At 38.2% G+C, this 67,333-nt stretch overlaps 3 protein-coding genes and 1 long non-coding RNA gene across 5 annotated transcripts in view; 1 reads left to right on the top strand and 3 right to left on the bottom strand.

Annotated features, from left to right (window-relative positions):
* Positions 1 to 6,914: 6,914 nt before the first annotated feature.
* On the bottom strand, positions 6,915 to 19,334 carry LOC138876835 (uncharacterized). Its single transcript, XM_070155800.1, has 6 exons — positions 18,995 to 19,334; positions 18,045 to 18,358; positions 17,680 to 17,879; positions 17,319 to 17,518; positions 16,888 to 16,976; positions 6,915 to 7,157 (listed from the first exon to the last, which is right to left on the bottom strand). Exons 1-6 carry the CDS (start codon positions 19,332 to 19,334, stop codon positions 6,915 to 6,917), a joined length of 1,386 nt encoding a protein of 461 aa, XP_070011901.1.
* A 26,299-nt stretch (positions 19,335 to 45,633) lies between these two features.
* On the bottom strand, positions 45,634 to 46,290 carry LOC138876831 (uncharacterized). The gene has a single exon (XM_070155793.1). It carries the CDS (start codon positions 46,288 to 46,290, stop codon positions 45,634 to 45,636), a length of 657 nt encoding a protein of 218 aa, XP_070011894.1.
* A 10,166-nt stretch (positions 46,291 to 56,456) lies between these two features.
* On the bottom strand, positions 56,457 to 56,939 carry LOC104241153 (uncharacterized). Its single transcript, XR_714635.2, has 2 exons — positions 56,691 to 56,939; positions 56,457 to 56,583 (listed from the first exon to the last, which is right to left on the bottom strand). It is a non-coding gene; the product is annotated as an uncharacterized lncRNA (long non-coding RNA).
* Positions 56,940 to 66,091: 9,152 nt separating this feature from the next.
* The window catches only part of LOC104216229 (histone deacetylase complex subunit SAP18), a 9,095-nt gene continuing 7,853 nt past the window's right edge, over positions 66,092 to 67,333 (top strand). The window contains exons 1-2 of one of the 2 annotated variants that reach the window (XM_070170435.1): positions 66,092 to 66,300; positions 66,589 to 66,621. In XM_070170435.1, the coding sequence (XP_070026536.1) occupies positions 66,187 to 66,300; positions 66,589 to 66,621 (147 nt within the window). In that variant the 5' untranslated portion in view covers positions 66,092 to 66,186. Of the gene's footprint in view, positions 66,321 to 66,588; positions 66,622 to 67,333 lie in introns of both variants that reach the window. The other variant, XM_070170432.1, reaches the window with a different exon arrangement.

The following is a 67,333-nucleotide window of genomic DNA, read 5'->3' as shown; positions in this document are numbered from 1 at the left end:
ATCCTTCGGGACCAGGTTTCCGTGGGAATCAGACTTTCAGGAATGAAAGGGTGCAGAGGCAGAGAACATTCACTCCGCTGGGAGAAACCTATACTACTCTATTCCACAAATTGAGGCAGTTAGGCCTATTGAGTCCTGTGGAGCCCAAATTGCCAAATCCCCTTCCCAAAAATCTGGACCACTCGGTAAGCTGTGAATATTGTTCGGGGGCTCCCCAGCATGATACTGAGAAGTGTTGGAAGTTGAAGACCGTCGTACAAGATCTTATTGACACAAATAGGATCAAGGTCCAGGAGCCAGAGGCACCTAACATCAATCAGAACCCGTTGCCGGTACACCATGAAGCCCATATGATCGAACTAGTGCATGAAGGAGGGAAGCTCAAGAAGCCCTCACAAATGGTAATGATGATCCGTGCCAGTCCAAAAGAAAAGTCGATCGGTGGAAAAGTGGTAGTACAGTCGGAAAGGGTAGAAGGCAAGCTAGTGGTGGTGATGGGGAAGAGTTCGTCTGATGTTGCCAAGAATCCAGAGCCGGTCAGAGTAACGGTGCAAGGGATATCAAGCAAGCCCGTAGTCGTGAAGGGGGCATGCGTAGGACCAGTTGTTATCAGGCCAGTAATGATGTTGCCGATAATCAGCAAGAAAGTTGTGCCATGGAGCTACAGTCAAGTAATGGTAATGCATAAGAAGAAGGAAGTTGTGGAGGAAATATGTGAGGCACAGGGGTTAACTCGTTCGGGAAGGTGTTTTGCTCCCACAGAGTTAAGAAGGGCCAATCCAGTAGCGACAAATAATCCAGTTACCGAGGAAGAGGCGGAAGAATTTTTAAAGAAAATGAAGGCGCAAAATTACTCCATTGTCGAGCAGTTGAGGAAGACCCCGACACATATCTCATTGTTATCCTTGTTGATCCATTCAGATAAGCACCGTCGGGTATTAATGAAAATTCTGAACGAAGCCCATGTTCCGGATAAGATCTCTGTGAACCATCTGGAGAAAATAGCAAACAAGATTTTCGAGGTCAACAGGGTCACTTTTTCAGACGACGAGTTGCCCGTGTAGGGTAAAAAACATAATAGATCCCTTTATTTGACTGTGAAGTGCGAAGACTCGGTAGTCACTCGAGTGCTGATTGATAATGGGTCCAGTGCCAATATTTGTCCTTTGACCACATTGAACAAACTGAGGGTCGATGGTGACAGGATTCACAAGAACAACATCTATGTTCGAGGGTTTGATGGTGGTGGTACAGACACAGTGGGTGACATCATACTTGAATTAACAATTGGTCCAGTCGAGTTCACCATGGAGTTTCAAGTGTTAGACGTGGCAGTGTCATATAATCTTCTGTTGGGGCGACCCTGGATCCACGCCGCCAAAGCAGTGCCTTCTACATTACATCGGATGGTCAAATTCGAATGGGATAGGCAAGAGATCGTAGTACATGGGGAAGACAATGCAAGCGCCATAAGGGATGCCATCGTACCCTTCATAGAAACTGATGATGATAAGGGACCGTGGGTTTTCCAGGTTTTCAACGCGATTTCAGTGGATAAAATTTCTGAAGGCAAGGACCTTCCACTTCCTAGGATCACGGCTGCAACTGTCATGGTAGCCTCGGAGATGTTGAAGAACGGGTTTGTGCCAGGCAAAGGTTTAGGGGCTGATCTTCATGGTATTGTTCAGCCAGTTTCTTTGCCCAAAAATCTAGATACCTTTGGGTTTGGGTTCAAGCCTACAACGGCGGATGTGAGACGGTCCCGCAAGTTGAAGAAAAGAGTCTGGGTCCTTCCCAAGCCGATATCGCGCCTATCCAGATCATTTGTCAGAGCAGGTATCAGAAAGTTGTCGGTCCCGAAAGTTCTCAGACCACTGATTGGGCCAGATGGAGATTTGAATGAGGGATTTGAAAGGTTGTTCACAGGTGTCAACATGATAAAAGCTGGAGAAGGGTCCAGTAGGTTAGATGTACAGTTTGTGGGGCCTAGGGCAAAAATCAACAATTGGATGGCTACTCCCCTTCCTACCCGGAGGGAGTCTTGGTAGTGGGCTCTGATTTTTCTTTCTTATTTTTTTGGATTATTCGAGGGTTGTAATATAGTTTTGTTTTGTATTCAGCAAAGTGTGAAACTCTGTTATCCCGTATTTTAATAAATTGAAAGCTTTTTTTCTTCTTATTTTGTTCTAATTTTGTTTTCTTCTTTTCTCTTTCTGAACAGTTCTCTTTATATCGGTTCTAATGACATGGCATGCACAACGGATCTTCAACCCAATCTAGAAAATCAATCTGATTCCGAACTAATTGTACAAGAGGTCGATTATGATGATGAATCGGAATACAATGAGGATGAAGCCTTCGAAGAGATAAACAGAGAGTTAAGCCAGTTTGAAGAGAAGTCCAAGCCCAACTTAAATGACACAGAAGCCATCAATTAAGGGGATGCAGATGATGTCAGGGAAACTAAAATAAGCATGCACATTGAACCGAATATCAGGGAAGAACTAATCAAAGCACATATTGAGTTCAAAGACGTTTTTGCATGGTCGTATGATGACATGCCGGGGTTAAGCATGGATTTAGTGGTGCATAAATTGCCCATTAACCCGGTATGCCCTCCCGTCAAGCAGAAACTGAGGAAGTTCAAAACAGACATGAGTGTGAAGATTAAAGAGGAAGTAACCAAGCAGCTGCAAGCAAAGGTTATTCGGGTCACTCGATATCCTGATTGGTTGGCTAATGTGGTGCCAGTACCGAAGAAGGATGGGAAGATCAGGGTGTGTGTTGATTACTACAATCTGACACGGGCAAGCCCAAAGGATAACTTTCTATTACCCAACATCCATATATTGATCGATAATTATGTCGGACGTAAGATCGGGTCTTTTGTGGATTGTTATGCTGGGTATCATCAGATTCTGATGGATGAAGAAGACGCGGAAAAGACGGCTTTCATTACACCGTGGGGGACTTATTGCTACCGAGTAATGCCATTTGGTTTGAAGAATGATGGGGCAATGTACATGAAAGCAATGACTACTATGTTTCATGACATGATACATAAAGAGATTGAGGTATATGTGGACTATGTGATCATAAAATCCAAGCATCAGGAAGACCATGTAGCAGACCTACGGAAGTTTTTCCAAAGACTTTGAAGGTACGATATTAAGCTCAACTCGGCCAAATGTGCATTTGGTGTTCCATTTGGAAAGCTGTTGGGATTCATCGTCAGTCAGCGAGGCATTGAGTTGGACCCATCAAAGATCAAATCCATCCAAGATTTGCCACCGCCGAAGAACAAGACAGAAGTAATGAGTCTGTTGGAAAGGTTGAATTATATCAGCAGGTTTATTGCTCAACTCACAGCAACTTGTGAACCCATTTTTTGGCTACTGAAGAAAGATGCTGCGGTAGAATGGATGGTAGAATGTCAGGAATGATTTGACCAAATCAAAGGATATTTATAAAATCCACCTGTGTTGGTTCCACCTAAGCCGGGAAGACCGTTAATTCTTTATTTAACTGTCCTGGAGAATTTGTTTGGTTGTATACTGGGGCAACATGACATTACAGGAAGGAAGGAGCAAGCCATCTATTATCTCAGCAAGAAGTTTACAGGCTATGAGGTTAAGTACACTCAACTCGAGAAGACATGTTGCGCCCTAACTTGGGTGGCCCAGAAATTGAAGCATTATCTGTCATCATATACTACTTATCTCATTTCACGCTTGGATCCACTGAAGTATATTTTCCAGAAGCCTATGCCCACAGGGAGATTGGCAAAATGGCAGATATTACTCACAGAATTTGACATCGTCTATGTGACGAGGACGACCATGAAGGCCCAAGCATTAGATGATCACTTGGCTGAGAATCCTGTTGATGAAGAATACGAGCCCTTGAGGACGTATTTTCCTGATGAAGAAGTGATGCATATAGATGAGTTGGAAATGACCAAGGAACCAGGATGGAAGCTTTTTTCGATGGAGCCGCAAATGCGAAGGGAGTTGGAATAGGAGCGGTACTTATTTCTGAAACAGGACGTCATTATCCTATTACGGCTCAGCTGCGTTTCTATTGTACCAACAATATGGCTGAGTATGAGGCATACATTTTGGGTCTACGGATAGCTGCAAACATGGATGTCCAGGACGTTTTAGTCTTGGGGGACTCGGACCTCTTGGTGCATCAGATTCAGGGTGAATGGGAAATAAGGGATTTGAAGCTCATACCATATCGACAATGTTTGCACGATCTGAGCAAGCTATTTCGATCAGTGGAGTTCAGACACATCCCAAGAGTTCATAATGAGATTGCCGATGCTTTGGCCACCTTAGCATCAATGTTGCACCACCCAGACAAAATTCATGTTGACCCGTTGCATATTCAGGTTCGTGATCAGCATGCTTATTGCAATATGTTAAAGGAAGAATTGGATGGCAAACCATGGTTCTATGATGTCAAGGAATACCTCAGGATGGGGATATACCCAGAGCAGGCCACCGGAGATCAAAGGAGAGCCATTCGGTGACTGGAAAATGGATTTTTCCTCAGTGGAGGAGTGTTGTACAAAAGAACACCAGATTTGGGATTGCTGAGATGTATAGATGCTAGTCAAGCTGCGACAGTTATGACAGAGGCACATGCTGGAGTTTGTGGGCCACATATGAGCGGATATGTATTGGCGAAGAAGATTCTTCGAGCAGGGTACTATTGGCTCACTATGGAGCATGATTGTATCAGTTTGGTGCGGAAATGCCATCAGTGTCAGATACACGGAGATCTGATTCATTCTCCGCCGACAGAATTGCATATAATGTCAGCACCATGGCCATTTGTTGCCTGGGGCATGGATGTCATTGGACCTATTGAGCCGGCATCTACCAACGGTCATAGGTTCATTCTGGTGACCATCGATTATTTCACTAAGTGGGTTGAAGCAAAAACTTTCAAGTCAGTAACCAAGAAGGCAGTGGTAGATTTTGTTCATTCCCATATCATCTGTAGATTTGGAATATCAAAAGTGATCATCACGGACAACGGTGCTAATCTTAACAGTGGTTTGATGAAAGAATTATGTCAACAGTTCAAGATTACACACCGTAATTCCACACCATATCGTCCCAAGGAGAATGGAGCGGTCGAGGCGGCCAACAAGAACATAAAGAAGATGCTGAGGAAGATGGTAGAAGGGTCCAGACAATGGCAAGAAAAATTACCATTTGCGTTGTTGGGTTATCGCACTACTGTTCGTACTTCAGTAGGTGCAACTCCTTATTTGTTGGTATACGGAACTGAAGTAGTGATACCGGCAGAAGTTGAAATTCCATCCCTTCGGATTGTCGCTGAGGCTGAGATTGATGATGACGAGTGGGTCAAAACCCGTTGGGAGAAGTTGAACTTGATTGATGAAAAGAGATTGGCAGCTGTGTGTCATGGCCAGTTATATCAAAAGAGATTGGCAAGAGCATAAAACAAAAAGGTGCGTCCCCGGAAGTTTGAAGTGGGCCAGCAAGTGCTGAAACGCATCCTCCCATATAAGGCTGAGGCAAAGGGCAAGTTCGCCCCGAATTGGCAAGGGCCATTCATTGTAACCAGAGTGTTATCCAATGGCGCTTTATGTTTAACAGATATCGAAGAAAAATGCGTCGACATGGCTATCAATTCTGACGCAGTTAAGAGATATTATGTATGATTTTTGTTAATTGTAATCGTTGTTTGTTTGCATTTGGCATGGTATCGGAGAATGAAATGACGGAGGCAATTTGTTATTCCATCCAAACACTTCAACCTTTGCTTCCCCTTTTGAACCTTATTTATTCATTCATACCCCACTTTTGGAATCAATAATGAAAATGAAAGAAAAAGAGAAGAGAAAAATAATAATAATAAAGACAAAAGAAAAATCACAAGAAAAACAAAGGAATTGGGAACTACGTTTGACCTGATTCCTCAAAAAGGATACGTAGGCGCCTCACGGCTCGGTCATAGTGTAACAAAAAAATAAAAATCCCCAAGCAAAAAAACTGGGGCAGAAGTTGTGTTTGTAATTTTTGGAAGGAAATTTGATTCCAAGAGTTGTAATGTTTTACCCATCAAAATTATTTTGAACCTTTTGATACCCCTTTTCTTTTAGCCATATACAAAAACCCATATTGATGTCCAAAAAGACCTCCCGATCAGTATCCGAGAAGTGCCAAGTCATGCAAATGGAAGTCGGGAATAACACTCTGATCCCCAGTAGAGAGGAGGATCATAAGCTTGAAATGAATTGATAGCCGAAAGAATCCCCAGCAGAGAGAGTCATATCAGTAACACTCCAATCCCCAGCTGAAGAAATAAAACGAGAGAGTCTTATCGGTGAAAACCTTTACAGGCACCATAAGGCGACGGGAGTTGAGGGAAATGAGAGAGTCTTATTAGTGAAAACCCCTCGAAGGGCACTATGAGGCGACAAGGGGTCAAAAGAGGCAAACAAGATAAGATTGACGGAAAGGATCCGTCGAGGCATCAAGCAGTGCAAAGATGTTGAGTCGACAAAAGAATTGGGCGCTTACATATCCCCAACAAAGTAAGGCCATCAGAAAGATTGATTGATATAAATAGACTGGGTTGGTTAATCCAAAATGCACGACGTGATCATTAGGATCGGTTGTATCATTCAGATAAGCTCTTTTCTTTTCTTCTCCCCAACATTTTTCAGAAAACTATTCTTCTTTTATTTTCTTGAATTTATCATTTTTTTTATTTTTTAAGACTTTATCTCCCCAGCAGTTTGTTTTTGAAAAGGATTTTCAGAGCTTATTACCAGTTGCCAAGATGGTGCAAAAACACAATGTGGATAGGACGGGCCAAAGATAATGCAATGGAACGAGAAAGACGTTCGTTGCAAGAACAAATGATGGATTAGTCTAGGATTTCGGGGAAAGTATGGAGAAAAGTGGGAAGCAACAATTGGCGAATGAAGAATCGTCAAGAAACAAGAGCATCCCTGGCAGATTATCGACCAGGTTCCAAGAGGGTCGGACAACATGGAGCAGGGAAAGAAGAGGGGGAAAACCATCTCCAGTAGGAATATGATCGCCAGTAGGAATATCATCCCCAACAAATAATCTCATCCCCAGCAAGCTTTGGTGATGTAATGGAACACAAAGCTGGGAAATGAGAAAGAGACAACCATCCCCAGCAGGAGTGGCATGACCATTCACCACGTTTTAAACTAACAAATTTTTCTTTGATTTGAAGCAGGGACAGGAAATGTTATAAATGATGAAAAGACATCATGATACAAGAAAGATTGTCAAACTAGGGCAGAAAATTTTCTTTCATTTTGAAAATTTTCTGGAAGTCCGGTACCCACTTGAGGAAGAAGCAAGATAACACAAGTTTGGGGAAAAATGGTATCCCCAGCAGTTTTCGGAAGAAGGCCAAACAAGTTTAAAGGAAGCAATTTCGGAAGGAAGATGACACAAGTCTTAAGGGAAGTAGTTCCAATGGAAGGAAAGCACCAGCTTAAGGGAAGTAGTCTTTGAAGGAGGAAAATAACATATTTTTAAATAAAACACCGGTGTTATCCCCAGCAGTTTTCAGAGGAATAAAACACCGATTTTGAGGGAAGCAGTTCTGAAAGAAGATGATTCAAGTTAGAAGGAAAATGGTTCAAGAGGCAGGAAGGAACCACGGCGATAGAACGCATTTTAAGAAATTGTTGAAGTCAGGAGCCCGCCTGGAGAATGGAGGTGTTATATTTTCAAACTGCAGTTGAAGTCAGGAGCCCGCTTGGAGAACAGAGGTGTTACATTTTAAGAAGTTGTTGAAGTCAGGAGCCCGCCTGGAGAATGGACGTATTATATTTTTAAGAAGTAGTTGAAGTCAGGAGCCCGCCTGGAGAATGGAGATGTTATATTTTTAAGAAGTTGTTGAAGTCAGGAGCCCGCCTGGAGAATGGAGGTGTTATATTTTTAAGAAGTTGTTGAAGTCAGAAGCCCGCCTGGAGAATGGAGGTGTTATATTTTTAAGAAGTTGTTAAAGTCAGGAGCCCGCTTGGAGAATGAAGGTATTATATTTTTAAGAAGTTGTTGAAGTCAGGAGCCCGCCTGGAGAATGGAGGTGTTATATTTTTAAGAAGTTGTTGAAGACAGGAGCCCGCCTGGAGAATATAGGTGTTATATTTTAAGAAGTAGTTGAAGTCAGGAGCCCGACTGGAGAATGGAGGTATTATATTTTAAGAAGTTATTGAAGTCAGGAGCCCTCTTGGAGAATGGAGGTGTTATATTTTAAGGTTTATTGATATCAGGAGCCCGCCTGGAGAATGGAGATGTTATATTTTAAGAAGTAGTTGAAGTCAGGAGCTCGCCTGGAGAATGGAGGTGTTATATTTTCAAGTTGTAGTTGAAGTCAGGAGCCCGCCTGGAGAATGGAGGTGTTATATTTTAAGAAGTAGTTGAAGCCAGGAGCCCGCCTGTAGAACAGAGGAGTACATTTCAAAACGAAGTCAGGAGCCCGCCTGTAGAACAGAGGAATAAATTTCAAGTTTGAAGTTAGGAGCCCACCTGTAGAACAGAGGACTACACTCAATTTCAAGTCAGAAGTCAGTAAAGCGGAGGGTTACAACAAAATATCCCCAGCATAAATTCCGCTGCAGAAATCAGAAGGAAGACTACAAGAGCAAGTTTGAATATAGATAAGATGTTGTAATCCCTAGTTTAGTCTAGCTACTTGTTTTCTTTTAGCATGGTGTAATAAGGAGGTCGGAAAGTAGTAGTAACAGCAGCAACAGTAGTAATAGCAAAATTGCAAGTCTCATGGTGGTCCCAGCTACCAAACTTTCCGAACTACATTAACTTGATTCCCTTTTAGCCTGGGATATGTAGGAAACCTTCGAAGCAAAGGTTCGGTTAAATTTTTCAAAAAAATGCTTCACACGGAGTAGCCGAACGGGCAAAAATCGCTCGTGTCCGCTCACTTTATCTTTGCACGAAAACTCTTTGTGTTTCCGGACAAAGAGGGGCAGCTGTGAGCACGTGATTTTTGCCCTACAAGAACTACTCCCACAAAAATTCAAAATAAAATAGATGTGTATTGCTTGCGATTTATTTGTATTTGTCTGTGCATGTTTATTCTATTTTTACTACTGAAAAATACAAAAATATATGTGTTGCATTTACATTTACAATTTAGGATTAATTAACCAGTGATTTATTTTACGAAAATGAAAATCATAAAAAATAATGTACTTTGCATTTTTAGCATTTAATGTTGAATTGTGTGATTTTATTGTTAATTGGCATTTAATTATATGTGATAATTGTTATTAGAAGATAAGTAGTATTTTTAACTTGGTTTATAATTTTAGAAAATAATTTGGGAAGAAAATAAAAAAAGAAAAGAAAACAAAAATGAAAACTAGGAAGGAAAATCGGATTGGGCTCAAATCCCTGGCCCAATGGCATGTACCAAACCCGGTCCAGGCAGCTCCTCTCACAGGATGGTGAAACGACGTAGTATAGGAACCAAACTACGTCGTTTCAATGGCAAAATATCTCAGCCATTCAACCAAGCCACATCCAACGGTCACAGATCAATACCCATATCCAAGAACCGAACCCGACCTGTTACCCGGTTCAAGTAGCCCCCCTACTTAAACCAAACGATGTCGTATTGGTTAATCTCCTTGATCCTGGCCGTTGATCTTAATTGATCTAATGGTCGGGATTAAATTCCCCACATGGTATATATTCCTAAATCCTACCCCGCCCCCTAGACCAAACCCCCCTCGCCCCATCGTCTCTCTCAGACCTCTCAAAGACGACCCCTCGAAACCCTAGAGCCGCTACCCCGCCCCTTCGTCGTAAACCCAGCGGCTCCGGCTCCGATGGCCATGAAAATAACACCCCTTGACCACCTGACCCTCCCCTCCACAAATCCACACTCGTCTTGCTTCGAATCATCCCCGAGCTTCTCGAATCTTCAATCAAAGATTCGAGCAAAACCCTAAACCTACCTAACCAGTCCCAGGTTCACACCCTAGCTCCACCTGACCCCCCATCGACCCAAATCTCATGTTAGTCCTGCTCAAATCAAGCCGGAACTGAATGAGCCCTAGAAGAACAAAACCTAGGAATCAATCCAAAAGATTTGAGGTCTTAACTGACTTTAGTCAAGTGTTCTCAGTCGAGAACACTCGATTAAGGTCTGTTTTGGCTTCAAAGTCTCAAGACGAAGTTCAAAACTGAAATGGATGGGGTTTGGTCTGAAGTTTCGAGGTATTTCCTTTTGTTTTCCCTTTCCTTCTAATGTTTGTTTTATTTTGACTGAGTAGTTCATCATTTTCGTCAAGTAGTTCTTTCTCCTCTTTCGGACCTTTTTCTTGGTCCAGTTTCCTTCTGTTGATTAACATGTATTATAAACAGTTTCGTCGATTAATCCGTTCATGTCTGTAGTTTAGTATTTCTCGTCAAGTTTTTTGGTGTCGTTTGTTTTGTTTTCAGCCTTAGGTTTCCATTCAGTATATCCTCAGTGTCCCTACGTTTTGTGTTTAAGGCTAATTTAGAGCTATGAATGTACTGTTATTGTTGGTTCGAATTGTTTCATTTTATGTGATGTTTGTTTCCTTTTTTTTGATTGTTCATCATTTGGCATATGAGTTCAATTTGTCTGTCGATTCAGTACTTTACAATGATCATTCATTTTGCCAAAGTTTGATTCATAATTGTGAAAGCAGTCAGTTATTCCCATGTACATGTGCATCTTAGCAACTTAGCATCAGTCTGCTATTTCATCTAATCTGAGTTCTAAGTTCGAACTGCTAGATGAATTGAATTAAATTGGTTATAGCTACTGAAGTTTGGTGATTAATTAGGAATCAGTTTGATTTTTGATTAAGGAAATTGGTTATAGTTGATAGGGTACAAAGGATTGGACTAGGACAGTAAATCATAGTAGTTTCAGGGGTAATTTGGGAATTGAAAACTTGAAAAAATGATTAATTTGAGTGCTCTGTCCACTAAGCACTAATAATATTAAAATAAGGCATTATTTAATAAATAGTGAGGAACAAGGCATGCAAGTATGGGGAACAAGGCATGCAAGTGTGGGGAACAAAATAACTTCAAACAAGAAGACATTAAGTAATGGGATTCAAAGGAGGATGGGCAGAGAATCTGATAGTTTCAAGGCAGAAATAGCTGGCCTGTTTTTGGGTTATAAATAGAGTCATTTAAGACAGATTTGGGCGGGGTTTTTTTGGAGGGGAAAAATCAGTCCTCTTTCAGTTTATTTTCAGAGAGTCTAGGCTGGATTTTTAACATTTAAAAAAGTTCAGTAATTTGAGAGTAAAAAACAGGCTGGTTTTTAATCCTAAAAGGTTCAGTGTTTGAGAGCTAAGAAACTAAAAAGTGAGGTCTTTTCTTTTACTGCTGAATATCAGAACTAGTATTGTTGTTGTTTTATTGGTGTTGTTGGTTGGTATTTCTGGGGTTTCAATTGGTTCTTCTGAGTTTGCTATTGGTTATTTGCTACTGTTTCATTGGGTGTTGCTGGAATTCTGCTGGTTCCTTTTTAAATCTGTTACTGGGTTATTCTGTCACTGTGCTGCTGGTTGTTGCTGTTGTTGTTTGCTACTGCTCTGCTGATCCTCCTCTTCTTCTTCTATTTTCAATTACCAGGTACAGTTTCGAATCACATTGTGATATAGCTGTGAGATGCAAAAGTGAAAAGAAAAATGCTCGAGTAGCGGAGTACTTAGTGCATCTGTAATTTAGTAGATAAATAATAAGTCGTATAGTCTATCTTTATAACTCAATGAAGAATGTGGACTGTGGAGTTTGTATCTGATAAGGACTGTATTGGACCATTAATTTGCCTTTCGTAGTTGTAAATTTAGTAGTTTAATACCAACTTTAGTAGCATAGAATTGAAAAATCAAACTTCCAAGTTAATTGTGCTTTTCCCGAATAGTTAAGCATGCCCATTATTGTCAAAACCGTTTAGTTAAATAAGTGGAATAAGATGAAGATAGCATGAGTTTGTTCTATTGAATCCACCTATTTAAACTTGTTAGTTCATTAGCTATGAAGGTTTTAATGTTGTCAACAGTAGGTGGATAATGATTGTTGGCAGTCCACTTGCTCAAAAGTTGAAATATTGGGTTTGGCTTCATCATGTAAAGCGATTGGCAATAGCCTATGTACGTTAGATCAGACTCGAATCCGCTTCTGTGAGCAGAATGTTGAACGTGGCTCGAATAACGCATGAAATCTGGTCATAGGAAACGGGCTAGATCACAAGACCATCCTTGAAAATCATACAATAGAGTTAAGTAACAATTGGTTGGGACCTTCGTTTTGTGTTTAGAGACGAACTTAATAGAAAAGATGTAGTCACATTAGGATCGTCCTTTTAAAATAAACGAGATGAGCCTTGCCAAATAAAACACACAGATTGCGGGGCCCTCGATAATTCTATATATTAAAATACTTAAATTTCGGGACGGGCCGTTTAGCGAATTTCACGGCCACTTCCCAAAATAACCCCGCGTTAGTCTCTTTAGGCGCGTACTTTAAATAACATTACCTTCTTAAACCCGGGTGCACATTTATGTGACCCAAATCCAAATCTCAACGAAAGTCGAAATGTGTCGCTAATCACGGGTACATTGATTGTGACGTGGTTCGAGATGCATTTCCACGATGTTGCAAATTTCTTTTAAAAATAATGAATGAGACAAGCCTCGACAAGCAAAAGTACACAAGATGCGGGGCCCTCTATACGTGTTGGTAAAATTACTTAGATTTCGGGATGGGCCGTTTAGCAAAATTTCACGGCTTTACCCAAAATAATAATACGCTAGTCGCTTTAGGCGCGCCTTTAATAATTTACTTTCTTAAACTCGGGTGCACATTTATGTGACCCAAATCCAAATCTCGACAGAGTTGAAATGTGTCAATAACCACGGGTGCATTGATGTGACGTGGTTCGAGATATATTTTTACGACGTCGCAATTCTCGTTAAAAATAATAATAATAAAAGCGGTAAACAGTTAAAATTTGCACATAGGTTCAACATGTATTAAAATAAGATAAATAAGCTGAATATGACAGTTGAGTGACCGTGCTAGAACCACGGAACTCGGGAATGCCTAACACCTTCTCTCGGGTTAACAGAATTCCTTACCCGGATTTTTGGTTCGCGAACTGTAATACAGAGTCAATCCTTTCCTCAATTTGGGATTCAACCGGTGACTTGGGACACCATAAATCTCCCAAGTGGCGACTCTAAAATAAATAAATAAATCCCTTTTCGATTGTCCTTTAATTGGAAAAAAACTCCCTCTGCGCCCCTTTGCGGGGTGTAGGTAAAAAGGAGGTGTGACACCAAGTTGTCATCTTTGAGGTAAGTATCTTGCCTAACCTTGTGTAGGGGACCTCCCCTTAGGAATTGAGTCTTCTATGCTAATTGTAGTCCATGCATGCGAGGTGACGAGTGTGTGCTTGGACTTATTTGTGGGAAATTTACCTCTAGGGTTCTTAGGTCCTTATGTGGAAAGTATCCTGTTATGATTGGGTTTCCTAGTTGCTTAAATTGCCTCTATATGCTCCATATGACGTTGTTTGCTTTCCTCTAATTCTTACGTATTACATTGACCCTAAATTGCCTTAATTGAAGTGATTGTCTTCCTTATTGTTTTGATACTTCTTGGTTGTGAGTTCCTCTATGACTTCGTGCAAATAGGTTACATGTCCAATTGTTGTGGTTGCCGATGTAGTTATCATGTGCTTATTATGTCTTGTTGTGTAGTTGAGGTTTCATTGTGAAGATAATTGTTGGTACAAGTTTGGTTATAGTTGATTCCCTTGCCGGGACATATTTAATTATTATTGTTGGTTCCCTTGCCGGGATATTATTGTTTCCTTATTATTCCCTTGCCAGGATTCTTCCGTGATTGGTGTTGATTTGTATATTGGGATCGGATTGCACGCCGCAATAATATTATAAGGATCGGGTTGCACGTCGCAAAAATATTATATGGATCGGGTTGCACGCCGCAACAATATTATATGGATCGGTTGCACGCCGCAACAATATTATTTGGATCGGGTTGCATGCCGCAACATCATTATATGATTTTGATCATGTTGCATGTCGCAACAGTAATATATGATTGGTAATGGGTTGCACGCCGCAACAAGAAAGAATAAAAGTGAATATTGATTTTTATGGTGAGAACGAGAGTAGAAGCACGAAGGGTGATGTCGTGCGCTTTCTGCTGCTGTGTTTATTTGTTGTTATCAATTGAAATATTTAAATTGTTTAATTCCTTTATTGCTGTGATCCTTTGTGTTAGAACCCGCAATGTTTTCAATACCTCACCATATTTATATATATTTATTTATATGCTCCAATACTTCAAACTTCAATAATTGTTACATCCTTAATTCAATTAGTTTCTCAATTATATCCTCTTAAACCGTCTAAGGTTGTATTTTTCTTAAAAAGGAATTTCTACTAAGTTTTAAGTTATCAGCTCCCCTGTTGAAGGTAATAATTCTTTCGATGTTGTATTTTAAATTAAAAAGGGATATTTTCTTTACTCAAAGGATTTCCAAAGAAACAACTTCATCTTTTCTCGCTGGCTTTTTCTAATTAGCTTAGAAATTGTAATTTTACTTATATTAGGTAAATGGGACTTCTTGGACATATTAAGTGCATTGTTGTCACAACCCAATTTAGGATCATGACCGGCACCTAGGAGAAAGTGCCCCTAAGTAAGCCTCATCGGTATTTTTCAGAAAATCGGACAGAGTTTCCCTTGTTTTTGGACTATCCAAAAAATTTTCCTGTCTCAAAATCAACATCCAACCATCCTAATATCAAACCAAACAATCGACAACTTATCAATTAACCAAAATAGTCTTCACCATTACTAATCAACCCACTAACAACAAGAAATACTAATTTATCTCCGACTTTGATAATAAAGAATGATACTCAACATAAGACTAATAGCAAAATAATACTCATGACACTAAAAAATTACTATGGATCGACTCTAAGAATTCAAATAAAAGACCATAACAATTGATAAAAATCTCCGCCCACGCGAACAACTGTGAGGCTCACCAAGAATTCTCAACCTGAGCGCTCTAATTAACGAAATCCTCGCCTGCGTCAACTGCTGTCTCTGTAAAAAAATATTAGCGGGGAATGAGTCGCTAGCTCAGTGAGTAATAACACTTAACCATAATCATTTTTATTTGGGGACAAGTCAGAAACATGCTAGTATCTCAAAGAAAAAATAACATAAAAATGCCCTTTCAGAAACAATAAATAATTTCCAGTCTCATCACGCTTTTCTTGAAGTAAAATATAATTAGCAATTCAGTAATAGGCTCGGTAACAACTGTATAATATTAGTATTCACATTTTGGGTGGTTTCAATGAACGGATCATGTAATCGGTATAACTGTGGACTTCTTCGCAAGAAGTCAAATATAACGGTAGTCCCTACTCGAGGGAAATCGGTAACGGTATGCTAGTTCTACCTTCCCATTAGCGAGGGCTATAACTGTACTCTGTAATCGGTAAATACAATGTGCACCAGCTCTAACAAACCCGCCGTTAGCTACGGGATCCTTCAATGTCTACTCCCATTTATACTTGTCTCTGTAATCCGTATATACTCATAGAAAATATTTTAAAACAATATAGGGCATTTCGGTTCTTATCAAATCATATAATTTCTTTTCGATAACAGTAAATTCAAGTAATGGTAACAGATCTAGTGACAACGAAAATATTTAAAACAATAATAATCTTCTCAAATAGCTATTTCGGTATCATATCGAGTAAAAGACTTGTCTCATATGCAACTTAAAATAATCGGTAACATATTCATATTAAAAATCATGTGTAAATCATGCAAGTTATGAAAACTCAAATTGCGGTAAGATTATTATTCACAGTACTCGTGTGAAATACCAAACTCGTCACCTCAAACGATCCGTACAACTCTCTTCAATCAATCTATAACCACATCAACATCGATCTCGTGTTAATTGCCTCATTTAGGCTAAATTCATCACTAATTTAGAATACCCAATCCTCCTAGTTTTATATTTTATCATTAATTCGCCAAATTATATTTACTCATGCTATGAGTAATTTAAATTAGTCCAAAATCTTTTAAATAAAAAGGTATTTATATAGTTTATTCCCTTTACTATTGAATTTCCTTAATCGTGTGCATAAATTGAAACTGAAATAACTTTACTATCCATAATATTCCTTCTTAATTGGTACTTATCTTTTGTGCTCAATAACTTGTATAATACAGACAATATTTCAAGAAAATTCCAAAGAGATTACCTTTTCTCTAAGCCGTGTAGTAGTTTCACAGAGAGCAATTATAAAACTTCAAGAAACATTGTTGATCGAAGCTTTTCTGACCAAAGATTTAGTGCTTAAAGCTTTTTCCTCCTTGCTGAAATTTTTCCCCATGGTGGTGAAGCTTAAAGCTTCATAACTTCTCCAATTCTACTCTTTCTTTAACTTAGGGCTTTTATTTGTCTTCTGCTTTCTACAGAAGCTTAAGTGCTGCACTTTCCCCTTCCCAATTCCATTTACTATTTTTTTTATAAAATAATGCTCTATTCCTTTTTTATTAAATGACCAATAAGCCCCTAACTTAAATATGGGTTACTACATCCTTCCCACCTTATGAAATTTGGTCCCCGAATTTATCTCTAGTATGGACCTATAGATTGAAATAAGTGAGGATACTTGACTCGCATAGCATCTTCCACTTCCCACGTAGCTTCTTCAACTGTATAATTTCTCTATAAGACTTTCACGAACAGTATTTCTTTCGACCGTAGCTTTCTTACTTGCCTATCAACAATTGCCATCGACTCCTCCTCATAAGACAACTTCTCATCAAGTGGTATAGCATGTGCTTCAATCGCCTGAAATGAGTCTGATATTACATTTTCTTAGCATTGAGACGTGAAACACTGGATGAATAAAGGACAACTCAGGAGGAAGTGCCAAATGATAAGCCACCGTTATCACTCAGTCTAGTATCTCATACGGCCCTATAAACCTTGGGCTCAACTTGCCTCTTTTCCCAAACCGCATCACACCTTTCATAGGGGAGACTTGTAGGAACACTTTGTCCCCAATTGTGAAAACTAAATCTCTTCTTCTCTTATCAGCATAAGACTTTTGTCTACATTTAGCTGCAAGCAATCTCTGTCTAATCAATGGACCTTGGCCATAGCTTCTTGTACTAGGTCGGGTCTTAATAAGTTAGTCTCACCAGCTTCAAACCATCTGATAGGAGAACGACATCTTCTACCATACAATGCTTCGTACGGTGCCATTTGAATACTGGACTGGAAGCTATTGTTGTAAGCAAATTCAGCTAATGGTAGATAAGTGTCCCAACTACCTCCAAACTCAAGAATGCAAGCTCTCAACATATCTTTCAAGATCTGAATAGTACGTTCAGACTGTCGTCTGTCTGTGGATGAAATGCAGTACTAAGATCTAATCGTGTACCCAATGCTTCTTGAAAATATTTCCAAAAGTGTGAAGTGAACAGTGATCCTCTATCAGAGATGATGGATACTGGAACTGCGTGAAGTCAGACAATTTCGTTCATAAATATATGTGCATACCTGACACCACCATATGTAGTCTTCACCGGTAAAAAGTGTGCTGATTTTGTCACTCGATCTATAATCACCCATACTGAGTCATAACCTCTAAGGGTTCGTGGTAGCCTGGTGACAAAATCCATAGTAATTCTTTCCCATTTCCACTCTGGAATCTCAATTTGTTGTAGTAGTCCTGCGGGTCGCTGATGCTCAGCCTTGACCTGCTAACAAGTCAGACAACTAGAGACAAAGTTAGCAACATCTTTCTTCATACCTTCCTACCAATAAAATTGCTTCAGGTCATGGTACATTTTTGTGGATCCAGGATGTATAGTGCATTTAGAGTTGTGGGCTTCTTCAAGAATAGCATGTCTCAACCCATCTACGTCTGCTACACATAGCATGTCACCCATTTGAAGAACACCATCACTTTCAACAATCATATCCTTGTTTCTACCGGCTAAGACCTCATCTCTGTATTTACATAATTGTTCATCCTCATATTGGGTGGCCTTAATGCACTCAACTAATGAAGACTTAGCTTGAGCACAAGCCAACAATGCCTCTGAATTTTCGACACTAAATCTGATACCTGTATCTTCTAGTCTCTGAATATTTTTGGCCAAAAGTCTCTTTGCAGGGGCTATATGTGCCAAATTCCCCATAGATTTTCTACTCAATGCATCAGCCACCACATTGGCTTTTCCAGGAAGATACAAAATAGAATAATCATAGTCTTAGAGTAGTTCCATCCAATGACGTTGCCGAAGATTTAGATCTCTATGTTGAAAGATATACTTTAGACTTTTATGATCAGTATAAATCTCACAAGTTTTGCCGTATAGATAATGTCTTCAAATTTTTAGGGCAAATACCACTGCAGCCATCTCCAAATCAAGTGTAGGATAGTTTTGCTCGTGCTTTCTCAATTGTCTCGAAGCATAAGCTATAACACGACCATTTTTCATGAGAACACATCTTAATCCCACCTTCGAGGCATCACAGAATAATGTAAATCCTCCAGAACCTGATGGTAAGGCTAATATTGGTGTAGTTGTCAAACATGTTTTGAGTTTTCCAAAGCTCTACTCACATTCCTCCGTCCAGTGAAACTTTGCATTTTTCTGTGTTATCTTGGTCAGCGACGCTGCTATTCTGGAGAAATCCTACACAAAACGCCTGTAATAGCCTGCTAAGCCTAAAAAGCTGTGAATCTCTATAAGAGAAGAAGGTCTGGGCCATTTCTGCACAACTTCAGTCTTCTTAGGATCTACCATAATTCCATCTTTGGATACAACATGCCCCAAAAATGCTACCGAGTCTAGTTAGAATTCACACTTCGAGAACTTAGCATAAAGCTGATATTCTCGCAATGTCTGCAACACAGTCCTGAGATGATTCTCGTGTTCTTCTTGGCTACGAGAATATATCAGGATATCATCAATAAATACTATTACAAATCTATCCAGAAACAGCTTGAACACCCTATTCATTAAATCCATGAATGCAGCTGGAGCATTTGTCAGTCTGAAAGGCATCACAAGGAACTCATAATGCCAGTATCGAGTTCTGAAAGCAGTCTTAGAGATATCTTCATCTTTGATTCTAAGTTTATGATAACCAGAATGGAGGTCAATCTTTGAAAAGTGGGCAGCTCCTTGTAACTGATCAAGCATATCATCTATACGAGGAAAAGGATATTTATTGTGTATTGTTATCTTGTTCAACTATTTGTAGTCAATGCACAATCTCAGGGATCCGTCTTTATTCTTTACGAACAGTACTGGTGCACCCCATGGTGATACATGATAACTGTGATTTCTACATGTTTTATACCCATTCTTACCTAAGCTTTGTGCATTAACTGCCAGAAATTAGTCCCAAAAAGCTTACAAGTTGCATTTGATTGCAGGTTTGAGCGACAAGATGACAAATACTAAAGATCGGCTCAAAAAGGAGTGAAATCTGCCAAGTGTCAAAAGACAACTGAAAGGGGGGATCAAAAGGACCTGCGCAGTCCGCACTATTTTGTCACGCGACCGCGCAGGAGAGTTCAGAAGCTGGACATCTTCAAGTTCAACCTGCGCGGTTCGCACTGTTCTGCCACGCGGCCGCGCAGGAAAGTTCAGAGGCCGTGATATCTTCAAGTCAAGCTACGCGGTCCGCGCCCCTTTTCACGCGGTTCGCGCCTAAGAGTATCAGAGACTAAATCGTTCAAGGCAAAAGCCCACGCAGCCGCGCACCTAATCAGTGCGGTCCGTGTGGATGAAGTTCACCCTCAGGTGTATTTTTGTCCAGTTTTTCCTGTGTAGTATAAATAGAACATTTTACTTTTTAGCAGCAGTTTTTTCAGATCTATTTTGAGAGCATATAGCAGCTGAACATGGGATTTCATGATTTTAGCCTATTTTGGGCAATCTCTTCTAGTATTAACGTGGATTTGAGTAGATTAACATTGTAGTTAATTGTTATGTCAATTTCATCTATTATTTCTTCAATTTATGTTCCTATTATGGCTAGCTGAACCCATTAGCTAGGGTTGTGGCTCAACCCTAGTGTGGGTAATTAATGGGTGTGATTGTTTAGTGCATGAATGATGTTGGGTATTTGTTATTTGAATTAATCTTATGTTTTCATTAAGATTTGGTGGTTGCAAACACTAAGTCTAGCTTAGTGAGTCTTGACTCTTCTTGAGAAAGAGAGTCTATGACCCCAAGATTAATTCTAACAAGGAATTGGGATGGACCCATGAGAATGGTAGTCCCAATTAACGGGTTAAACCTCGAGAGAGTAATTACCCAACTTGAACCATAAGTTGCTTGGGCAAATTGGCCTACCCAATTGGTCTCGAGAGAGTCAATTGGGCAAAATCACTCTCTCTACCGAGAGGTGTGAGAGTGAGTGCAAAAGTGCAATGGTTATAGCATAAGTCCCATAGTCATCATTCTTGCATTAGGAATCTCTACCCGTTAGTTGACCACCTAGGTACATGCCACGGCCCTAGTGCCTTTCTCTATATTGCATACAACTTAGAATCATAATTTTAGCATAACTTAGCTTTACAATTGTAGTTGATAAATTGTAGCTATTAATCAAAAGAAAACCAAAAATGTTAGAAGATCAATTAGGAGCTAAAACATAGTCCTAGACTATACAAACACGCAACTCCAAATTGAAGTTCCCTGTGGAAAATTGACCCCGATACCGCTATTGTGTAAAAGTATTAGCGCCCACTCTTCCTCAGGTCGAGTCCGCTGCGATCACTTTTTGGCGCCGTTGCCGGGGAGCTTTACGATGTTGACTATTTGTGCAGCTAGTATTGTGTTTTGCTTCTCTTTCCTTCTTATTTACTAACTTGGTGTGGGCCGATCAATCAGGTACAATGGCTCTTAATGCAAATGACCCTCTCGGCAATGTGATAGCGGGGGAGGAGGTAGAAGATCTAGAACAAGATGAGGTCTTACCTCAACTTCCACGGAGAGGCCGACATGTCAATATAAATGCAAATGAGAACATCATCATTCCAGACCCTCCTCCGCAACCGCCGAGAGTGGCTCCCAGAGTTCTACCAAATCAAGGATACGCCAGTGCTATTGTTCCTCCCCGAATCCGGGCGGGGAACTTTCAAATCACAAATGTTATGCTGACCTTGCTCGAGCAAAGAGGTTATTTCACGGGTGCCTCCGATCAAAATGCCTACAAGCACTTGAAGGGGTTCGTGGATACATGTTGGGGTAGCAAGCAGACAAACGTGTCCGAGGATGCGTTGAGATTGAGGCTTTTCCCGTTTTCTCTTCGGGGTAAAGCATTGGATTGGTTAGAAAGGCTCCCCAATCATTCTATTACAACATGGGATGAATTGGCGGACAAATTTATTGCCAAGTTCTTCTCTCCAAGTCATATGGCAGCTCTTCGGGATGAAATTCTAGCTTTCAAGCAAGAGCCAACGGAACCTTTGCATGAGATATGGGAAAGATATAGAACAATGGTGAAAGAGTGCCCTAATAACGACATGACCGAGGCTATGATGCAATAAACCTTTTATCGGGGCATCAACACCACAAATCAATGCATTGTGAACCAATTGGCCGGAGGGAATTTTATGAAACTTTCTTACTAAGAGGCATGTGATGTACTGAATGAAATGGCCGACACCTCTTCGGCATGGCAAAGCCGAGCAAACGTGCCCCAAGGTGACCCCACAGTCATCCATTTGCACAAGGAATTGCACAATCATGGTCAAGTTATAGCTGAGCTTACAACAACTATGAATCAATTGGCAAAGGCGCAATTGCAACAAGTACAAAACCCGCGCCTAGTCAACGCAATGGAATGGGTTGCTATGTTGAAAAGGAGGCAAAGAGGACAACAACCTTAAAGTAATTGTGAACAATATGACAACAACAATGATGGTGGTGGATATTTGAACGAAGGTTTTGATGACCAAAGTGAGGAAGTCCAATGTATCAACAACTACCAAGGGAATAGAGGTAATCAAGGGAATCAACAATGGAGAGCCCAAGGAAATTGGGGCAATCAACAAGGTGGCAATTGGAATTACAACAACAATCAAGGAGGCAATTGGGGGAACAATAATTCAGGGAATCAAGGTAATTGGAACGGGAACAACATTTGGAACAACAATAGTGGACAAGGTAATTGGGGGCAAGGCTTTCAAAGGCCCCCAATGTATCAACAACCCAATAACCCGCCTCCTTTTCAATCTCAAGGGTCGAGTTCGTCGGGCAATGACATGGGTCGAATAGAGAGCATGTTCGAGCAAATGATGAAAAAGAGTCAAGATTCTGAGGCCCAATTAGCTTCGCATAACACATCTATTCGGAACTTGGAAGTGCAATTAGTCCAAATCTCTCAATCTTTAAATACTCACCCAAAGGGTGCTCTACCAAGTGATACGGTAGTAAACCCCAAGGGTGGGCACAATAATCATGTGATGGCAGTGACAACGCGAAGTGGAAGAGGTGGTAATGTGCATGCCTCAAGAGGAAACCAAGTTACGGTGGATGAAGATGAGTTGCAAAATGATGAGATCCCGTTGGTAGTTGAGGATGTTGTTGAACCAAGTGCAAATGATGATGTGAGAATTGAAATTGATGAAGGTGAGGAGGAGACTCAAGAGGCTGTGAACCCGTCTAGGGAAAAAGTCATTGATATACCCAAAGCCAAGGCACCCTTACCTAGACCTCCTCCGTCCTATCCTTAACGGTTGGCCAAGAAAAAGGGTGACAACCAATTTAAGAAATTCATTGAAATGATGAATAGTTTGACTATCAACGTGCCTTTGGTGGAGGCACTCGAGCAAATGCCGGGATACGCAAAGTTCATGAAAGATTTGGTTACAAAAAGAGATCAATGGAGTGTGAGACAATCAAGATGACCCATCAAGTGAGCGTAATTGTGCATTCTATGGCTCCAAAACTTGAGGATCCCGGCGCATTCACTATCCCATGTACCATTGCAAGTGCCGACTTTGCAAAAGCCCTCTGTGACTTGGGGGCAAGTATAAATTTAATGCCATATTCGGTCTTCAAGAGCTTGGGAATCGGACAACCTCATCCAACTTCTATGAGGCTTCAAATGGCGGACCGGTCAATGAAGCGACCTTTGGGAATTATTGATGATGTCCTTGTTCGTGTTGATAAGTTCATATTGCCGGCTGATTTTGTAATTTTGGATTGCGAAGTGGATTTCGAGGTGCCTATTATTCTTGGGAGGCCCTTCCTAGCTACGGGGAAGGCCTTGGTTGATGTGGAAGCAGGAGAATTGACCTTCCGTGTTGGTGATGAAAAGGTGGTGTTCCACGTATGCAAATCAATGAGGCAACCAAATAGCACCGAGGTGTGCTCGTTTGTTGACATTGTCACGGCGGTGATAGTGGATGACACAAGCGCAATGGCAAATGTTGAGGACCCACTTGAGGCCGTGCTATTGAACATTGATGTTGATGATAATGCTAGAAGGGTGGAGTGTGTGAACGCATTACATGGCATGGGCTCGTATTCTTATGAACCGAGGAAGTTATCTCTTGATCTTGAAAATTGCAAAACTCCTCCCACCAAGCCATCTATTGAGGAGCCACCAGTGTTGGAGTTGAAACCACTTCCTCCTCACGTCAGGTATGAATTTCTTGGTCCTAATTTCACTTTGCCGGTTATTCTTTCTTCTTGCTTGACTAACGTGCAGGTTGATGCCACTTTGGCGGTTCTTCAAAAGCGCAAGCGGGCGATTGGATGGACCTTGGCGGATATTCGGGGTATTAGCCCCGCATTTTGCATGCACAAGATAATATTGGAGGAGGATGCTCGGCCGTCTCTTGAACATCAAAGGAGACTCAATGAGGCCATGCAAGAGGTGGTTAAAAAGGAAGTCATCAAGTGGCTTGACGCCGGTGTGGTGTATCCAATTTCTAACAGTTCGTGGACTTCTCCGGTACAACGTGTGCCAAAGAAGGGAGGAATGACGGTGGTGACCAATGACAATAATGAACTTATTCTGACTCGTACGGTGACGGGTTGGAGGGTATGCATGGACTACTGGAAGTTGAACAAGGTGACTAGAAAGGATCATTTCCCATTGTCGTTCTTGGACCAAATGCTTGATCGACTTGCGGGCCGGGCTTTCTATTGTTTTCTGGATGGATATTCAGGCTATAACCAAATTCTCATTGCCCCGGAAGACCAAGAAAATACAACCTTCACATGTCCTTATGGCACATTTGCCTTCTCTCGAATGCCATTTGGATTATGCAATGCACCGACTACCTTCCAACGATGTATGATGGCAATCTTCACCAACATGGTGGAGGACATTTTGGAGGTCTTCATGGATGATATTAGTGTGGTTGGGGACTTATTTGGTGATTGCTTGCAAAACTTGGATTGAGTGTTGGCCCGATGCGAAGACACAAACTTGGTTCTCACTTGGGAGAAATGCCATTTTATGGTAGAAGAAGGAATTATGTTGGGTCACAAAATTTCAAAAAGGGGATTAAGGTTGATAAGGCGAAAATTGAGGTTATCTCAAGGCTCCCTCCCCCTACTTCTGTCAAAGGGGTGAGGAGCTTTCTTGGTCACGTGGGTTTCTACCAAAGATTCATCAAAGACTTCTCTAAGGTAGTTAACCCGTTGTGTAAATTGCTAGAGAAAGATGCCAAATTTGTGTTCGATGATAAATGTATGGAGGCTTTCGAGCTTCTAAAGCAAAAGTTGACGACTACCCCTATCATTACTGCACCAAATTGGAGCTTGCCCTTTGAGCTCATGTGCGACGCTAGTGATGTTGCGGTGGGGGAAGTCTTGGGCCAAAGAATCAACAAAATGTTCCATCCGTTGTACTGCGCAAGTAAGACAATGAATGAAGCTCAAAGGAACTACACGGTCACCAAGAAGGAATTGCTTGCCATTGTTTTTGCCATGGAAAAGTTTTGCCCATACCTTATGGGGGCCAAAGTGATTATTCATACCGATCACACCGCACTTAGGTATTTGATGACGAAGAAAGATTTTAAAGCAAGGTTAATGAGATGGGTGCTTCTTCTTCAAGAATTTGATTTGGAGATTGTTGATAGAAAGGGTAGTGAAAATCAAGTGGCGGGCCACTTGTCTCGATTGGAGGAAGAAGGGAGGCCTTTGGATGGCCTTGAGATAAATGATGCTTTTCCGGATGAACAACTCCTCTCGGTTTCAATGCTAGACATGCCATGGTTTGCCGACATTGCCAATTATCTTGTTACCGGTGTGGTTCCGTATGAGCTCTCTTCTAACCAAAGAAAGAAGCTCAAGCGGGATTGCTTGGACTACTATTGGGATGAGCCGTATCTTTTCAAAATTTTCACCGATGGTGTAATTCGCCGGTGTGTTTCCGAAGAAGAGCAATTGAGTATTGTGGAAGCTTGTCACTCTTCGCCCTATGGTGGCCATCATGGCGGGGCGAGGACGGCGTCTAAAGTGTTGAGGTGTGGTTTCTATTGGCCTTCGTTGTTCAAGGATGCCGGTGACTTTGTGAAAAGATGTGATGAATGCCAACGTGCCGGAGGGATTTCGAAGAGAGATGAGATTCCCCTTAATACGATTCTAGAGGTTGACATTTTTGATATTTGGGGGATAGACTTTATGGGACCATTCGAAAGTTCTTGTGGCAACACTTACATCTTGGTAGCGGTTGATTATGTGACGAAATGGGTTGAGGCCATAGCTTTGCCAAATAATGAAGCTCGAAGTGTGGTGGCGTTCTTCAAAAAGAGTATCTTCACGAGGTTTGGCACTCCACGTGCTATCATCAGTGACGGGGGTTCTCATTTTTGCAACCGGGCTTTTGACTCTTTGCTAGCCAAGCATGGGGTAAATCACAAGTTGACCACTCCTTATCATCCTCAAGCGAGTGGCCAAGTCGAAGTTTCCAACCGTGAGATCAAGAGTATTTTGTCCAAGACTGTCAATGCAAATAGGACCGACTGGTCGAAGAAGTTGGATGATGCTCTTTGGGCTTATCGTACAGCTTTCAAAACTCCGATTGGTATGTCGCCGTATCGTTTGGTATTTGGGAAGGCTTGTCATCTTCCGGTAGAATTGGAACATAAGGCTATGTGGGCTCTGAAAAAGTTGAACTTAGAATGGGATGTAGCTGCAAATCTCCAGGTTGAGCAATTGAATGAACTTGATGAGTTTAGGTTTCATGCTTACTCTAGCTCGTCCTTGTATAAGGACAAAACGAAGTACCTTCATAACAAGTATGCCCGAGGGAAGGAATTCAAAGTTGGTGACATGGTTCTTCTTTTCAATTCCCGGTTGAGGTTATTTCCGGGCAAGCTGAAGTCTAAGTGGAGCGGCCCTTTTGAAGTGGTTGGTATAACTCCCTTTGGTGCCATTGATCTCAAAAATAAAAATGATGAAGTTTTCCGAGTCAATGGGCATCGTGTCAAGCACTATTTGGGAAAGATTGATGACAGCCACATGGTGGCACGCATTCATTTGAAATGACTGTGATGGTAACATATGTCGTGCCGCGACGTTAAATCAGGCGCTTCTTGGGAGGCAACCCATGCCTTTTCCTTTTCTTTGTTTTTCTGTTGTAGAATAAGATTTTTGAGCTGATAATTTGTGAAGTGTTGCAGGGAATAATGTTGCACCAGTGCAGGGCAAAAGTGCAAAAAATGGTCAGTCCTTGAAAATGGCCTACGCGGTCACGCACCAAAGCAGTGCGGTCCGCATGGGCTTGAGCAGCTGAAATTTCATTCTCAGAAGATTCAACGCGGTCCGCATCCCTTGCTGTGCCGTCCGCGTGTGGAAACTTAAAATGGCATGCTCTCTGATAAAATTCATACGCGACCGCGGTCCAAAGCAGTGCGGTCCGCGTGGGTAAAGCTGAAATCACCAAGTCTCTGATAACTTCCACGCGGCCGCGCACCAAAACAGTGCGGTCCGCATGGGCTAAGCAGTCAAATGTGAAGGAATGAAAACCAGTGCGGACCGCGGCCATTTTCGCGCGACCGCGCTGGTAGGTGAGTTGTGAGTTCCCAGGGTTTTTCTATAAATAGAAGCCTTGGGCCTCATTTGAACCTTTTCACAAATTTTCATCTGGAGCTTTAATTTTCACTGTACATCTGCATCTTCTGCTCAGTTAGTTGATTTCTCATTACTCCCTGGTAACAACTCTTGTTTATTTCATTCATAGCCTAATTTTTGTTTCTTTTAATCACTCCCTACTAGTATAACTTCTTATTTTCGTCCTTTTTCTTCTTAGTTAACTGTTAGTTTAGATTTTTATTGTTTTGGTTGAATCATTGGGCATAAATGCATATTAATTAATTGAGTAGGGACATTTAGGACTAAAACTGTGAACAAAAATGGGACTTAATGGAAGAATATCCCGGCTCAGTTATATTTGCCCTACGCGACCGCGCAACATTCTTGCGCGGTCCGTGTGGCCCCTTGTGTGCAAGAATGAACCTTCTCAGCGCAATCCGCGTGCCAGTTCTATGCGGTCCGCGCTAAAGCCACGCAGCCGCGGTCCAAAACAGTGCGGACCGCGTCGGCTTATTCAGAGAAACATGTGTGGGTATCAGTATATTGCGTATACCGCGTGCCTTTTGTTGCGGTCCGCGCCCTTTTGTCTGTGTAACTGTGTCTACAACTGTGCATTCAACTGAAATGTTTATTTCATATTATGTGCTTCTACTAACAATGTTAGACACGTATTCCTTGCAGACAATAGTTCAAAAGCAAGTGGCTAAAAAATGAGCGGGCAAACAAATACCACCAGGGAGAGGTGGTTCCTTCCGTGGGGGAAAAGGAAAAAGAATTGTAAAGTTGAATCCTCAAACCCGGGAAGCTGATAGAGCTGCAGCTCACTCCACAGGGAGTGAGTATGCACCTTCTATGAGTGTTACTTCAGAATCTGCCCCCACACACATGTCCACATCTTTTCAGCTACGGGATTCCCTATCTCTTGGTCGTGCTGATGTAGCCACTTCCAAAAGGCCGGTAAATGTCATCTCAGACTCGTCTGATGAGTTCAGAAGAGAAAAAGCAAATGAGAACACCTACTCCACCTCTCCCACAACTTCACTATCAGGGGAAAGTGGAGGATATGCCGAAGGAGGTTCACCACAGGTTGGAGGCATAGAGAGGACCAGGCGACCGGGGGCATGGGAAGATAGGTTTGTCAGTGAGGTCGCTTTCCACAAATTCAGGGAATGGTGGCCCAAGAGAAAGTTGATTCCAGAAAGGCGGTTCATAGATGCCGATCTTGTCCCACTCAACCCTCATGTGCAAGCACAATTCCGCACTAGAGAGGGGTGGGGATTCTTCAAAGAGCGAGTTGAAATTGCAAATGAGCACATGGTGAAGGAGTTTTATTGCAATGTCCACCACACAGTTTGGGACTCCAAAGCAACAAAAGTGAGGGACAAGATCGTGATATTTGATGGGAAGTCGCTGAATGACTTCTTGGGGTCTGAAGAAGAGGATGAGTCTCAGTATCTTGAGAAGCTGGCAATGAAAGAGGAGGTTTGTCCGTGGTTGGCCGAGAATTTAGCAGCTCCAGGTACAGTCCTGTGTGGTTGAAGGCACAGGAAAAGATTTTTCGGAACACCCTCAACTTTGAAGCAAAAGGGTGGTTGACCTTCGTGTGTAGTCGACTTGACCTGTCTACACACGATCACTCATTTCCCCTTCCTCGGGCTGTCTTGGTAGCATCTATCATGGCAGGTTTCCCTCTGAATGTAGGTAATATAATGTTGAGAGTGATTTCTACTGTCGGTAATAAGACAAAAACAAACTACCCTTTTCCGAACACACTCTCCCTTTAATTCAGAGAGTTGAAAGTGAATAAGAAAAGATATGATGTTACGGTACCTCCAGTGACCCCCTACTCGTGGTATTATTAGTTGGGTCGAGACAACCCAAAGAGAGGCAAAAAGACTCAAGCTTCCACCCCCTCCGCACCTGGTCAGTCTGAAGAGCCAGTTGCTACTGAGCAGCCCCCTGAACCTACTACTGATGAGGCACTGCCCCCAGGCCCTTCCTCCACAGCTGATCCATCTGTCGTAGCTGATTCGGTGATTCCTTCATCAAAGACTCACCGGTTCACTACCAACCAGCTCACTCACTCCCTTGCCAGTTTGAATAACTGGATGTCAGTTGCGACATCCAAGTTGTCTACTTTGACCACTGTTGTGCAGGCACAGGGAGCACCAGCTACTATTGATATTCCCTCCTCCACTGAGGATGCATAGAGAGGATCCTGGCCAACCAGAAAAAGATGATGGCGACGCAGAATGCCTTGACTAAGGCGGTTGGGGCACATGGAAAGGCGTTGGAAAAGTTGGCTCGGGAGTACAAGAAGCTAAGGAAGCAGAAAGCTTCCAAGGAGTCAGTTACACAGTTGAGAGTGGATGTGGACAAGCTGCTAGCGGATCAGATGCCACTCGACTTACTATTTGGAGATCCAGCTGGAGAGCCAGCAGCAATGCAGCCACAGGCAGAGGAGGATAGGCCAAGGAAGAAGAGAAAGCTCCCTAGCACAGAGGGAATAGTGATCGAGGTGGCTCCAACTCAGGTGGGCCCATCTAGTAATGCAAATGTTGAGCCCTCTTCAGTTCTACCAGTTGATGAGCCGGATCAGGAGCAGACACCTGTCCCAGCAGCACAGCAGTAGCAGGCTGGGGACCAGTTTGATGAGGCTTGAGGGGCCGCTCTATATCCTTTGCTGATTTTTGTTGTTTTATCTGGTAGTTAGTATTGGGGACAATGCTAGCTTTTATTCGTGGGGGTGTGGCCCTACTATTTTGATTAACTGCTGGATTACTGTACATATTATCTTTACATTTAGCTTGTTGACATTAGCAATTGGTAGATGGTTTGTTTATAACTGTTCATTCCAGATGCTCTTTAGATTCGATGTATATATTCATTCCCCCTGGTTGTACATTCTACTCCCCTTTTGTACATATTCATTCGGTTTTCATTTTGTTTTTCTATTTCTCGTTAAAATTCTTCATCTTAGTTGCAAAGTTAGGCTCAGAGCCTTTTTGTCTTGTTTTGGCGTTTGCAATAAGCCCTTAGTTTTCTTAATGCCACGGTTCTTTCCAAGGGTAGAGGTTGTGCGAACCGGGTGGCTCTTCCCAATGATAGATGGCGTGACAACCTTCTTAAGGGTTTGAGTCCGTTTTTTATTTTTCTTTTTGATTTTCAAGTTTTTGTAGTTAAGGGTACCTCAGGCAAAGCTTCACTTGGGCCTAGCACATTTGCCTTTGATCCTATGGTCAAAGACATTATGTTGTGTGTAGGATGGTGAAAGTTGTGGCCTTGAGACTCTTGTGTTGACCAAACAATCATCATGTGGTCATTTTGGGCCATTGTGCGCTTGAATCATATCTAAGGTCGTTGTGGGCCCTCGACTCCGTCTTAGGCAATCCTTGAGTGTGTGTAGTGAGAATTCAAATCGTGAGCCCAAGTACTGAGCCGATGGTCTAGAACTTGCCCTGAATGTTTGTTGAGGCGAAATCATAGGTGGAACTTGCCTTGAGACGTGATTATAGGCTCTGCTTGATCTAAAATGCAAAATTTGAACAATTTCCATGACCTACCAATGAAATAATCCCTAGTTCAACCCTTTTGAGCCTTAAACCTTTTTCGTTCATGAACCAAGCTACAAGCCTATACCCGTTCTTAACGAAACCCTCTCTTGGCACCCAAATTTTCCCTTGAGTAAATGGCAAATGTCTAAGTTTGGGGGGAGAGACAAGAAAGGCATCAATGTGGTAAAAAGGCGCAAAAACAAAAGAAAAGGAAGGCAATGAAGAAGAGGAAAAGACAAAAAGAAAGACAAAAATGAATAAGAACAAAAAAGGAAATCCAAAAAAAAAAGGGAGAAAGGATTTGAATTGCAAAAGAAAGAGTGACAATGCGTCTCTCCAACCCCTTGAGAGAAGTGAATTACTCAATTGAGTCAAGAAAGTGTGCCAAAATAAATCAAAAGAAGTGCTTGAGGGAAGATTTGAACAAAAACACGTCCTACCTTTACCCAAAGCCTTCACAATGACTCCTCGAAAGCCCTATATGATCTTGAGTTGAGGGAAGCCTATATTAGTGGATACTTACATAAGGGGCAAGCATATGGTACTTAGAGCCGGACTTAGGGCCTTTTCTTTGTGAGAGATGAGAGAGAAGTCCATTCACCTCGGTTTGTGTGCGAATACTCTAAAGGGTGAGGTTCACTCAGGAAAGTTGAGGATGTGTGAGTTTGGGTTCCACAATGACCAAAGAAATTGAGAAAGGTTCCTTGATGAAATGTGTCAACTCTTGATGCTCTTGCATCGCACTTGATCCACAAGTTTGCAAAGTTTAAATGTGTTAATGATGCATTCGCATTGAGGGCAATTGTTAGTCCCAATTGAGGCTTGTTGAAGTTATTTTAGGATAAACAGGAATTTCTCGAGTGTTGTCCATTGAGGGGTAGGTCTCATTTTATTTGCTTGAGGACAAGCAAAAGTTTAAGTTTGGGGGAGTTGATAACTGTGATTTCTACATGTTTTATACCCATTCTTACCTAAGCTTTGTGCATTAACTACCAGAAATTAGTCCCAAAATGCTTACAAGTTGCGCTTGATTGCAGGTTTGAGCGACAAGATGACAAATACTAAAGATCGGCTCAAAAAGGAGTGAAATCTACCAAGTGTCAAAAGACAACTGGAAGGGGGGATCAAAAGGACCTGCACAGTCCGCACTGTTTTGTCACGCGACCGCGCAGGAGAGTTCAGAAGCTGGACATCTTCAAGTTCAACCTGCGCGGTCCGCACTGTTCTGCCACGCGGCCGCGCAGGAAAGTTCAGAGGCCATGATATCTTCAAGTCAAGCTACGTGGTCTGTGCCCCTTTTCACGTGGTCCGCACCTAAGAGTATCAGAGACTAAATCGTTCAAGGCAAAAGCCCACGCGGCCGCGCACCTAATTAGTGCGGTCTGCGTGGATGAAGTTCACACGACCGCGCGTCATTTGTGCGCGATCTGTGCCAGACCCTCAGGGGTATTTTTGTCCGGTTTTTTTCTGTGTAGTATAAATAGAACATTTTACTTTTTAGCAGCAGTTTTTTTCAGATCTATTTTGAGAGCATAGAGCAACTGAACTTGGGATTTCATGATTTTAGCCTATTTTGGGCAATCTCTTCTAGTATTAACGTGGATTTGAGTAGATTAACACTGTAGTTAATTGTTATGTCAATTTCATCTATTATTTCTTCAATTTCTGTTCCTATTATGGCTAGCTGAACCCATTAGCTAGGGTTGTGGCTCAACCCTAGTGTGGGTAATTAATGGGTGTGATTGTCTAGTGCATGAATGATGTTGGGTACTTATTATTTGAATTAATCTTATGTTTTCATTAAGATTTGGTGGTTGCAAACACTAAGTCTAGCTTAGTGAGTCTTGACTCTTCTTGAGAAAGAGAGTCTATGACCCCAAGATTAATTCTAACAAGGAATTGGGATGGACTCATGAGAATGGTAGTCCCAATTAACGGGTTAAACCTCGAGAGAGTAATTACCCAACTTGAACCATAAGTTGCTTGGGCAAATTGGCCTACCCAATTGGTCTCGAGAGAGTCAATTGGGCAAAATCACTCTCTCTACCGAGAGGTGTGAGAGTGAGTGCAAAAGTGCAATGGTTATAGCATAAGTCCCATAGTCATCATTCTTGCATTAGGAATCTCTACCCGTTAGTTGACCACCTAGGTACATGCCACGGCCCTAGTGCCTTTCTCTATATTGCATATAACTTAGAATCATAATTTTAGCATACTTAGCTTTACAATTGTAGTTGATAAATTGTAGCTATTAATCAAAAGAAAACCAAAAATGTTAGAAGATCAATTAGGAGCTAAAACATAGTCTTGGACTATACAAACACGCAACTCCAAATTGAAGTTCCCTGTGTAAAATTCACCCCGATACCGCTATTGGGTAAAAGTATTAGCGCCCACTCTTCCTCAGGTCGAGTCCGCTACGATCAATACACTAGGCCTAATAAAACCCTTATCTCATAAATCTTGTAACTGTTGCTTTAGCTCCCTCAACTCTGCTGGTGCCATTCGATATGGGGGTATCGATATGGGATGTGTGTCAGGTAGCAAATCAATACCAAAGTCTATTTCTCGTACTGGAGGCAATCCTGGTAAATCCTCAGGAAATACATCAGAAAATTCTCTCACTACTGGTACATTTGCTATACTAACTGTTTCATTTCTTGTGTCATTTACAATAGCTAAGAGACCCAAGCAACCTTTCTTCAGAATTCGCTGAGCTTTCATAAAAGATACAACTTTGCAAATCTCTGGAACCTGAATCCCTCTTAGAATAAAAATAGGCTCATTTGGTATCTCAAACTTAACTATCTTTGCATGACAATCGACTATAGCATAGCAAGAAGATAACCAATCCATACCCATCAGCATGTCAAAGTCAATCATATCAAGTACAATAAGGTCAGCTAGAGTATCTTTACCCTCAACCCGAATCTAACAAGCACGATACACGTATTCAACTAACAGAGACTCTACAACAAGAGTAGCAACTAGAAAAGGATCATTCAATAGTTCAGGCTGTCTACTAAACCTCAAAGCAAAGTACGAGGACACATAGGAGTGAGTAGATCCCGGATCAATCAACGCAAGCGCATCAAATGAACAGACAGAAAGAATACTTGTAACCACAACATTCGAGGCCTGAGCATCCTGTCTAGTAAATGCAAAAACTCTTGCCTGACCTCTACTAGCATTCCCTTGTCCTTGATTCACAGTAGCATGGTCTCCATCAGCTCGACCTCTATTTCATGTACCTGTAGCACCTGAAGTATAACGAGTAGTCTGAGTTGGTGCACCTGACTAAATAGAAGCCTGGTTGAAATTTTTCGAAGGCTGAGGGCAATCCCTCAAGTGATGTCCCAACTGGCCATACCAAAAGCACTCTCCAGTTAGAACACGACATTGGCCCAAATGTGATCTACCACATGTCTGGCAGACTGGAGTAGTGACATATATCTACCTAGAATTACGATGTCCAAAAGATGATGGTCCCCTATTACCTTGTCTGTAATGTGGTCTGTATGTGGGCTGTGAAGACATGTGTGTCCCTGTTTGAAAACCCTGTTGTTGTTGTTGTTGTTGTCCCTGATTTTCTGCTCTTCTATTTTCACTAAAACCACCACTGAAAGCCCCTCCTATCTTGGCCTTCTTACATAAATCACTAGCTGCCCGCTCCTCACGTCCCTTATTTTCAATTTTTCTAGCAAGGTCGACTACATCAGAGTAGGATAAAGTCTTCATCTGTGGGGCTACTACAGTGTATAGACGACCAACCAATCCATCAACAAACCTCTGAACTCGACCTTCGTCGGTAGGCACTAAGTGAGAAGCATATATAGCCAGCTTACAGAACTTAGTGTTATATGTTGACACATCCATATCTGGAGTCTGAACCAATCTCTCAAAGTCTTTAGCATATTGTTGCATCAGACTGTGTGGAAGAAAATGATTCTTGAACAACTTAGTGAACTCGTCCCATGTCAGTGGTGGTGCTCATGCTGGCCTTCCTAGCAATATCGTTTCATACCATGTGTTGGCCATATCCTCACTTCGGTAGGCGCTAAGTGAGGAGCATATATAGCCAGCTTACAAAACTTAGTGTTATATGTTGACACATCCATATCTGGAGTCTGAACCAATCTCTCAAAGTCTCTAGCATATTGTTGCATCAGACTATCTGGTAGAAAATAATTCTTGAACAACTTAGTGAACTCGTCCCATGTCAGTAGTGGTGCTCATACTGGCCTTCCTAGCAATACCGTTTCATACCATCTGTTGGCCATATCCTCACTTCGGTAGGCACTAAGTGAGGAGCATATATAGCCAGCATACAGGACTTAGTGTTATATGTTGTACGGACATTATGTATTGTATAACAAGAGGATTTTGTTGTTAAAAGTGAAAAGAGAAATGAAATACGGGGGCACAAGATGTTGTGTGTGCTGAAGGTTCGGAAGTTGAGATTATTATATGAGGAATCGAGGGTTGAGACGGTCGGGATTGTGTACCAGGCATGATGTGATTGATTTAGTTGGCATTTCTTTCTTTATTTAGATACATTCTTACTTGTCTTTGTTCTTGTTATGTTAGTGTTTATTTACTTGGTTATTTAATTTACTTGGTTATCTGATTTACTTGATTATCTGATTTACTTGGTTATCGTTTGTTACTACTCATGTTCTCCCTTATTGTTCCGACTGTTTGTATTTTGATTTCTCTCCGATGTTGGTATTACCTCATTAACTATATCTCGATATTTTATTATCATATCCTGTTCATTTCATTTGACCAGTAGGTGTCTTGACTATTCCTCGTCACTACCCCACCGAGGTTAGTCTTGATACTTACTGGGCACCGTCGTGGTGTGTGCTCATACTACACTTCTGTACATTTTTATGTACAGATCTAGGTATTGATCGATAATAGTTGTACGGATCGTCGCAGTGGAGACTCACGGTAACCTGCTGCTGCGTTCGCAGGTCTCGGAGTCACCTTCGTTTGTATTTACGTTTCATTGATTCCTTCTCATTCTGGAATAGTATTGTATTTACTTTGTATAATTACTCTTAGAAAGGCTTATGACTTGTACCACCGGTTGTGGGAGTTGTAATTTGTTTAGAGTAATGTAATTTAAAGTTAGTAAGCATCAATGTTATTTCAGTTTATGTTAGGCTTACCTAGTTTAGAGACTATGGGCCATCACGACTCTTTCGGAGGGATTTTTGGGTCGTGACATGTACAGAAGGAAATGCAAGAGTGGAAGCAGAGAAAGAATTAAAGGGGAAAACTCTTTGCTTTGTAGTTTGCACTTTGCAGACAAATGCCTAAGGCATATTTGTTTCTCAACAGAAAATGACAAAGAATAAAGATTATGAAATCGGGCTAAACAATTAGAAAAAACCTTTAGCTTTTAAGATTTTTAGTTTGAAATTTTACTATATGTTAACTTTTGGAAGTTTAAGTTTTTTGAAATAAGAATTTATTAAGCAATTTTGGCTCAAAATTGAAAAGTACTCGAGGCTAATTACGCCCCCAAATAAACGCTTAGAACATTGAGACTTATGCATAGGCGAATGCCCGGAATGTCAGGGCTTATACCCTATGATACTTATGCCCAGTCAATACAATTAAGATGTTCAACTTAATCCCCTTTTTCTAAAAATTATATTGCGTAAATAAGTTAATTTTATTTTTTTAATATTTAAACTATTGAATCCCCTTGATCTAACATAAAATTCTAGTTTAGTGACAACGGAAGTTCAAAAATTATTTTAAGTCATAAGTTGAAATTCCAAATAAGACTTTATATTATTTTTTGAATGTTCTCTGCATAAAATTCTGTCTATGGCACTGCTACTGTTTAAATGTTCAAACTCTTTCACATTATGGTATCAGAGACAATTTTTAGTAAGCTCATTTTCATAATCATTTTTCTCTAACGATTCTATCGCTTTGTACTTTTCTCATCTATCTCAATTCAGCTATCAAGCCAGTAAATATGCTCCTCGGCCACTTTTTATTGCTATGAAAGATAAAACTTTTTTATAGATATTAATTTGCTTCAATACAAAGCGGTGAACTAAAACATAATAATTCTTCGTGGGATGATGTTAAAATATACTTTGTCACTCATTGGTTGCGTAAAGATTTTTAAAGGGATTCACAATGTTCAGGATCACTCATCCTATTGTCTTAAAAAAAATTGGGGGGTGTGGGGGGGCGGGGGGCAATTAAAGTATTTGGTTTTATAGTGAGATTTTTCACATTAGAATAAACTGAACGGCTGTACCTATGTGTTAGATCTCCAGCAATGTGTACTGCTTGACTTATAGTTTGTTTCTTTATTTGTCTTCCTTTTAAACACAAAAGAAAAAGAAAAAGAAAAAGAAACATCAACAACCTACTGAAAACTCTCAGTAAAGGGAAGAGAAAAGATAAGAACCTTTTAATTTGTCTGCTCGGGGAACGAAAAAACAAGTCAGTAGTACATATTACATGGTTGCTTACATGGTTGCTTGGGAAAATTGATCTCTTGGTACGTAATTATTATTTACCAATCTTGTTTTTCTTCTTTTTAGCACTATTTCTTTCTTTGTTCAAAAAATAAAACACTACAAAGACAAGACAGTAGGCATAGGATGGCATGAATCTTGGGACAAACATAATAGTGGGATGACGAGATATCGAAATATATTTTTCTGTTTTTTGGAAAGGGGTGGCACTGTAAAGTCATGTGATCACTGTAATTATTTCTTTTTTTTTTGGTTGTTTACAGCGGCAGCCAATTTTGAGACGCTTCTTCCTATTTTGGCAACTTTAACCTCTCTTTTCTTTTTTTCCAATCAAATGTCACACTAATTTTTTGAGGCTATGAAATTTTAACTAATTAGTTGCATGTTATTTCCTACTAATAATAATCCCATGTTAAAGGTGGAATGTGGATAGAAAGATTTCAGTTAGTAAATTCATAGTACGTGGCAATTATAACTTTTTGGTGACAATATTTAGTTAGTGTTTGGACATATATTTGGTTAAAACTTAATTAAAAGATCAACCGCTTAATCGAAAAATAGCAGGGTTATAATATTAATATAATCTATGTATAATCGATATATAATTTATATATACCGATCAGAGAAAGTAAAATAATAAATTTGTCCGACTATTTTAATTTCACAATTGAAACACTAAAATAACTTTACCTAGTGCTACTAGTGAATGGGACCCTATAATTAAAGAGACGTCCTTTATTTCTGCATAGTCTTGGGGCACATCAAATTCCAGTAGAGTGCGATTCTACGTCAAGTTCAGTCTACGTCAACTATATTTACCACTCAACTTGAAAGTGATGAAATAATTTAAAGAAGATATACAAATTTAAATGATTTATCATATCTCTGTTCATCGATAGTTAAACTCCAGTCCTACAAGCTTGTCTTTATCATATACTTCTTAAATAATTTACTGTGTTTTAGTGTCCCGAAGTGACTATGATATCATTGTTCCCTGGACCTACTCAACCGTTAGATATGTGCTTCTAGTACACAAATAATTAGTTTTCTAGCACGAGTAGATGAGAGAACATATCATGGTCTAAACAGAAAAGATATTAGAAAAATACATTTAAGTTTTATGTACCATGCCTTACAAAACAACTTTTTCGAAAACTAATCCAATTTTTTTCTTCTAAAAGCTAAATCAAAACCAAATCTAAATGCCACCGTAACATACGATCCACAGAACATTAATCCGAAGAAAAACTCTTCAAATTAGGGTGTATTTGGTACAAGAGGAAAATATTAATCAATTTTCTAACTTAAATGTCTAGAAAAATATTTTAATTATGAATTATTTTCCTTGAATTTCAAGAAAATGACTTCGCTATTAAGAGGAAGAAAATTAATTTAATTTCAAAACTCTCCAACTTGTGGTTTGAACCTCCCATCCCCATCCTCACAGACAGGGGCGGACCTACGTGGAAGGTAGAGGGATCACCGGCACCCGTTAAGCTCGGGAAAAAACCTGTATCTATATGTATATGTAGGCTGTATACCTTGAGAAACGGTTATCTATTTTATTAGGCACCCTTAGTCTCAAAAGTCAGTGTGGGGCACTGGTCGCATCTGCAACAACTTATTGTTGCTCTTATGTGTGGATGATTGGGGTTCGATTCACAGCTCCAACAGTTACTTCGATTTTATCACTTGAAGGATCTATAAGCCCAGATTTCTTTTTTTGGCCTTTTTCCTTTAGTTTCAGGTCCTTTTTTTATTTTTTTTGTTTCAGATCCTTTTTTTATTTTTTCTTTAGTTTCCGCCCAAAACCCCCTTTCTTATGATTAAGCCTCTCCCTCAAAAAATCCCAAACTCTTCTCTATATTAAAAATTGAAGCTTAGAACTTATCATAATCATCAAAGTCTTAAGAGAGCTGCACGTCAAACTTTGTAGCTAATAATTCGCATGAATCATGATTATGACAAAAATAATAGTGCCCCTGTCACCTCCAAATTCTGGGTCCGCCTCTGCTCACGGATATAGGTAGCAAATATTAGCTTTATTATTTAATAAAGAGCAATTAATATTATATCAAGAAATGAACATAGACATAATTTGAATATTTCTTTTTGAGATATTAAAAATACTATTTTTCCTATCAATCCCCCACATATCTCAAAAAGAATATTAAAAAATATAGTGTAAAAAATTTTTGCTGGGTTTTTGAGCATAATGCGTCGAATCTGGTGTCTCTTGGACTATGAACCAGACCTAGATAAAATAAGATTAAACTTACAGAACAATTGGTGAAGTTTAGAACTTCTATGAACCAAGAATTTTTTTGTAAGTTTAGTGTCTTATCTATCACATTATACCCGCACACACTTTGTTGTTTATCGCGGTTTGCGCTAATAGGCCATGCGCGTGCCTAGTTTTCATGAGAGCTCTAGAAATTTCGCCACAAATTTCATAGGAGCGGCACCACTCCACACTCATAGAGGTCCATCCATCAAGTGTATTCTGCAACACAATATACCACCTATAAAAGGCTATGGATTATTAGATTAAGAGTTTAATAACTCAGCCTCTCATTCCTTGCAGTCTTGCACTATATACACACACATCATAGGAAGGGATTGTCACGCCCTAAAATCACGTGACCGGCACCCGGTACTCTACCCGACCCGAATGAACCATCCCAGAAATTAATACTCATCTATATGCCTAATAGGGGATATGAAGCCTCTTCAAATACAATCATCTTAAGATATAACCCAAATCATAAAAATATCTTTAAGCAACTATTTTACTTTGAAAGAAAACTTCAAAAAGGTAGAAGAAAGTTTCATTCATGCATGCCATATGAGTAACCATAGGATTACAACCCAAAATGAATACTACTATTGTCTATGGAATCTCTATGACACGGAATGACATAGCCAACCAAGGCATAACCCGGTGGCTCAAAATAATGATAGTATAATAAAGTCCTCCACGGGTGCGAGGGTGGAGTCTCACCAAAAGTATCAACAGGAAATGTAGAGTTGTCATATCCACGCAGTCCAAGCTGCTCAGGTCCAGTCCCTAAAAACAGAAATGGAAATGTGGCCGAAAGGCCTAAGCTCCACATGCCTAGTACGAATCATGAACGGTTCCCCAACAAAAATATAGGACAAGCCTTAAGGAGTGGTAAGATATGCAATAACAATTGATATAAGAAAGAAGCATTTATATCAATTAACAATTTAGAAAATAAAATAAAATAATAAGATAAAACATATTTCAATATCTTCCTTTAGCGTTCATCATTACAAAATCATGTTAGATTTTTCATTTATTGGGAGCATTATACCATCACCGATACGAAGAAAAGTCAACTAGGTTATGTACCTAGCGGCAAGTATCATATACCCTACTTGCTCAGGTCGACTCATCGTGGTGCCGCACGAATCGACTCAGCCATGCTAATAAAGTAGCACAATAGTACCCCTTAATGGGAAGTACTCTGTCGTAGTCCCCAACCGTAAGGTAGGTTCTACGCCTACACCGGCACGTGTAGTTCCATGACCTAATGAGGAAAATATCCAAGGTCAATCTCGGTGAACTTAAGTAACTCCCAAAACCTTTACATTTATCAATGGCGATATTCATAGCCAAACCAACTACTTGAAAATAGTTAAATCCAAAATATTTCACAACTCATGTATTTGTGTATAAAAAAAATACTACAAGTGCTATTCTCATTTGTTTAGTTTTAAAATTTGAATAACATTTCAAGAAAATAATATTCATAGCACTCAAAATATTTTATGATGCAAGAAATGGTACAACCCCTACTCGCTCGTCCCCACAAGATAGGACTCACATTTAGAAGCTGAATTAAATCGTGTTTCGATATGAGTTTGGAGAAAAGCTCCGAAGGTAATAAGTTTCAACGTACCTCAAATTGCTTCCAACCTTATCCCAAATGATCCAATAATGCCGACGAGTCACAATCTACATATACAAACTCACATAATTCAATAACGCATCACAACAATACCAACTAACCCAACTAAGTGCCCAACACTTTAAGTCTAATTTCATAAGTTTAGGAAAAATCCCCATTTCATCATTTGAAGGTAAATCCTTGAACTTTAACTCAAAATCCTTCATTAAACATGTCATGGGATCTAGTCATTCCATTGAAAGCTCAAAATAACTTCGTTGAACAAGACCCAACATTATTCATCATCCCTACCAACCCATTCTTCTAAGGTTTCATGAATAGAGGCCTAAATACAAATCGATCTTCGTAAATATACTCTTCTACATCCATGGAGTATAATGTATAAGTTTGGAGTGAAGGGATTACCTTTTTGTTCAACCCTAGAAGAATTCAAGATTTGGGTTCTTGAAGTGTTCTTGAGATTTTCTTCAACAAATCTAGAATTTCCATGTAGTTGAAGAGTTAAGAGGTGTATTTAATGAACTAGATCTACCAAGAAAAAAATTAAATTCCTACCTTAAGGTGTATTAATGGTAGAGAGATTTCTTCTCTCTCTAAGTCTTCAAAGACAAAGCTTCAAAACATAAAAGACTAATTTCCTCCTGTAATTGCCTTAAAAGGGCTTCAAAGATCGCATGCCGCCTGGGACGCGTCGCATGCACTATCGTGTGTGTCCCAGCTCTATGAAATTTAAGGGGACGCCAAGGTTGCCGCGATGGGCACAGTTCACTGCCCCCATTCTTGGCAGATGGAGAATTGAGGGCTGTGGGGATGCGACGCGTCACCCATAGCGTCGACCTCTGAAGATCAAAAATTGATGCTCTTAACTTCCTCTTTGATTAACCCCATTCCCTTAATTTAAAAATGTATCCAGATGTGTTCATCTTGCTTAGCTATTTTATTCTTTCAATTTCCTTTTTGTCCCCTTGTTTCCTAGCTAGTAACCACGTCACCTAACTTATATTCCATCCACCGTCACCTTAAGCTCATATCTTTGATTCCTTCATTTTCCATTTGTATTTCCGTGTTCCTTAATTCATTTTCTTTCAAGAGTTGTTAATAATACTTTTAATTACCATCCATCCAACATTCATTCTTTGATAGAAGTCATTAGTTTCAAATACCTCAATAACTTCGTGCTACTCAAATAATTCATATAGTTTGGGTTTGTTCAAATTACATCCTTAAGCTTAAATTAAATCCAAATTAAGGTTACGGGACTTTACATTCTCCCCCACTTAGAAACATTCGTCCTCAAATGTAAATCCTCAGCCGTGTTAAAGTCTAAAAGCATGATCTCCAAGCATCTCCAAAGCTTTCCTACTTCCCAATTCTTAAAGATTTGAAATTTGTCTAACTCTCTAATTTTCTAAAAATTTCGAAGTTTTCTTTGTTTATAGACCTTGCCAAAAAATTTAACCTGACAGCGAGCCACAAGAGTACAATATAAAAGGTTCTACATGGCTCTACTCATCATAACTATATAAATAAATGCCTTCATGGCCTCATATATCTCCAGATACCATTACATAGCCTCTCCCGGCATTACCACAATAAAATTTATTACTATAAGACAAGCCTAACAACCATATACAATAGATGAACCAATCAATCACTTATCCCATGGAAGTAAATTACGATAACTCTAAACTCAAATTTTTAGGGAAAAAAAAGTAGCCATACTTGAAGTCGTGAATAAGTGAGGGTATCAGATTTTCATATCCTCTTCAGCCTCCCAAGTAGCCTCTTCGATGTCATGATTACGCCATAACACTTTAACTGAAGCTATGTCTTTAGTACTCAATCTACGAACTTGCCTATCAAGAATCTCAACCGGCTATTCTTCATAAAATAAGCCGTCATTTATCTCTACTACCTCCGGTGAGATGATGTAAGCAGGATCGGGCACATACCCCCGTAGCATCGACACATGAAAAATAGGATGAGCCAAGGTCATCGATGCAGGCAACTCTAGCTTGTAGGCTACTTCACCAATCCTTTTCAAGATTCGATATGGACCAATGAATCTAGGACTTAGCTTGCCCTTCTTCCCAAATCTCATAACGCCCTTCATTGGTGATACTTTCAAGAATACTTGATCACCCTCTTTAAACTCGAACTTATGTCGACGTACATCTGTATAGCATTTTTGTCGGTTTTGCGCAGTCTTAAGTCGGTGTTGAATCAAAGCCACCTTCTCTAAGTCATCATGTACAAGGTCAGGACCAAGTAGTCCTACCTCAGTCGGCTCAAACCATCCAATAGGTGATCTACAATGTCGTTCGTACAACGCCTCATAGGGAGCCATCTGGATACTAGCTTGATAGCTATTATTGTAGGCAAATTCAATCAGAGGTAAGTGTTCATCCCAATTCCCACCAAAATCAAGTACACAAGCTCGCAACATGTCCTCAAGCATCTGAATAGTCCTCTCATCCTGCCCGTCAGTCTGTGGATGAAAAGTGGTACTTAAATTGACACTTGTACCCAATCCTTCATGAAAGGATTGCAAGAAATGAGCAGTGAACTGGGGCCCTTTATCGGATATAATGGAAACCAAAATATCGTGAAGTCTGACAATTTCTTTCAAGTACAACTTAGCATACAGCGGTGTCGTGTCAGTCATCTTTACCGGTAAGAAATGCGCCAACTTTGTAAGTCGGTCTACAATCACCCAAATAGAGTCATGCTTCGAGCGAGTGCGAGGCAAACCCACAACAAAGTCCATATTAATCATCTCCCACTTCCAAAGTGGAATCTCAATATTCTGAGCCAACCTACCAGGTCTTTGATGCTCAGCCTTTACTTGCTGGCAATTTAAACATCTAGCCACGAAGTCCGAAACGTTTTCCTTCATTCGATTCCATCAATAGATCTCTCACAAATATTTGTACTTTTTTGGGGACCCTGGATGCATGGAATATCTTGAGCTGTATGCCTCAGCCACAATTTCATGATGAAGCCCATTGACATCTGGCGCACACAAGCGACTGTTCATCTTCAACACCACATCCTCGTCAAGAGAAAATGCAAGGATATCCTTAGATTGCACCCCATTTCAAATTTTCACCAAATTTGGATCTTCGTATCGCTTAGCCTTGACATGCTCAATAAGAGGGGAACGTGCTATGGCATCGGTGTCAAGCTCTTTATTTATCTTTAAATGTGCCAAGGTACCTCCTGATTTTCGGCTTAGCGCGTCGGCTACCACATTCGCCTTTCCCGGATGGTAATGAATGCTTAAATCATAATCCTTTAAAAGTTCTAACCATCTCCTTTGCCTCAAGTTTAATTCCCTCTGCTTGAATACATATTGCAAGCTTTTATGGTCGGTATATACTTCATAATGCATACCATACAAATAATGCTGTCAAATTTTCAAAGCAAATACCACCGCGGCAAGTTCCAAGTCATGGGTCTAATAGTTCTTCTCGTGGATCTTCAACTGTCTAGAAGCATAAGCAATAACCTTACCTTTCTGCATCAAGACACAACCCAACCCAACTCTAGAGGCGTCACAATACACCACAAATCCATCTGAACCTGTTGGCAAGGTTAACACAGGTGTTGTAGTCAATCTAACTTTCAAATCACTAAAGCTTCTTTCACAGGCATTCAACCACTAAAACTTTGCTGCTTTCTGCGTCAACTTGGTTAACAGAGATGCAAGAGTAGAAAATCCTTCAACAAACCGTCGATAGTAGCCTGCTAATCCCAAGAAACTACGAATCTCTGTCGGTGTAGTTGGTCTAGGACAACTCTTAACCGCTTCAATATTTTGAGGATCAACCTTAATACCTTCACGAGATACCACATGACCCAAGAATACCACGGATTCGAGCCAAAATTCACACTTAGAGAATTTGGCATATAACTGATTCTCCGAAAGTATTTGCAACACTATTCTCAAATGATTGGCATGCTCATTTTGACTCTGCGAATAGACTAATATGTCATCAATGAAAACAATTACGAACCTGTCATGAAATGGTTTAAAAACTCGATTCATTAGATCCATAAAGGCTACGGGTGCATTTGATAACCCAAATGACATCACCAAAAATTCATAATGCCTATAGCGGGTCCGAAAGGCCATTTTGGGAATATCCTTCTCTTGAATTTTCAACTGATGATACCCTGACCTTAAATCAATCTTCGAGAAGAACTTCGCCCCTTACAACTGGTCAAACAAGTCATCTATCCGAGGTAGTGGGTACCTATTCTTGATGGTCACTTTGTTAAGTTGCCTGTAGTCAATACACATCCTCAAAGAACCATCTTTCTTTTTCACAAACAGCACTGGTGCACCCCAAGGAGACACGCTAGGTATAATAAACCCTTTATCCAGTATATCTTTTAATTGCTCCTTCAATTCTCTTAACTTGGCTGGAGCCATTCAGTATGGGGGAATAGATATCGGCTGAGTATCTGGTACCAAATCTATCCCAAAGTCGATGTCCCGATCTGGTGGAATACCCGGAAGCTCATCAAGAAAAACATTAGGAAACTCATTAACGACTGGCACAGAATGAATGCTTGCTACCTCCGCAGTTGTGTCAGTGACTCTGACTAAATGATAAAGACATCCCTTTGTAATCATCTTTTTCTCCTTAAGGTATGAAATAAACTTACCCCGAGGCTCAGCAATATTGCCCTTCCACTCACGAACTGACTCATTGGGAAACTCAAACTTGACCACTTTAGCATGACAATCAAGAATAGCATAACACTTGTATAACCAATCCATCCCCATGATTACATCAAAGTCAACCATTTCTAGCTCAATGAGGTCTGTTGTAGTCTCTCGATCTTGAATTATAATCACACAACTCCTATAGACGCGGGAGGCAATAAGAGAATCTCCCACCGGAGTCGACATAGAAAATGTTTCAAGTAGTTGTTCTGGCTCTATCCCAAAATCCAAAGCAAAATACGGAGTAACATAGGAAAAAGTAGATCCGGGATCCATAAGAGTATAAACATCTAGAGTACAAATAGTAAGTATACCTATGACGACCGCATCTAAAGCCTCTGCAGTAGGATGAGTAGGCATGGCATAGAAATGAGGATGAGACCTCTAAGAAGTGGCAGCTGTCTGCGGCACCTTTCCTGCATTGCGCCAACTGTGGACTCCTTTACCCCTAGGCGGGGGTGGTGCAACCAAAGTAGTAGCCGTAAAAGGTGTCGGATAAGCTCTCGAATCATGTTGCCCATTAGGGGAAAACTTTCGAATATGACCCATCAACCCGCAACCATAGCATGGACCACGGGGTCCCCTTGTAATATTCGACTGACACTGTTGAGAACCCACACTACTCTGAGCCTGATGTGCAGTACGATGGTCACTCTGAACGGTCCTAGACTAGCCTCCATGTCCGAAACTGTATGCCACTGGAGGGCTACTAAAAGCTGTCTGTACCCTAGACTGTGGTGAACTAGATGGCCCTCTGCTGCTTTGCCCCTTGCCTGGACTTGGCACTGCACTGAAAGTGCCAAAAGCACGGGCCTTTTTGTTTTGCTCCCTGTTGGCCCTCTCCTCCTAATGAATCCTTTCGAGATCCATTACTAGATCCACAAAGTTAGTAAAGGTAGTATTTCTTCTCCCAGTAGTTGTATTCTTTTCTGATGCCCAGAATCAAGCCACGAGCAAAGCGATCAATCTTCTCATCCTCAATGGGGATGAGGTGGGGAGCATAACGAGATAATTTCTCAAATTTAATGCTATACTCTAGGACCGTCATGGTATCCTGCTTGAAGGTCTCAAATAATATCGCAAGGGCAGCTCTCACTCTCGGTGGTAACCACTTCTTAATGAAGATCTTCTTAAACTCTGCCCAAACCATTGGAGGTGCATCCTCCGGTCTACTTTTCTCTATCCCTTTGAACCAGAGGTCAGCAATGTCTTTCAATTCGTAGGCTGCCAATCGAACCACCCGATAGTCTTTAACTCCCAGTAAAGTAGTAGCTTTCTCAACTTCCTCCAAGAAGTCCTGCGGGTCTGCAGTAGGATCTGTACCGGTAAAAATCGGCGTCTCAAGTCTCACAAATTTCATGGCCAACTGTGCCATGTCCTCAACCACTGACACTCTCATCCCTCCTTGTTGGAGTGCTTGGATACCCATTTGAAGATTCTGTTGAGTCTGCATAGTCATGAGATCAGCAAAAGTATGCATAGCCGTTTTAATATCAGTGAGGGTCTTTTCCAAGTGATTTGGCTCTGGAGGTGGAGCAGGTGCCCCATAAACTTCATCCTCGAGCTCCAAGACCATTCTTGGAGCCATTGGAACTGGCACAGTCGGGGCTCTTGCAACTCTTGGGGGTCGGCCCCTAGGCCTACCAGGTACCCCTTCTGAAGCCGCATCGGGAATAGGAGAAGCTTTTCGGTTCATATTACTGCCACGCGTGTTCACCATCTTCTGCCAATAGATATAGCGTATGAGTTAGGAAATATTTCTTAGCTATATTGCACGATTCTAGAATAAGAAGAAAGAGTGAAGTGTTCTTATAATGTCAATATAGTCTTTTCGCTATAAGTGTGGTGCACAACACACCCATAAGGAGAACCCTACCAGACACGATTCCATAGATTTCCTAGGACTCGAATTAGAACCTAGGGCTTTGATACCAAGTTTGTCACGCCCTAAAACTACGTGACCGGCACTCAGTACTCTACCCGACCTGAGTGAACCATCCCAAAAATTAATACTCATCTATATGCCTAATAGGGGATATGAAAGCCTCTTCAAAAACAATCATCTTAAGATATAACCCAAATCATAAAAATATCTTTAAGCAACTATTTTACTTTGAAAGAAAACTTCAAAAAGGTAGAAGAAAGTTTCATTCATGCATGTCATATGAGTAACCATAAGATTACAACCCAAAATGAATACTACTATTGTCTATGGAATCTCTATGACACGGAATGACATAGCAAACCAAGGCATAACCCGGTGGCTCAAAATAATGATAATATAATAAAGTCCTCCACAGGTGCGAGGGTGGAGTCTCACCAAAAGTATCAACAAGAAATGTAGAGTTGTCCTATCCACGCGGTCCAAGCTGCTCAGGTCCAGTCCCTGAAAACAGAAATGAAAATGTGGCCGAAAGGCCTAAGCTCCACATGCCAAGTACGAATCATGAATGGTTCCCCAACAAAAATATAGGACAAGCCTTAAGGAGTGGTAAGATATGCAATAACAATTGATATAAGAAAGAAACATTTATATCAATTAACAATTTAGAAAATAAAATAAAATAATAAGATAAAACATATTTCAATATCTTCCTTTAGCGTTGATCATTACAAAATCATGTTAGATTTTTCATTTATCGGGAGCACTATACCATCACCGACACGAAGAAAAGTCAACTAGGTTATGTACCTAGCGGCAAGTATCATATACCCTACTTGCTCAGGTCGTCTCATCGTGGTGCCGCACGAGTTGACTCAACCATGCTAATAAAGTAGCACAATAGTACCCCTTAATGGGAAGTACTCTGTCGTAGTCCCCAACCGTAAGGTAGGTTCTACGCCTACACCGGCACGTGTAGTTTTATGACCTAATGAGGAAAATATCCAAGGTCAATCTCGGCGAACTTAAGTAACTCCCAAAACCTTTACATTTATCAATGACGATATTCATAGCCAAACCAACTACTTGAAAATAGTTAAATCCAAAATATTTCACAACTCATGTATTTGCGTATAAAAAAAATACTACAAGTGCTATTCTCATTTGTTTAGTTTTAAAATTTGAATAACATTTCAAGAAAATAATATTCATAGCACTCAAAATCTTTTATGATGTAAAAAATGGTACAACCCCAACTCGCTCGTCCCCACAAGATAGGACACACATTTAGAAGATGAATTTAATCGTGTTTCGATATGAGTTTGGAGAAAAGCTCCGAAGGTAATAAGTTTCAACGTACCTCAAATTGCTTCTAACCTTACCCCAAATGATCCAATAATGTCGACGAGTCACAATCTATATATACGAACTCACATAATTCAATAACGAGTCACAACAATACCAACTAACCCAACTAAGTGCCCAACACTTTAAGTCTAATTTCATAAGTTTAGCAAAAATCCCCATTTCATCATTTGAAGGTAAATCCTTGAACTTTAACTCAAAATCCTTCATTAAACATGTCATGGGATCTATTCATTCCATTGAAAGCTCAAAATAACATCGTTGAACAAGACCCAGCATTCTTCATCATCCCTACCAACCCATTCTTCTAGGGTTTCGTGAATAGAGGCCTAAATACAAATCGATCTTCGTAAATATACACTTCTACATCCATGGGGTATAATGTATAAGTTTGGAATGAAGGGATTACCTTTTTGTTCAACCCTAGAAGAATTCAAGATTTGGGTTCTTGAAGTGTTCTTGAGATTTTCTTCAACAAATCTAGAATTTCCATGTAGTTGAAGAGTTAAGAGGTGTATTTAATGAACTAGATCTACCAAGAAAAAAATTAAATTCTTACCTTAAGGTGTATTAATGGTAGAGAGCTTTCTTCTCTCTCTAAGTCTTCAAAGACAAAGCTTCAAAACATAAAAGACCAATTTCCTCCCATAATTGCCTTAAAAAGGCTTCAAAGATCGCATGCCGCCTGGGACGCATCGCATGCACTATCGCGTGCGTCACAGCTCTATAAAATTTAAAGGAACGCCAAGGTTGACGTATGGGCATAGTTCACTGCCCCCATTCTTGGCAGATGGAGAATTGAGGGCTATGGGGATGCGACGCGTCACCCATAGCGTCGACCTCTGAAGATCAAAAATTGATGCTCTTAACTTCCTCTTTGATTAACCCCATTCCCTTAATTTAAAAATGTATCCAGATGTGTTCATCTTGCTTAACTATTTTATTCTTTTAATTTCCTTTTTGTCCCCTTGTTTCCTAGCTAGTAACCACGTCACCTAACTCATATTCCATCCACTGTCACCTTAAGCCCATATCTTTGATTCCCTCATTTTCCATTTGTATTTCCTTGTTCCTTAATTCATTTCCTTTCGAGAGTTGTTAATAATACTTTTAATTACCATCCATCCAACTTTTATTCTTTGATAGAAGTCATTAGTTCCAAATACCTTAATAACTTCGTGCTACTCAAATAATTCATATAGCTTGAGTTTGTTCAAATTACATCCTTAAACTCAAATTAAATCCAAATTATTCATAGAGGTTACGGGGCTTTACAAGGATATAATTTAATAGTGCACATTTGATCAACTAATGACTTGTTATTACCCATATGAACCTACTTCATGGGATCTCCAATCACATAGGTTGGGTTACCATCATAGTTGATATAACTCAAATTGGCAAAAGACTCATTCCCCTTGATGTTTCAGATATTAATTTTCTTCCCAAAGGTTTAGTTAGAGGATCGGCCAAATTCACTTCTGACTTCACATAATCTATGGAAATAATTCCATCTTTCAGCAGCTGCTTTATCATATTATGTCTCAATCGGATATGTCTACTCTTCCCATTAAAGGATTTATTTTTGGCAATGGATATTACAGCTTGGCAATCACAATGCATCGACACAGAAGGTGTCGGTTTTATTCCTGGTGGAATACTTGCCAAAAGGTTCTTTAACCCCTCAACCTCATTGCCAGCCAATTTCAATGCCACAAACTCAGATTCCATGGTAGATCTAGCTATTATTGTTTGTTTAGCTGATTTCCATGCCACAGCACCCCCACCGAGGGTGAACACATAACCACAAGTGGATTTTGTCTCATATGAATCAGAGATCCAGTTAGCATCACTGTATCTTTCTAGTACAGTGGGAAATCCACTATATTTAATAACATAGTTCAAGGTGCCTCTCAAATATTTCATTACTCTTACTAATGCATTCCAATGATCATGACTTAGGTTTTGAGTATATCTACTCAATCTACACACATCATATGCAATATCAGGTCTAGTAAAATTTATCAAATGCATTAGACTACCAATAACTTGAGCATATTTATTTTGATCTACAGCATCTCCCTTATTCTTTTTTAATTGACTACTAGCATCATAAGGAGTGCTTACAGGTACCACATCAAAATTATCAAATTTTTTAAGAATTCTTTCAATATAATATTCTTGATTCAGCATCAAACTATTGACATCTCTTATAATTTTCATGCCTAAAATAACACTTGCTTCTCCCATGTCTTTCATCTCAAAATTAAAAGACAAGAAAATTTTGGTTTTATGTACCAAATCAAGGCTAGAACTAAAAATAAACATCTCGTCCACATAAAGACAAATAACAACACATGCACCATCTAAACATTTTGTATAAACACATTTATCTACTTCAATTGATGAAAAACCATCATTAATCAATACTTGATCAAATTTTTCATGCCACTGTTTAGGCGCTTGCTTTAGCCCATACAAAGATTTTAGCAATTTACATACTTTATTTTCTTGGACAGACACTATATAACCCTCAGGTTGCTCCATGTAAATTTTCTCTTCCAAATCACCAATTAAAAATGCAGTTTTAACATCCATTTGGTGAATAAAAAGCTTATAAATAGAAGCTAAGGCAAGTAAAACACGAATTGAGGAAATTTTAGTTACAGGAGCATAAGTATCAAAATAATCAATATTTTGCTTTCGGGTAAAACCTTTTGCAATAAGTCTAGCTTTGTATTTATCAATTGAACCATCCGGATTGAGTTTTTTCTTAAAAATCCATTTACAATCAATAGATTTAGCTCCAGAAGGTAAATCAACTAAAATTCAAGTTTTATTTTGTAAAATTAAATTTAATTTTTCATCAATAGCTTCTTTCCAAAATGAGGCATCAGACGAAGAAATAACTTCACAGTATGTTAAAGGATCATTATCCACAAGATAAGTATAAAAATTATTACCAAAAGTTTTTTTTTCTTGGTCTTTTGCTTCTTCTTAAATCCTCACTTTCAAAATCATTTTTAATAATTGGAACATGTAAAATATTATCGCTTGGAATAATAGGAGCATCAGAAATTTTCTCAAATTTTAAAGGAAAAATATTTTCAAAAAATTCAGCATTTTTTGTTTCAACAATAGTATTGTTTTCAAGTACATTACTTTTGACTACTAAAAATCTGTATGCTGCACTGTGTTCAGCATACCCAATAAACATACAATCAGATGTTTTAGATCCTATTTTCCTTTTCTTACGATCAGGCAACATAACTTCAGCAAGGCACCCCCACACTTTCAAATAATTCAAATTAGGTGGATACCCTTTCCACAACTCATAAGGAGTTTTACCCATTTTTTTATAAGGAATTCTATTTTGTAAATGACAATCAGATAAAATGGCTTCACCCCAAAGATTATCCGGAGCACCAGAACTAACAAGCATGTTATTCATCATTTCTTTTAAGGTCCTATTTTTTCTTTCCGGTACACCATTTGATTGTAGAGAATATGACAGAGTTATCTCGCGAATTATGCCTTCTTTCTTACAATAATCATTCAACAAAATACATTCACCACCTCTATCAGATCTAACTCTTTTGATGAATTTCTTATCCAGTTGATTTTATATCTAGAAATATAGTCTATAAAAGTCACATAATATTTTTTCCCTCCTCTAGTCATAGTTTGTTTCAAGTCTCCTAAATCAGTATGAATTAAACTTAATAATTCAGATTCTCTAAATACTGAAGCACATGATTTATTAGTTTGTTTAGCTTCTGCACAAACTTCACACTTATCAATATTCAAAAATTAATATTTGAAATAAGACCTTCAGAATGCATTTTTTTTAAAATAAGATAAACTAACATGTCCTAATCTAGCATGCCATAAATTAAAAGAATCAATCAAGTAAGCAGAAGTACTAGCATTTTCATTGATAACATTGAGTACAAACAAGTCATGGTTATAATAACCCTTGCCAACAAAATTATTATTCTTGGTCAACACGACCTTATCAGATTCAAAAGAAACCTTCACCCCCACTTTTCCTAATAATCCCACAAAGACTAAATTGGCTCGGATACTAGGAACATGCAACACGCTATTCAATGCCAAAGTTTTGCCAAATGTGAGTTTGAGAAGAACTTTGCCTTTTCCAAGAACTTGAGTAGTTCTTGAGTCACCAAGATAGACAACTTCTTCTCCCTCCTCAACTTGGGTGTAAGACACAAAGTCTTTTTTGTTAGCACATATGTGCCTAGTGGCACCAGAATCTAACACTCAATCTTTCACATTGGCCACAAGGTTCACTTGGGAAACCACTGCAACAATTATATCATCCACTTTGGCTTCAGTCAAATTTACTTTAGCCTTAGTGGGATTGTCATTCCCAACCCTTTTTCGGCATTGAGCAACATAGAGGCCAGGTGTGTCACACACAAAGCAGTTGTCTTTTTACTTGAAGGTTTGATTGTTGGTTTTGGGTTTATAACCATTTCTTTTATCATACTTGTTACTTGATTTTCTCTTACGGTTGTTCTCCTCCACAAGGCTGCTTCTAGTAGCAATTTCTTTTCCTTTGTCAACAACAACATGCTTGCGGTTAAAATTATCTCCACCAAAAACAACAACAGAAACAGTTGGTGCAGCAGGAGTACTAGCATCGACAGCAACATTAGCAGCGTTATTCTCCATAATAAAAATGTAAAATATCCTTAAGATTGTTGGAAAAAATTGGATGATTATGGAGAATAAAAAGTTTAGCTTGAGGCGTATCAAAGACAGTATCCTTAAGGATATTTCGCCCACACCGAGATGAATAATATTAGGCGTATCCCCCAAGATTCAACAAGCTCTTCTAATATAACTAGGAGCAGAAACAACAAAAATTTATGAAAAGAAAACCCAGCACAAAAGAAAAGGGAAGAAAAGTTTTAATTTTTTTCACACCTTTTGCAAGATGAAAACACAATATATATATATAGCCCAAAGACAAATGGACTATCTGATAGGTCTGATAGGTAACGTCCCAGCCATGATGATTTTTTTAAAAGTAGAATGGCTGTTACAAACGTTTTCATTAACAAATTGAAAACATTTTGAAATATTAATACCATTAAAACTAAATAGTCAGTTACCTTTGGTCAAAGTAACGTTCACTTTTGAAAAACTATTAAGGCTTTCCTAACAAAACATTAAAATCATTTAAGGTTATACAATGACAACTTCAAACCTCACAGATATAGGTAGTCAATATTAGCTTTATTATTTTAAAAATTGTATTGTATAATCTGTTACAAACAATAAGAGTAATTTGTATAATAAAGAGCAATTAATATTATATCAAGGAATGAACATAGACATAATTTGAATATTTTTTTTTGAGATATTAAAAATACTAGACCTCGACCCTGAATCCACCACTCCCGACCCTAAACCTAACCACACCCGACCACCTCAACTCTGCCCTGACCCCAACCTCAACCTGCCAAGTCTCATCCCCACCTCGTACCTGACCCCAATCCTCGACTCCCCCATCCCAAGTTAATATTTTTCACCTAATTAGTTGCTAAAATACTAAAAAAATATCCGCCATCCCAAGACAATATTTTTTCCTTACTTGCTAAAATATTAAAAAGCAAGTAAGGAAATTACTTATTTTTGAGAAAAATATTTTCTAAATACCAAACACATCCTTAATGTTATGAGAGAGCCCCTTAGAGTTTTGACATATTGTAGAGCCACCAACTCTTTTTCCAAAACCATCCCATTTATACATGGCTTTGAATTTGTGGTAGATGTAACATCTTTGAGTGGGGAAAGCAACTTTGTAGTATAAAATCACATGCTCATTCCAGAACCCTTGAAGAAGGTTTAACATATGACTATGAATGACTCCTTTATCATTTCATCAAAAGCCCATAAACAAACACAGCCAACCAAAAAGAATTAACTACAGGGGGTTGCCAAAACAGGAGAATATATTGTTCAAATGCACAGCAAGGATTGGTTTGGCATTAAAGTAAGGCAATAATATCTTTTCTTTAGATATTCTTTGTGTGCTGAGGTAAAATAAGAAAGATTATTTTTGCGATAAAAAAATTGGACGTTCAACATAATTTGTATCCACCTTCCTTTTCAAGTTATAAATCCATACTTAGTGGGCCTTTGGACATAAGAATTGAAAAATTCCAGAAAAATTGAAATCTTTTTTAAGTGAAAATGGTATTTGAAAACTAGAGTTGTGTTTGGACATAAATACAATTTTGGGTTATTTTTAAATTTTTGTGAGTGATTTGAAGTGAAAATTTTGGAAAATAGACTTTTAGAGTTTTTCGAATTTTCGAAAATTTCCGAAGTTCATCTACAAGTGAAAATTAAAATTTTTATGGTCAAACACTGATTTCGGGAAAAAGTAATTTTTTGAAAAAAAAAAGTAGAAAAGTTTGTATGGCCTAACGGCCCCTTAGTCTAGATTAAAGTCAAATATAGAGCCTTTTCTATAAGTAGTAGTAGTAGTAGTAAAATAGAGGAGGCAAGTTGCTAGGTTTGTAGGCTGTGGTGGTGGTTAGATTTTTCCATTTAAAGAAGTTTTTAATAGTTGGAGGGCTAACATTTCAATGCCCAATTTAATTTTTGTACTCTTTCTTTAAGTCTTCATCATCTTATGGGACCAAATTTAATAGTTTCACAAGTCAATTACCACACTCTCCTACGGTAAATAATTAATTCAATCATCAAGTTACTGTTTAATTTGTCGACGAATAGAATAGTGGTATATTTATCTTTTAAATTGTTAATGTTCTCAACTAGAATCAGTCCTTCAATTACTTTTTTCCTTTTACGACGGCAGAATTGAAGAAGAGTAATTAAAATGGTTTAACAGTGAAAACAATCTCATATTTTTTTGTGAATTTATGAAGCTTTCTTAAAATTTAATCAGCAATACCGTTGAAGCATCTTTTATGGCATGAGCTTTCCATGGCCAATGCAGCCAGCCATGTGGATAGGAAGGGGACCAATTTTTCTAATGTACGATGAAACTATAGTGTCATTAATTAAGACTACAATTAATTAAACAAAATTGAGTTCATAAAAATGCTGATTAAATCAGGTGACATAGTTTAGAAAATGAGTTTTAAAGTTTCCTCTCTCACACACACACACACACACACACACACACATATATATATATATATATATATATATATATATATATATATATATATATATATATATATATCGTACTTTATTAGGTCTATATCTTGCATACAATAAATATTTAATAGGGATTTGAGATAGACAAGTCGAATTAGATTTTTGTTGAATGCTTATATATCCTCCTGGGACAAACTCTCCATGCATGTTGCTGGTAGGGTCTTTGCACATACACACAGGCACAGCTCCTGTTACACAAACATAGGAAAAATAAAGAATACAAAAAAGGTCTGTAACATGCATTTTCCTGCTTGTCTTTTTTATTTGCAAACACCGACAGCACAAGCACTTGTACCTTTTTCTTTTCTTTTCTTTTTTGCTTTGGATTTTCTCCTTTTCTTTTTTCTTTTGTTGCAAAAAGACATTGTTGAAGAAGTCAATGATTATCTGAAATAAAAAATAAAGTAATTAGTTCATGTTATAAAATAAAAGCAATTTAGTAAAACATGAACAAGAAATAAAAGCAATTTAGTAAAACATGAACAAGAAATAGAAGCAATTTAGTAAAACATGAACAAGAAATAGAGATAGAGAGAAGGAAGAGATTTTCTTCTTCAATTGTGTGTATTTTCTTATCTATTACAAAGCCTTTATATAGGCATGAAAAGTGAAGAAAATATGTCATGGAATATGTCATTGAACATAGAAAATATGTCATTGAATATGTCATTAACCATTTGAGAGAAAGATCATGAAGGAAGAGTAGACATCCACCATATTTTGATTTTTATCATAACACTCCCCCTTGGATGTCCATAAATAATATGCCTCGTTAAAACCTTATTAGGAAAAAACCCTATAGGAAAAAATCCTAATGAAGGAAAAAGAGTACACATATTTAGAAATACGCCTTTTGGTTGCCTCGTTAAAAACCTTGCAAGGAAAACCCAATGGGACAAAACCTTGTAAGGGAAAAAGAGTACAACGCGTATTAACTCCCCCTGATGAGATCATCAGTTCACATCGTTGAGCCTTCGTATCCCAATCTTGTACACTAGTTTCTTGAAGGTTGACGCCGGTAGATATTTGGTGAACAAATCAGCCATATTATCACTTGAACGGATCCGTTGCACATTAATATCACCATTCTTTTGAAGATCATGTGTGAACAATAATTTAGGTGAAATGTGCTTTGTCCTAACTCCTTTATGAATCCTCCCTTTAATTGGGCTATGCATGTTGTATTTTCTTCATACAAAACTGTGGGTAGTTTATCACACTTCAAACCACATTTGTCTCGAATAAGATGTATAGTAGACCTCAACCATACACATTCTCGACTTGCTTCATGAATAGCAATTATCTCAGCATGATTAGAAGAAGTAGCCACGATTGATTGCTTAGTCGATCGCCAAGATATAACAGTGTCACACATATAAACACATAACATGTTTGAGATCAAGCCTTGCGTGTGTCAGATAAATACTCCACATCGACATAACCAACAAGATCGGTATTGCAATCATTGCCATAAAATAAGCCCACACCGGTAATTCCCCTTAGATAACGTAATATGTGCTTGATTTCATTCCAATTTCTCCTTGAGCGGAGCTATATCTCGCTAAGACATTAACTGAAAAAGTTATGTCATGCCTTGTAGTGTTAGCAAGATATATTAGCGCACCAATTGCATTAAGATATGGTACTTTAGGATCAAAAAGCTCTTCATTATTTTCATAAGGTCAGAGTGGATCTTTATTTATATCGAGTAATCTCACAACCATCGGGGTACTTAATGGATGTGCTTTATCTACATAGAAGCTCTTTAAAATATTTTTAGTGTATGCTGATTGAAGGACAAAAATTCTATCTTTCATATATTCAATTTGTAGACCAAGACAAAATTTTGTCTTTCCAAGATCTTTCATTTCAAATTCTTTTCTTTAAACAGTCTACTGCTTTAGGAAGCTCTCCGGGAGTTCTAATGATATTTGAATCATCAACATACATGGCGATTATAACAAATTCAAATCCATATCCTTTTATAAGGACACAAGGACAAATTGAATTATTCTTATACCCTTCTTTCAACAAGTACTCTCTCGGGCGATTATACCACATGCGCCCTGATTTTTTCAATACGTATAAGGATTTTTTGAAGCTTTATTTAATAAATTTCTTGGAAACCTTAATATGCTCCAAGATAATTTAAATCTTTCAATGATATCCACTATACGCATATCAAGTTTTTCATATATTGCCAGATTAAAACCTGAAGTGACTATATCCACTATAAGAGAACATGTCTCCATATATTCAATGTGAGGATATTTACTAATTTTCTTGTGCCACAAGTCGTCTTTATGTCTATCGACTTGAACCTTTCGCACAATAACACATTTATACCTCAATTGACTTTATACTTTCAGGTGTTGGACTATCCGTCCAACTTCACATTTTTCAAATGAAGTCAATTTCATTGCGTATTTTTTATTTGGCCAATCTTTTATCCGTCCAAATATCATGACAGATTTGATCTCAAGATCCTCGTCAATATTAATCATATTGAGCGCTACATTATATTAACAATATTGTCGACAATCATTTTATGTTGGTTCCATTATTACCCAATAAAGACATAACTTATTGAGATCTCTTTATTTCATTATTTTCAGGTACCTGAGCCTCTCCCATGAGGTCTTATGAAGTGTTATGTCGTGGTGCTCTTCTAGGGCACTTGCCTCCTTATTATGACCATTTTGAATATTTGCCCCTCTCCTTCTTCAAGGAGTTTTATCTTTGGAACCGATTGGTCTGTTACACTTCATGCGTGCCATAGACTCTGTCCCTCATGGACTTTATTCTATTTGGAGCATTAGCAGCTGAAATATGACATTTAGCTTTGGGTCAGCAAATGCGTCTGGCAATAATTTGTAAATGAATATCACTTGAACTTCAAGTTTATATTTTCTTGTACGAGGATCTATATGTATTCATAATAATTCATTTCACGTATCACTTTCTCAGCTGCCCATTTTCTCCCCCTAATGTTGGGATCACCAACACATTTCCCAACCATCTTTGGGAACTCATCTTTGTGCATTTTGGTGGCATAATTAAATCATATAGCACATCCATATTTCTATATAGAAATTATTTGGTTCCTGACCCTGAACCGATTGTGATAGGGAGAAATTTTTATAACTTGGCTAGATGCGTACAAGTGCTGCTGTATATTAAATAATAAATCTCATACCAAATTTCGTTTTTGGGAGTTTTGTTCTCATAACCAATGATTTAGCTATAATTGGAGGCATACAATTTCTGCTAAACCAACTTGGATTTAAACCAGTATTATTAAGATAAATCATCATAATTTATATTCTGGAATTGTGCTCTAATAATTTGAGCAAGCAATCTTGCAAAAACCAAACTGCAAGTTGATAACAAATGCACATGTGACCATAAAATAGATGCATCTATTAAAATCATATAATAGTAAACGATCCACATGGCAGGTGACTGGGCCCATATATATATCACCTTTTATTCCTTCCAAAAATCAAGGGATTCAATCCCAACCTTTAACTAGTATATCATGAGAATAAACAGCACAAGAGAATTCTTGAAGAATCTTCTATTCTTCAATATATGTCAATGTAATTCTTAATTAATTTTTTGCATCATAATTGAACCGAGATGGTCAACCGGTCATGCCAATTAATATTTGTTTTAGTAAACCTTTAGTTTACTTGTGGCATATGATTCCATCATCATGCTTATATTTGTGCAGTACAAATAGAAAGAAGATCGGGTAACCTTTCATATTTACCCGGTATGATTATAGAAATATGAAGATATTCAATTTTCTTTTCATTTATAGTCTCAATATGCCAATCACTTTGACTTATATATTTGAAACTCAAAAAGTTTCTTTTGAAACTTTACAATATCAATGTCATGAATAAGCTTATTCATCTGGGTAGTAACAAATTAGTTTTTCCGGAGTTCTTAACAACTTTTGTACTACAAGATCTTTTATCATACCATTCATATGGTAAATGTTTCCTTCACGGAGAAAATTATATCATAATAAATTGTCATGGTCAAAATCATCATAAGCAAAATCATTTCTTGCTTTAATACTGCCTTTAATAACTTTTATAAGGCATGACAAAATAATATTTGTACGCGACCAATGACATATTCATGTAACCACACAATAATATTTATTCTCTTTATTTTACTCAAACCTCCCTTAGAGGTGAGTTGTGTGTTATTCATATAATCATGAATTGCATGTCTTTATCCATTGCTTTAATCATATATTGTCACATTCAACTTTAGGAATGGGTTTGCATTCTCAATGCTCTTATCACAAGTTACATTCTCTTCAAGGAATGGATCATAATCATCGATGTGCTTTATTATTTTTATACCAATTTGATGGTAAACATTGTCTTCACATTTTGAAGGACTATTTTGAGAACTTTTATTGTTCTCCTTTTATAATCATAGTGATTATTATTATTATTTTGATATTTGGAACGCCCACGTTCATTGTTCAACCACTTGTCTTCATTGAAACTTATTATGCATTGTTATCACATTCACTTCAAGAATGGAGCAAATCAAGTGGGACAATTTTCATGCCTTTTCATGAAAAATATATTATTTTTCTTTAGTCATCATTATATCATCAATATGGTACATTGGGACTCAAACCCAATGTCTTACCAATATAAAGACATGTTAGGCCATAATAAATTGGGACTCAAACCCAACTCTTATCATTATGGAGCATCATGACTTGATCCCGATGTCTTACCCTCAATCAATGGCATAATAGGCTAAACAATATTGAGATTCATTCTCAAGCCTTAATTTCAATCACATGCCAAGAAAGTTATACACAACTAATTTGCAACTTAGCAAATCAAATTTGCTTTCTTAAATAAGTGTACAAATCTCAAATCAGCGTAAAGCTTTATTAATTATTTGTAGCATCTATATGAAATACAATTGTTTGTAGTCAGAATATTTCTTCTAAATTCTATTAGAGTTTAAAAGGATCATAAAATCATTGTCATAATATTTATTGAGTCTCTCTCAAAAATATTGTTGTTTTCGGGGTATACCCTACCTATTGGATTTGATTTAACGTCATGACTTTCCTTCACTCAATTCAACCAAGCAATTAGTGAATAAATTTATCAAAAGTACATCATATAGGTAACAATACATATATAGTATTAATACATAAATTCAACATTTATATTACCTGAAAAATGACATTATAGGTAACAACTTACCAGTTGTAGCTTGTGCATCATTCATATAAAATACTTAAAAATGGTAAGTCAGTAGCAAACATCAAGTAGGTCATGGATACTCAAAAATACCTCTTCTAGTAGTCATACTAATCATTGTTTGCTTTCAAATGATACGACCATAAATTATGAAGTATACTTTCTCAATAGCTGGTTTGTTTTCCAAACTTCAAAGAAGTAATTAATCAACCTAGATAAAGATGTGAAGTATTTCTTGTTTTCTTCAAGATGATTTATGCTTTTAATCAGTATGACCAATTTTATTTTATTTTTTATTCCTTTTTTTGGTACTATATGCAAGTGTAAAAATCCAAAAGGAAAAAAAATATTCATCCAAGTAAAAGAAAATGTTAAAAGCGGCAGGACAGATTGAAGATAGTTAACACATAAATATGCATAAGACAATTTATATAAAATATCCTTGGTTACCATGACATGCATCATATCAACAATTAACTGCTACTATGATTTTAACATACAGAACTTCGAAAATTTTATTCCATTCATGTGATATAAAAGATGTAATATTAATATGTGCTTATGTAATACAGGTGTAGTACGAAGTTGTGTGCATAAGAGATTTTAAATGAATGACAAGTATAAGATAATCATACCTTCTTACATTTCATTACTTACCATATGTAGTTTTTCTCTACATTTAACCATGTGATGATATGTATGGCTTCTAATTGTAATCTTTCTGGATGTAGGAAAATTTTTGTAGATATATATATATATATATATATACAATTGGTTAGAGACTCGTGCTGATAACGTGTTATGAAATAAAGCAATTTAGTAAAACATGAACAAGAAATAAAAGCAATTTAGTAAAAAATGAACAAGAAATAGAAGCAATTTAGTAAAACATGAACAAGAAATAGAGATAGAGAGAAGGAAGAGATTTTCTTCTTCAATTGTGTGTATTTTCTTATCTATTACAAAGCCTTTATATAGGCATGAAAAGTGAAGAAAATATGTCATGGAATATGTCATTGAATATAGAAAATATGCCATTGAATATGTCATTAACCATTTGAGAGAAAGATCATGGAGGAAGAGTAGACATCCACCATATTTTGATTTTTATCATGACAGTTCAGAATATTTATTCTTTCTCCAATACTCTTCTAAATAGTATCTAGAAAAGTTTTAAAAAAAAGGATTTGGATAAATACTTACCCGTATCAAGTGTTACACCAAATCAATAGGTGCATGATATGTGTTTGTAAATAGACTTATATTCTTACCTACGAAAATCACTTAACCATGATAAATTGTTATATTTAAATGTAAACAACGGGTGTAGTTCAAGAGATTTGGGGGGGGGGGGGCAGTTATTTGGATTAATTTTTCTAAATTAAGTTTTTTACCAAAGATTTAGCTCTAAATTTAAACTAATATGAAACCCCGCACAACGTACTGGCTAATATGTTAGAAAAAATAAAAACAAAATACAATCTGTAATTTTATACTATAGTCTAGTAATATAATAATATTAGAAAAAGCTTCACTCAAAACCAGTGAATTTCCTAAAGAAAATAAATCCACTTTAAATGAGAAGATTTGGAATGTTACAAATAAATATACATTTCTTATTAGTCCGTAGTTTTGAATCTTAAAAATAGAATAAAGAAATAACTACGAGAATTCAAAGATTATGGCATGTGAGAGAAACACGAAATTTGATTTTTATAGTACATCATCATTACATATAAATGACATGAAAGTATGTATAACTTGTAATTTGGAGTAGTGAAATCAAAATGTCGAACAAACATGTATTTTAAGAGGGTAGTCAGAACTCATTTACTAGTTGACTTCAAAAAGCAAAGACTGACGAGCATTTTGATATAGAAAAAACATTAACCTATTCTAATTTGGAATATTGTGAGTGATAAGAAGTTTATCGCTTTTGATACGTATATCAAACTAATAAAAACATAATATAAAACATATATATAATATTTTAATACTTTATCATAGATAATTAATGTCTCAATTTTGAGCTATGCTCCTACTAAAAATAAATAAACTGATTTGACGCAAACAAATGATTTTCCTCAACAGCTCTATACTTCAGTGAGAAATTTTCATAAAGCACTATAGTTTAGATCCTAGTAATTATAATTTCCGAATTAGCATCCATAGTTATTTTTTAATTGCTACCAGCTTGTATCACTTGTATTCGTTTGTATGTGTCAACTGTATTCGCGTGCGTAATTATATTCATTCGCGCGATGAATACAACATATATCAGCTAAAACCAAGGCAAAATACAAGAGTATATACAAAGGATACAACCTATGTCGATTGTATTCATTCGCGCAATAAATACGACACGAAATACAGAAATACAGAAAAATAATTAATCTCTTATTTCATGAATTTACTATGAAATTCAAATATAGCTACGAATGGTAAATTTTTTTACCTTCCTATACACTATTTGAAAATTTATTACCCTCCGATCCCTACTTCAATTTAATTACGTGGTCATATACAATTATCAATTATATACAAATAAGTTTTAAATGAGTATCTCTTTATATTAAGAATTGAATAAGGAATATCAATTATTTCCTTATCCCTTTATACTTGCCACTCTGTCTCCTGATCTCCTCGTCTCTCTTTTCGTCTCTCTCTGTCTCTGTGTCTGTCTTCGTCTCTCTACTCTCCTTCTCTATTTTTTTTTTCTTCCAATTTTTGTTCATTTGATGTTCTCTGTTTTTATGCTTTCTTGTTGTATTAGTTTTAATGGAATTTATCAATGGATTTTAATCGTTTTAACTTAGCAATTTCCTTTCATGTTGCACAATTGGTGTTCAAATTGAAATTATCAATCAATAAATTTTAAAGGCGTTTGACTCTCCACTCTTGATATCTATTAAAAAGTTTTGAAGCTTTGAATTCGAATTTGAGTTTTCAAAAACCATTATTTATTTGGATTGGGTGTTGTTGTAAATAATTGAGAATGTTGTTTGGAGTTTATATCTCAATTTTGAGGGTGTTTAGTGAAGATTAGACTTGATTTTAGCTGAATTTTAGATTGAAACTCGAAGAAGAAGAAGAAGAAGAAGAAGAAGAAGAAGAAGAAGAAGAAGAAGAAGAAGAAGAAGATATGACATACAATATACTTACGAAATTGTAGTAAAGTTGTAGTATAATTGTATGTAAATTGTATTAGTTGTAGTTATATATATTTTTTATTTGAATGTTGTATGAAAGTTGAACAATAGTTGTATAATATATGAATTATTGTATAAAATTTGTATTTCAGTTATTAATACAATCTTTTTACATAAAGTTATTGATATGTATCAAAATTGTATTAGGAGAGTAAGTTTTGATTAGAATTTTAGAGAGGAAGAAGCACACGCCACAGACAAAATATATACAAATCATATACAAAGTATATACAAAGACATATTGTATAATATTTGTATAAAAATTGTATTTAAGTTGTATGATATTGTAGTTGTATATAACTGGGTAGAAATAATGTATGAAAATTGTAGATAAGTTGTAAATAAGTTGTTTAATATATAATTAGTTGTATGAAATTTATTTTTACTATGTATAAATCATATACAAAATATTCAAAAGACATATTGTGTAAAAGTTTTATAAAAATTGTATTTAAGTTGTATGATATGGTAGTTGTATTTAACTGGATAGGAATAATGTATGAATATTGTAGATAAATTGTATAATATATAGAGTAGTTACTATGTATAAATCAAAAGATGAATTAAAAAGGTAGAGATTATTTGATCACACTCAATGCCGAGGATAACAGCTCTTGCAAAAAACTTGTGCACCAAGTTCAACTGATGTAATGCTTGCACAGGTACTGATCACACTTGAAAAACTGATTTTGTCCATCCTAAAATGCATCCTGCGGAAAAAATCCAATGCTTCAACTGGACAACCAGTTTGACTAGGACCTATTAACATGGAGTTCCAAGACAGTGTCATGTACTTTGAGTTCATTAAAGACATTGGCAGCTTGATCAAGACGTCCACATTTAGCATATGTGTCAAACTGACAACGAGAAGATTTGTTTTTTTAAGGATTAAAAAAAAAAGATGAAATAATTATCAAACAAAAATCCCTAAATATAAGTTCGATATGGAGAGAAGAGGGGAGAGAGGAGAGAAAAAAGGAAAATGGTATAACTAAATTCCTTGATTGAAGACACTAAGAATGGATTGAGAGCCTTTTACGGTGGATTATATATATTTTGTAGCTAAAATGTGTTTAGATCGGGTAAATACAAAAACTTGGACGTTTTTCATAATAAGGTTTCAAATAGTGTATAGGAACGGAAAAAATTCTTTTTTAATTTACAATTGGCCCAATTATGAGGCCCATTAGTTTTGGTTTAGCCATCTAAATTATAGCCCATAAACATAGGATGAGAGTAACAGAGTGGCCCGAAAAGCAAAAACGAGTAAAATTGCTAGTAGTAGCTCATTGTGCTTCTGGTGCAGTAAAACAGATCAAGAAAGCGGAGAGCAATGGCGGAAGTGCAGAGAAGGGGAAGACCGTTGCCTCCTCCTCCGGCGAGAGTCCCACCGGGTCCTCCTCCCCTCAGAATGGGCCCTCGGGTCCAACCCGTTGACCGTGAAAAGGTCTCCCTCTCCTTTTCCCTGTAAAACTTTCAAGGTTACGTTTTATTATCTCTAGGTTTTAGAAATAATGCTTCTTCTTTTTTGGTATCCTTAATTATACGTTAAATTTTATTTTAGAGGACCTCTAAATCTAATATTTCTTCTTGTATTAATATGCTAGCATAATCGGCATCTTATTCCTATGTGCTGTTCAATGTTTGAAAAACATCCTCTCTTTTTTTGCATACTATTAGTTACTAAAGAAATCTTTTGCTTTTTTTTTTTTTTTGGTTTCTATCCCAACACCAGACTTGTCCACTCTTGCTTCGCGTTTTCACCAAGGTATGCACTCTGCCAAAGTTCTGTATAATTTTTCTTTATTCGGAATTTCAGTAGTATTAACAAATGTTTAAAGGAATAAGTTTTATTTCTTAGGTTTTGCATTCTGGAAGTAGTCTCTTGTACTCTCCAGTGTTGTCAAAGGCTCATTTAAGGCGCGCTTAAGCCCCAAAGCTCATAAATGCTACTGATGGTGTTTCGCCTCGCTTAAGCTATGTTTCGGTGTAGGGAATGCACTAAGGCGTGGGCACTCATTGCCAGTGAGTTCTATCTTGAATGGAGCAGTACTAAACAACAAATATAACCTGCACATAAGTGTATTAGTTGTTGAGGAAAACATTAAGAATGAATTTGTTACTTTTTCTGAAATTAATTATATATATATATATATATATATATATATATATATATATATATATATATATATATATATGAAGGTGTTGGTTTATGTTTAGTCAACAATGGCATGCCAATTGAAAGAGTTGGTGGAAAGAGTTGGTGTGGATGCTAGGAGGAAGCTTCCTCCTTTGATGTCACCCATGACATCAAGAGGAGGTAGTTTGATGTCACCAATGACATCAAGAGGAGGTCTTTACCTCTATAAATAGATGCACTCCTTCATTTGTAGAAACCATCCCAAAAATAATACAACACATTGTAGTGAGTAGAGAGTTAAGAGAGAAATTCTCTTAAGTGTAATTGGGAACTCTCCCCT

Source organism: Nicotiana sylvestris, chromosome 1, assembly GCF_000393655.2.
Source record: "Nicotiana sylvestris chromosome 1, ASM39365v2, whole genome shotgun sequence".
Taxonomy (NCBI): Eukaryota; Viridiplantae; Streptophyta; class Magnoliopsida; order Solanales; family Solanaceae; genus Nicotiana; species Nicotiana sylvestris.
The sequence above is the reverse complement of the archived record's forward strand: the minus strand, read 5'-3'. Positions and strand labels throughout refer to the sequence as shown.

What these genes read in the sequence shown, in the direction of transcription:
- LOC138876831 (XM_070155793.1), bottom strand. Translation starts at nt 46,290, where the DNA reads ATGCCTACTCATCCTACTGCAGAGGCTTTAGATGCGGTCGTCATAGGT.
- LOC138876835 (XM_070155800.1), bottom strand. Translation starts at nt 19,334, where the DNA reads ATGCTTGATCAGTTACAAGGAGCTGCCCACTTTTCAAAGATTGACCTC. An exon ending in ACATGCTATGTGTAGCAGAC is followed by an intron (nt 17,880 to 18,044) that starts GTAGATGGGTTG and finishes ACTTGTTAGCAG; the next exon opens with GTCAAGGCTGAGCATCAGCG. An exon ending in TATCAGATGGTTTGAAGCTG is followed by an intron (nt 16,977 to 17,318) that starts GTGAGACTAACT and finishes ATGTAATATCAG; the next exon opens with ACTCATTTCAGGCGATTGAA.